General features: G+C 39.2%; 1 protein-coding gene across 3 annotated transcripts; it reads right to left on the minus strand.

Annotated features, from left to right (window-relative positions):
- Positions 1–7,256: 7,256 nt before the first annotated feature.
- On the minus strand, positions 7,257–34,827 carry HNMT (histamine N-methyltransferase). 3 transcript variants are annotated; one of them, XM_070957020.1, is made up of 9 exons: positions 34,774–34,827; positions 29,175–29,267; positions 26,323–26,466; positions 25,266–25,318; positions 19,031–19,138; positions 14,829–14,959; positions 14,405–14,498; positions 11,752–11,785; positions 7,675–7,765 (listed from the first exon to the last, which is right to left on the minus strand). In XM_070957020.1, exons 3-9 carry the CDS (start codon positions 26,451–26,453, stop codon positions 7,756–7,758), a joined length of 561 nt encoding a protein of 186 aa, XP_070813121.1. In that variant the 5' UTR covers positions 26,454–26,466; positions 29,175–29,267; positions 34,774–34,827; the 3' UTR covers positions 7,675–7,755. The 3 variants fall into 3 exon arrangements, with proteins under 3 accessions (XP_070813119.1, XP_070813120.1, XP_070813121.1); XM_070957018.1 differs by lacking the exon at positions 11,752–11,785 and having other exon boundaries at positions 7,257–7,765; XM_070957019.1 differs by lacking the exons at positions 11,752–11,785; positions 29,175–29,267; positions 34,774–34,827 and having other exon boundaries at positions 7,257–7,765; positions 26,323–27,015.
- Between the last annotated feature and the right edge of the window lie 37,262 nt (positions 34,828–72,089).

Here is a 72,089-nt window from a genome sequence, read left to right on the forward strand (position 1 = left end):
GCACTGAACTCCCATTTCAGAATGTAGAATAACAGAGTTGGAAGGGACCTTGGAGGTCTTCTAGTCCAATTCCCTGCTCAAGCAGGAGACTCAATACCATTTCAGACAAATGGTTGTCCAATATCTTCTTAGAAACCTTTAGTGAAGGAGCACCCACAACTTCTGTAGGTAGTTATTGTTCTAACTATCAGGAAATTTCTCCTTAGTTCTAGGTTGCTTCTTTCCTTGATTAGTTTCCATCCCTTGATTCTTGTCCTGCTTCAGAGAATAGGTTGACCCTCTCTTCTTTGAGGCAACTCCTGAGATATTGGGATGTCACCCTTGTTATCATGTCACCCTTGGTCCTTCTTTTCATTAAATTAGACATACCCAATTCCTGCAATCGTTCTTCATATGTTTTACCCTCCAGTCCCCTAAAGAAAGAATTGAATTTTTTTTTCTTTGCTATATTTTAAAGCTTAAATGTCAGCACTAAAATCTAACTATTTTACCACTTCAGGAATTTAGAGCAGCACTGATTGGATGGGCATTATGTTCAGTTCAAGACCACAGAGTCTCACTGGCAATAGTATTATGAATCAATATAATTGTTTTCTTTATTGCAAATGAAGAAACCAAGGTACAAAGTAATTTTAAGGCAGAAATATAATCCATCCTGCCTTCCTCACTCTAGGATCAGGATGAATTTTGCTCATCCTTCTCTGGTCTTACCTCGCAATACACTATGAAATAATTGTTAATATTTAAACCTAACTACCCAATCATTCTTGCATTATATTAAACTGAATGTTCCTCATTTTTATCCATGTATTTTCTCACACTTCCTTCTCTCAGCTGTACTCTTTTCCTTTTCCTGATAACCATTATGCTAAGATTTATGTTTGTACAGTCCTTACCACAAAACATTTTAACTGAGTGCATTCTCCTATCCTGTGTTTCAAATGAGTTCACAAATCCTACTTAAGTGGAACTGACATTAACCATGGCTAAGATCGATGTAAACATAAAGTCTGTAAAATAATAACTGGAGTACATGTAGTGCCACAGAAAATTCGTGTGGACAGAGGGAGAAGCTTAGGAAATACAACACAGGGTTTCCCAGCTGGATGCCAAACTCTTTAACTATTGTTTAAATACCTAGAACGTCGAGCCTTAAATTCACTGCAATAACAACGTATTGTTATTCATTAAATGCTATTTTTAAAACCAAATAAGTTAAGAGTATGCACTACTACAAAACAAAGAGCATCCGTTTCATTTACCAGCCTTCTATTTTGTGTAATTTAACTAGGGGTGAATTTAGACTTTCATTGATTTCTTTTCTTTATATTTTTTTCTTTATGTTTTTTCCTTGTCTTTTTTCAATCTTTTGGGTGAAGTCCTTATAGGCCAAATTTAAATGGGCTGCAAATTTTTATAGTTGAGTTATAACTCACTGAAAAACGGGGGTCTTTAAAATGGAAGGCCTGACAAAACTTTAAACTACAGTGTTGCAAATGGCATCACAATAATTTATAATCTACAGGCAGCTCTTGGGTTTATTATCACAATGACAAATGCACTGTCACTGTTAATAGGATATTCCCAGCAAGGGCTTCTTGTTATGCAAGCCAGGTTCACTATGTCATGCAGCATGATAGCAATAAAGCCTACAAGAATTGGTAATGAACTTCAATTACTAATAGATTATGGTTAATGGGAAATATGTGCAGTAAAGATATGGGTTTTTATATGTGCCTTCTGCTACTCTACAAGGCAAAGATTTATGCTACAATTTATGTTAACATTCTCCAGACCGGAGAGAAGGAGAGCGAAAGGAGGCAGAAGCCTAAATTGGTAGAAAGCTCCTCCATCCAGAACAAAATATTTAAGACAATTTTGGCACATCGTACAAATGAAGATATAAAATTACTTATTCATCCTTTTCATGAGAATGTGTACATTCTTATGAAACATTAAAGCTCCACCCTACTACTATGTTGACATAGGGTGGAGCCTATCAAAGAAAAACCTTGCTATAATTAAATGGGTGCTGCTAGGCTCAGGAAAAAAGAAAAAAAGAGAAATGATGACGTTATTTGAGAAACCTGTTAATTTGCTTGTAAGAATTATTCAGTGGAAGAATAGATGTGATATGTCAAAGTTTACGATGAGTAACTTAACGATTTCCAGTCAAATGAAAGGAGCATAGGGTGGGGGGAAATCTTGGATATCACTAAGGTCTCTGCAGCTTGGTAAATTGAAAATAAAGTTATTTGGTCTACAAACCATGAGGATTAGCTCCAGAGGGAATTGTTGAGATAAAGGGAAAAGGTTGGGATTCAGGAAAGAAGGCTGAAGATCATGATTTGTCTTGTTTGCCTTCCACTTAACCATCCTGTGGACAGCAGGCTCCACCATTAGGCGAAATTAAGTAGCCACCTCAAGTGGGTCCAAGAAAGTGTTATTTGTCCAAATATGGTGTTATTTTGAGGGCAACTTCGCCAGGGTTAATACGTTCTCCAGTTCCCAGTCTAGTCAGGCTTTGTAGAGGGAATAGGAGATCTGTCCTCTTATTCTTTGCCTCAGGCTGTAAAATATCTTAGGCTGTTCTACACAAGTGTTCATCATAAGATGAACACATCTAGAGCATTATATCCAGTTTTGGGCATTGCCTTTTAAGAAAAATAATCACGAACTGGAACTGAACCAAGAGAACAGAAACCATTATAAGGGGAAAGTTGATGCAGTCCTGTTAATAGTTGAAATATCTGCATCTATTTAAGCCAGGGAATGTAAATTAAAGGAGGGATACAGTGCCACTCTTCCATATCAGCAATCTGGAATGGAGAAGATGAGTTGTATTCCAGGGGACAAAACCAAAAACAGTGAGTAGAATTTACAAAATTACAGACTTCATCTAGATGTTAGAAAAAACTTCCTAACAAGAGAGCTTTCTACAATGGAGCACACATGTCAGGTGCAAGAAACCAGGGGCAAGAGAGGGTTCAAAAGTACGAGTTTATTTCATGCTACCTATACAAAAGAATCTGAACTACTAATGGTAAAGGCAAATTGGCGGTAGATAAGAGTCAATGAAATTCACGAGGGGGGGGGCTAGACTTAGATCTCTTGTGGGAGTGCAGTGACTCCAAACTGATGACTCATTTGACCCCACCCTTGGGCTCAGCCTGGTCATCTCCTACACACAGCTTCAAAAGGGGTAGATGGATTCTTTTATAGCCAACTCTCCAAAGGCTGCCAAACTATAACTCCCAGGATCTCTTAGCATTGGCCATGCATGCTGGGGCTTCCAGGAGCTATAGTTCAACAATTTCTAGATGTCTCCTTTGCATTCAGAAGCAATAACTATTCAGTTAAGGTTTTATTACAAGGCAAAAGAAGAAAATAACAATAGCATAACATTAGACAGCAATCAATGAATAATCATGAGTATTGAAGAATATAATAAGACAAAGACCCTGTTTGACCTTCTGCCAGTCAGGAAACCCCAGAGAAGCACTCCCATACACACACACTTCATGGTCTGCATTGAAGTTCCATCCCATGGAGGCTTCTAACCAGCTTATGTAGCCTATGGACCATAATTAAGCACACCCGCTTTCCAATGATCTCATCTCACTGCATTTTACCAATGGCAAGAAGGACAGTTCTATCTTATTTTGGCATGCTTTGTCCTCTTGCTAAGAATGATTGACTCATCATGGTTGAAGAGTCCTTGTTTATATCAGGGGGAAATGAGACCATGTTAAAAATAAAAACTATTTCTCCAGATTAATTGGATTGAAGATGAGAAAGATCATCCTATTCTACACGAATGTCCCACCAAGGATGGGGCAAAACAAAATATGAATTTTAATGGCTAAAATAAATCTTTGTTTAATTCTGCAGTATATATTGAACAATTGCATGAAAATACAAAAGATTTGTGTACTTTGTGCTTAAGTGAATGAAGCATACACTATTATCCAATGTGCCCTCACCAATGGAACAGGCAGCACTACACTTTCAGATTTCTATTAATGAGAGAAATGCAGAATGAAAAAGAACTATGAAAGTGACCAAGGGAATTTAATTGGAAGCAGAATTATTAACTCTTTCTTTGTGTGCTTTATGCTCATGTGTCCACATTCTCTTTTATCCACAGCAATAGCGAAACATTAAAGGTGGGAAATGAGTCATAAAAGATTGTTTTTTAATTCAGTAAAAAAAAAGGAGAAATCAGCCTCTCCTCCAGTAGACTGTAAATGTCTTGTTGAAGGAATACTTATTTGAATATATGTTTTATTGGTACATTTTTCTTTAAAAACATAAAAAATTCCATGTCTATCTGAACAGCGTATTGTCTGGGTATAATTAATTTTGAGTAAAGGTACAACAATAACCATAATCATTCTAGTAATCATAATAAACTTATCAATATTAATAATAAAATAATAAAACAATTAATTTGTCCGTCTTTACAATGTTTTTGTAAAAATACAATTTTTTGTTATCTCTTTAAATTCTTTTTAAATTTTAACCTCTGTTTTTATTAGTTAACCATTGGTAAAATATATTCCATGTTAAAAAGTATTCTGTTTCTTCCTTTTCTTTTATCTTGTCAACCTATCCATCTCTGCACATTCTAATATTTTTTTTATTACACTTTCATCTGTCGGGACATCGTCATTTTTCCATTGTTGTGCAAACACTATTCTTGCTATTGTTACTACATGCAAAATTAAATATGCATTCCCTTTATTATACTGTTCTGGTAATGTCCCCAGCAGAAATATTTCAGGTTTCAAATCTATGTGTTGTTTTATCATTTTTTCTAACCAAGTATGTATTTTAGTCCAATATTTTTTTGCCTTTGGGCATGTCCCCCACATATGGTAATATGAACCTGGTATGTGATTACACTTCCAACAGTTAACTGATAAGTTTTCAAACTTCTTTGCTAGCCTCGCTGATGGTAAATGCCATCTGTTAGATCAGCACAAGGCAACAGGCGAGAGTCGTTAGTGAATTCAGCACCTTTTTATTTCCAGCAAACTGTGACTGCGCTCTGCCAGCTGGGTTGCCGGAGCTCGCCTTCTTAAAGAGCTCCAGGCAGACCAGCCGGCCAATGATGGCAGGTTAAATCTCCCACAGTCCGGACAGCCAATCAGCGGTGAGCATGAACCCTTATGTAGATTCTAGCCAACCCGTGGCGAGCATGAAAACTTATGTAGATTCTAGCCAATCCGTACATAACACCATCTATAAAACATTTTGTATAGATTTTCCTTATTGGCCGTTGACATTGTTAATTTACAGTTTCTGTCCCACAGTTTCTGTCATTTGTCTAGTTCTATTGGGCAACCAAAGTTTTTAGCCCATCTTATCATTGTTTCTTTCACTTGCTCTTCTTCCATTTTAATACTCAGTAAGTAGCTATAAATTTTTTAAATGAATTTTTCATCTGTGCCTAGTAATATCTGGTCTAGTTCTATTGGTCCTTTATAAAAAAACTGTACATTCTTGCATCTGTCTCATATCTTGATTGTATTTGCACATATGGCCACCATGCTAGATCGATCCCAAGAAGGAATGCTTATTGTGTGGCTAAACAAATACTTTGTTCCCCACCTTCCTTGAATTCCTTGCCTGAGAATTTCCAAAATAGAAAATGTCAGCCACTTAGGAAGCATCACCTATCAATGAATGGCAGAGCACGCAAATTGGCATAAAGTCAAAATTTTCCTTTCTGGAAGAGGAACAACCCCCTCCCCTTTCTTTGTGAACTAATCCATTTTGCCAAATCCTCCAAACAACTGAAGAATTTTGTATGCCCTCTAGGACACAACTGTTTCTACAGGAAGGCTTTCAAAAGTATAAATCTTCCCCTGACGATTTTTAAAATGTATCCTTTGAAGCTAATGTTGACTGCTGCACTGGATGGCCTTGTGATCTCAGATCACAAGATTCACACGTCCCAAAATGAATCTGAACCTGAATGGGTAGTTAAGCATTCTTAGCTACCTCAGAACATAACATCCCCCATAAAGGAAGGAATTATTCCTTTGACCAAACATATAAGGAAACAGAATAACTTCAAGGCAGAAAAAAGCAGCCCGAAAAACACTAGAAAATGATCAAACCATCATTGTCTTCCCAACAGCTCAACCACAGTTTTCATAAGAAGAAAAAAAAACATTACATTCCAAAAGTATAAAGGATGCTGAATGACAAGGAAACCTACAATCTCATAAATACAAACCCTATACAGAAACTAAACAACCAAATCAGAAAAACCCTCAATGACCTAATCATAATGTAACAAGTCATAAAAGAAGGACAATATTTCATGAAAAGAGAACAGATCCATGAACATTAACTGATAGTTAAAAAAAAACCTCCTAAATTTCACAACACACTGATAATTTCAACCATATTTTCAATTGGGAAACTAGACACCTTAGACCAAAAATGCAAGAAAATTCCTAGATGTTGTACACTCTGTGAATCAGCCATTAAGAGACACATTGAGATAAGCTCCAACCACAAACCATTCAAGAAAAGAAGTGATGAAAAGTCAAGGAAAGAAGCAAACACTTCCTTCCTCATCAGACATCTATTGACCAGCACCCAGACAAGCAGCAACCAGCAGTCAGATAAACAAGAACAATCTAAGAAGAAGCAATATTTCACCAAAAAAGCAATCAAAGAAGAAACAATGTCCCAAACTAGACTGATAAGACAAGCTACCATATAGAAACAGCCAGAAAACTCCACTCCCCCTTGCACTGATAATGTTTCCCAAACTGGTCGTGAAATATCTACAAGAACAGAAGCAAGCTCAGAGAACAAGATCTCAACAACAGTATCTTTCAGAAAATACTTCTCTTTTGGCATTCAAAAGTGGCTGACATGCTGCAAACACAGAGGGGCTGGTAAGGGGGTAGCCTTACCACAGCAACCTGCAGGCTTCTCCATTGACTTTCTGGGGAAGCTGACAGGAAAAGTTACAAATGGTGATTACATGGAGGTTACAAATGGTGTTTACACATGGTGATTACGTGATTGCAGGGCACTGCAACAACCAGTGCAAACTGGTTGTCAACCACACTTTCTTCATCAACCAGATGAATATAGACTTCTGTCTTTTCAAGTTCTGATTCATCATCTCAACATAGGACCTTCACATAGAAATAATGATAGGCATCCCAATAAAGTAAGTTTTAATTTATTAATGAGGTGTCTCTCTGCAACATTGCAAACACATACTGGTATTGATACTCTTAACAATGATAACTCGAGGCACAAAATAATATATCCCACTTGGGTGTTTCTGTCTGTATTTATCTCACGTTTCACATACAACCGTTATTAAAATATTAAACAAGTTCATAGTGATATTATGTTTGTAAATAAGTCTCTCCATTTTAATGTTCAATTATTATTGCATTCAGGGTGTTATTAAAAAAATACTTGTCACCTCTCCTTTCACTATATTCAGGCTTTTTAAGATCTTCAATGAGTTCATTTTTTAGATCAAGAGGGGCAGTTTTACTGAAATTACAGGTTTCTGTCAAAAAATCAAGCAAAAGTTCCCCAGTTTTGCTCCCTTCAGTAAAGCAATCTGTAATGTCCATGTCTGATAGAAGCTCATAAGACTGATACTTCAGTCCAGAACCATCAAGCATCTCTTCAACATCAGCAGAAGAAATATATAAACAAAGATCATTCGGAGGTAACCGAGGACCATATTTCCTCCACAATTTGGCCCAGCTACTGCGTCCTGTCAAATAAACAATATCACAAACATGTCAGTGACAAATCATTTGTATTATACATGTTCCAATAGAAGATAATATCTATAGCTCAGGGTTGAACTGTGGGGTCTTTGGTGTTCTCTGAGCTTGGTTATTTTCTTGCAGACATTTCATTACCTAACTAGGTAACATCATCAGTTCTAGCAAGAAGTGGGGGCTTGCTCTCTGTGTAGTAGGAGCTTGCTCTGTCAGTGTTGGTGGAAAAGATGTTGGTAGTTCCTTGATTAAGATGTTGTTTACTGTTTGTTTGACTGGGTTATATAATTTGCAATGAATGGATTTCCCACATTTTAAACCCAGGGCTTGAAATAGAATTAAAAACCAAACCAGTGAAATTCCATCAAATTCAATTTAGGTTCATTTTCCCCATGTTGTTCCTTTCAGATGTATTTGCATTATAAGTCCCTAAACTGTTGGCAACCTTGTTCAGTGGCCATGCTCTTTGGAGATTTTAAAGAGTGATTATAGTCCCACAGAAGAGAAAAAAACTGAGAAGGTAGTGAATAATATTGGAACAAGCAGGTATCTTAATTCTTAACTGGAAAAAAATCAATTTTGGGGAGAAATCTGAGGAAAATCAATTCACCACATGGGTTCAGGAGTACCAGAGACAGTCTGCACAGATTTAATATGAGGCAAAAATATGGGCAGAATAACAAGAAAAAGACTTTGGCAACTAGCTATCGAGAAAAAGGAATATGACAGGCTGAACCATAGATGGTCCCAATTAAGAAAGTTGCCACATGCCTTGCCTTTTTGAGACTGTTGCAGGCCACAAATATCTCGAATCTAGGTCCAAGTTGGTTCAACACGCAAACCGATTAGAGAGGCCTTCTTTATGAGCATTATCCATAGTGAACAGGGGTGGCATTACATGTTTTGGAATTGGGGTGGTTATATATTTTCAAGGAGACCTCTTACTCTTTTCAATCTCTCTCAGTGCTGTTGCAGCTTTGTACATAATTTAGAAGCTGAAGATCATTTCCAACCGTGAATGGGAACATCACTGAGACCAGAGCTAATCTCATGATTGACTCCTCACCACCCCATACAAATAAATCAGAAACTGGTTGATAAATCTTCAAATCGTCTAGAAGAGCAGGTTTAGAGCTGGACTGAACAGCCACTTTGGAAGCAATTGCCCAAGGGGCTAGTGAAATCATTCTAGCAGTGGAAGGCTATGATCACCACACTTAACTGTATATTTAAAATAAAACACTTTTATTGGAACAGGGAGAAGGATTTGGGTATTTTCACAGTCATTTCTCTCTCTCTCTCTCTCAAGAGCTCTTGACTTTGTCAAAGATAAATGACTTTAGTTTACATTTATTCAGCTTTAAAGCCATCCTTTGAATCTGCAATCAGACATTAGACATTGAGGGAAAGATTTTGAGATAAGTGATTATGTAAATAAATAACAATTGTCCTTTCTTAGGTATCTCATCATATAGTATCAAAATATATCCTTTCTGAAGGATGGAAAATTAATTTCTTACAACGATGGCTATTTATGTGTCTGGTAAAACAACAAGGACATGTGGAAATGTGTGTGTGTGTGTGTCTGTGTTACTGAAGATATCCTGAACTTCAAAGCTGCATTTTCATTTCTACCTATAGGAAATACAGGTAGTCCTTAACTTACAACCAGTTACTTAGTGACTATTTGAAGTTACAATGGACCTTCCTGGGGGCACTCACAATCCAGAGTCAAAATTCCAATGTTTCCCCCCCCCATCACATGACTGTACCTCAGACACTCAGCAACCAGACTGCATTTATAGCTGTTTATAGCATCCCACAATCACATGATCACATTTTACAATGGTTTTGCCGAAAACCAACATTTACTTCTGTTTTTGGCAAAACCGCACCCATAGTGAATCATTGCTTCACTTAACGATCACTGCAAAAAAGGTCATAAAATTGGGTCAGTCCCATGGGTCAGCCATTTTATGACTGTCTTGACTTACGTCTGTGATGGGCAAATGCCATTATGGTCATAATTCAAGGACCAGCTGTAATCCCTGTTTAACATAATTTGAATATACCAGCTTTAAAATGGGGTCCAGATATTGTGTACTACCTTTCATAATCTGAGACAGAAATCTTACAAACAAATATTTTGATAGAGACAAAGTCTCTAATAATGCTCCCACCTGATGTTTTAGACTTTAATTTCCAAAATTATCAGGCACATTGAAAGTATATTAGATCGGTAAAGGTTTGTGTATGTCCATTAAAACAGGAAAATAGTACATTTAGCCTAATCCTGGAAAGGAAGTCCATTTAGTGCATGTATGCATCTAGGTACAGCTTCAGTCATAATTAATTAAAATCTAATTAACTTTCATATGATTTAGCTGAGAGATCGACTTATATATGCTCCCAACATAGGCAATTGTAATTAATTCAGAAGCGTCCATGGAGACTGAGAAGCAAGAAAATACCAGTCTTCTGACAAAGAATCATCCTGATTTACAGTAGGCCTAAAATAAACCGGGGCTACATGCGACTTTAATGTAGTTTTCATAAAGTTGTATAGAGTGACAAGATGACAGGATAGGAGGCCTCCATTAGAATCATGAAATTCTAGTATAAAGATGTCCCAAATTACTCGAAATGTTTGGCAATCTTAGGTCGCCCAGTTGGCAACCCTTACAGTGAGAAAGGAGCTATTTTTATTTAAAAATTGGTCGCATGTTAGCTGTACAGATATTACCACAGAGAGCGAGAGAGAGAAAGAAAAAAATATATTAGCAGGAACAGTAGGAAGGGGCACCAGGCTAATTCATTTATTTGGTACCCTTGGTGGCATGATTCAGCATTTCTGATGTGAATCATTTATAAAAAGGCAAAGCTCGTGGCCCCTTCGGATAGGAAAGCAATAAATTCAGGACTAATGAGGGCCTGCTGAGAAGTATGACTGCAAATCCCCCATGTTAATAAAGCTACTTGTCTGCCTTTTTTTTTTTTTTTTGGAGGAAAACAGTCAGTCTTGAAAGAGTTTCTTTCGGAAACATAAACATTGTCAGCTTTAAATGGATGCCGCACAACAAATTTGTGTTATTTATTCTTTCCCTGTCTCTCCCTCCTCCCCCAGTGGTGGGAAATGAATGCCGAGCACTAATTGCAAGGAATGCGCTGGTGTCGGTGTTCTGTGACTCAATGCCATTTCTGAAACGGAGCAATTATACACTACCTGACTGGCACATTATTATAATCACTCCCTGTAGATGGAACATATGGTGCCAGACTGGTGTTTTTTAAGACTTTGTGGCAAACTGGCTGTGAGAGGAGGATATTAACTTTAAAAACAACCCTATATCTTTCTTTATAGCTGGCCTGGTTTCACTGACAACTGAAATATGGGCGGATCTGATGTCCCACGTGTTTCTTATCAGATTCCTACTCTCCATTTCACATGATATAATTTTTTATTAGATGAGGAGGCAAACGGCACACTGAGCACAACTCACTGGGAATCCCTCCTCAGGCAGGCTGCACTGCAAAGAACAGGTATGAGTAGCTTTTGACATAAGACTTGGTACCAACGTGCTAGAGGTTGTTTTGTTGACTACGTTCTAATTTTAGCAAAGGCTTCTTCTGTTCCTCTGTTCATTCACCTCTTTTGATGTTTATCTACTCTGTTGTACCTCACACTATTCACTCTGAATGATGGAATCTCACATCTTTTCCTTAACTGATTGTCTTTGGCTGTCTTCTTTCTTTTGTTATCTTTTACCCAAGTGAGGAACTGCTGGCAGAAAAGAAATTGCACATGGATGTATCTCAGTTCCAATGGATGCCCCCATAAACATTTTCTGATAGGTGCCCTAGATTCAGTGAGTTTAGAGCAGCGATGTCTATGCTGGCTGGGGGATTCTGGGAGTTGAAGTCCACAGGTCTTAAAGTTGCCAAGGTTGGACATCCCTGACTTAGCGTTTCTGCATACCTGCCTGTTGCATTCCTTGTGTCTGCTAAGTATGCTGGAGAAGAGAGAAATGGAATAAAATTCAAAATGGAATAAGAGTGCCAGACTTGGGACAGAAAAATGTTTTGAGTTTTTAAAAAGTCTATAACTAAAAATATCCAAAATCAGGTCAGAGTAAATTTACCCATTTTTTTTGTCCTTTTCTAATTTCTTGTAAATGTCCCCTTTCTCCTCAGATGCCTCAAGATGTACCAGCAGAGGGTAGATAATCAGTATAAAATTTGGCTTGTTGTATACATATGTTTTGCACCCAGGAACTTATAACTAATTACTCTGAAATACAGCTTTAAGATTATATCTCTCTTGTAAGTGTAAAGTCAGCACTTGATATCTAATATGGTCTTCTCCCTGATTAACTCGCTTTCAATATGCACATATTAAGAGAAAAGGGCATTCAATGATGTATCTTCTGTCTACAAAGATGTAGCCCAGGCATATATTTGATGCATGAGATGTTCTGTTTCTTTAGGATACCTCTTATGTATACATGTCTCTGTGATTTGAATATAAGAATGTCCTTCATAATTTCTTATTCTATGTATATATGTATGTGATTTTTTTTTAAGATTTAAAAAATATTCTTACTTTAACAATAGCACTTAGACTTATATGCCACTTCATAGCCCCCTCTGAGTATCTTGCCCCCAACAATCTGCTGAACTGTTAGTAGTTGGAAGTCAGCAGAATTAGCCTGCAATACTATATTCTAACCACTGCACCTCTAATCACAGCTCCTTTATTTACAAGAATAACCATATGGCTGAAGTTAGTGAGATGAGATGAGAAATAATCCCTAATTTGGTAATTCCAGGTTAAAGGGCAATGTTTCGCTACAGGCTAAGCATTTGACAAAAATCTTGTTTTTGTTTTCACTGAAAACATAACCTGATAAATAATTCTTTCAAAAATCTAGAAGAAAGTGTGTATTTGTGTTCATAAGCAGCCTGGAGTCCTATTGAGTTGGGTTATATAGATGCTGCCATGATAATTGCTCTGTATTATTAGGCTGCTATTTTGTGAACGGTATTTGATAAACCCAACTCTCTTTTCCATCCCTCCCCTTGTTCCTGTGTACATATTGTTCTATTCACAACAGAAACCTGAGAATAACAAATGCAAGCTGTGAAATCAATGAAACCTGAAAGTGCTTAACTTTGGCTGGTTGTATCCATAAGACTTGCATTAGGCACTAATCCTAAATATGTTATTTGCTTTGCTTACCCAGTACCAGATAAAAACAAATGCTTCATTATCACAATCTTTGCTATTTCATTTTTCAGATAACTTGAATACATCTTTCTTTCTCAGGTTTCAGACATAACCCTCCTAGTGTGAACTTTTTACCCAGCACCACAATACTGGATGAAATGAGGAGTTGTAACATGGAAATGAGCCAGCCAAATAGCTGGAGATAACTTTCTAGCTATTTGCTTAATGCCACAATGCAGTCAGGTGTTATGGGTGCCATTCTGAAAAATTTGTAAACACATGAATGAATTCATTAATGGAAATTGGACTCCTCCCTCCCACGAGTTAAAGTGTTTCAGACCCTGTGCCTTTCCTCTTTTTAACATCTGTTCTGATACCCTATAAATACATTTTGAGTTCAATGGGACTAATGAATTATTTGGGGTTATCTTTATATCGATACAGTCACTTTATAATTTTTTTTGGTAGATGACTCTTTATATCCATAAAATGAAACATCAGCAAATAAACTCTAATATTTTAATATAATCTGGTTTTCACTATGCACAGGGGGAGCACCATTCCTGGTGACATATCTGAGTCTTATTTTCAAAGAAATAGCAACCTGACTAAATGTACTATAAGGCAGAGAGCACATGGGGAAAAGCTGGCTGATTTCATTTGTCAGTTTCTGGATCAAGGTTTAAACAGTTGACAAATAACTACTCTAGTTTTTACATATGTGTATGCGTGCATGCATGCCTATGCACTTTCACAGGCCTATTGGTTCAGCCCTCCACAATAGTCCCAGTTTCTGATGTGGCCCCTTGGGAAAATTAATTGCCCAATCCTGCCATAGAATAACATCTGGCTACACATATCTGATGAGTCCCAAATAAGTTGAAAGTGGTCCTATAGTGCCTCCTGGTGGCCAATGTAATCTTTTTATATAGTAGTCCACATTATGGACTACTTCAATACAGGTGGTTCTCAATTTATAACAGTTCATTTAGTGACTGTTCAAAGTTACAATTGCACTGGAAAAAAGTGACTTATGACCATTTTTCACTCTTATGACCATTGTAGCATCCCCATGGTCACGTGATCAAACTTCAGACACTTGGCAACTGACTCATATTTATGACAGTTGCAGTGTCCTGAGGTCATGTGATCATTTTTTGCAACCATCTGAGCCACATTCACTTAACAACTGTGTCACTAACTTAACAACTGCAGTGATTTACCTTAACAACTGTGGCAAGAAAGGTCATAAAAATGGGGCAAAATTCATTTAAAAATGTCTCACTTAGCTACAGAGATGTTGGGCTGAATTATGGTCGTAAATTGAGGATTACCTGTGGTACATAAATGATAAAATACTACAAATACACAAATCAGATGTCTTAGGATTCAGCTTTGAACCTACCTGAAACAAGAATAATGAGAAGTTTGGCCCCAGGTTTCAAGAGGCCGTGAAAGAATCTAATGGTAGCTGGCATATCTTTTACGTAATACAGCATCTAAAAAATGGGAAGAATCATTTCAAGGTGAAATGGGTTTGCAGATTTCTTGGAATGTTTTATTAAATAATTCAAATATTTTGCATATTTTGTAATTCAAATATTTGCAAAATCTTCCTCTCTGTATGTTGAGTTTTATCTCCTCTCCATCACTACAGAGCAGGATAAATATCAGGTCGGGAAGGTAAAACTACAGCGAGAGAAAATAGTTTATAAATAAAAAGAGCAAATTTGTAACATTACAGTAATACACCATGCATGAAAAATAGCCCATTAATGTAATGCCTCAGTAACAGTGGTCTGGCGACATAATAATGTGCTTTGTTCTACCTGGATCATGTGGATGAAATTCCATTTTCCCATCTCTTTGCTGTCCTTAATTCGATTTTCATATTCCAGGGATGTCTCTTTGTGCCAAGTGAACTTTATATTCTTGAGATCTGATGCCTTTGCAACACATTCTGAAATGCAATAGGTCCACAGTTTATCTCATTTGCAAATATGGAATACATTTTCATTTCAGTTTTTTTAAAGCAGCTGAAAGCCATATATTTTTAATATGACGATGATGCCATTGGTAAGACCAGTTCTCGGCTGCTATCCTTTGTTCACTTTAATATAAGAGGATGTACATTTTGCTACATTTCTGAGATCTGGTCTAGATCTCTGATACTTGCAGGATTTCAATATAGACCAACAATGTATTCATATTATCTCATTTTGGAAAACATGATTTATTTAAATAAGGAGAGGGTGTCCTTGGTGCTCTCTGAGCTTGCTTGTTTTCTTGCAGACTTTCATTACCCTAACTAGGGAACAGCATCAGTGCTAGTAAGGAGTGCTGTTTGCTGTCAGTTTATATTCTGGTGACTTGCCTGTCTGTGTGGGTGGGGTCAGTCTTAGAGATTCTTTGATTGGGCTGTTTACTGATGGCTCTTTGGCAGTTTCTTGATTGGGATATTGCTTACAGTACTTGATTGTTGGTCTGAAGTTAATCTTGGAATTTATCTATGCTGATATGAGTGCTGATTACTGTGGAGAGGTGCTGGAGTCTTTTTCTCTTTTGGGCTGGTTGATTGTCTCTTTTGCATAGTCTATAGATGTTGTTAATGTCTATGTGTCTATTGATGGCTGATTTGTCAGAGTGCCAGGCTCCTAGATCTTTTCTGACATCTCCATCTCTCTCTGTCTCTCATATTTATCTGTCTGTCTGTCTGTCTGTCTGTCTGTCTGTCTGTCTGTCTGTCTATCTATCTATCTATCTATCTATCTATCTATCTATCTATCTATCTATCTATCTATCTAAATGGAGGTGAAAATGCCCAAAAGGTTTTACCATAAAACTGCTAATATTTAAGATGAGATAAGATTACAACACTGAACTATGTCTTCAGTATTTTTATATAACCTAAAACTGTTTTTTTTATCTAATAGTGGATGTTTGGTTTGACTCTAGAAGGATGGAAATCTGTAGTCTTTGTCTTGTTATAAAATTACACTACCTAGCATCTTGCACAATTAGCCATCATGGTGCAGCTAATAAAAGTTGAAATTTCATAAAAAACCAAAAGGCCACAAGGTTCCCTAATCTTGATCTAGAGTGTAATCCCACTGTGCTGTTATTTGACATTTCCTTGTGAAATCATCTCTGATTTCAGTGTCATCTTGAAAACTAAGGGACATTGAGACAATAATTGGAATATTTTCTTGATTGCGATATTCTCTTAATTTCCAGTACAAGGAGACTGTGCCTACTCTGTCACTGAAAATTCATAAAGGATGTAGCTTTCTTCGCTCCCCAAAAGCAATAAAGATCTCCATCACTGATACTGTAAGACTGTCTCAACCACCATTCCATTATTTTGGATTCTGTTACGTGATCAGAAATCCTGACTACATGCACAGAGCATTCAGAATATCACAGACGTTGACTTAATGCAGAAAAGGAAATATTACTTTTCTCAAGGATCTGATTATGATACCTCCCTGAAAAGATGAGAAATGTTCTCTCTTTGCTTATTCCACCCCTCTAACCTACGCTTTTTAAAATTTTTCCTATTGGACACCAGATTACTGTAGTGTGCTTTACATGGGCTTGACTTTGAAGATAGTTCAGAAAGTTATTGCCGCATAAGCCAGGTCTTAGAGATGCTTTATTATGGGCGTCAATGAGCTGGATTCAATATAAAATGCTATTTTTTTTACCTATAAAGTTAGACTTCCAGGTTTCTCCAGGAAACCTCCTTCAGGTAGAAGTAGCCCATTCTATTCACTCATCCCAGGAAAGTTTCTCAAAGTCTCCCATTTGTACAGGTGGCAAGATGGGATAGTCTAGAGATAATGTTTCTCTATGGCAGGTCCTCTCTAATACCAGTAGTCCTCGGCTTAAGACCACAAATAGAGCCCAAAGTTGATTTTGGTAAGTGAGACAGTCATTGAGTAAGTTTTACACTATTTAATGACTCTTCTTGCCACAATTGTAAAGTGAATCACTGCAGTTTTTAAGTTAGTGACAGGGTTGTTAAGTGAATGTGGCTTCCCCATTGACTTTGCTTGTCAGAAGGTTGCAAAAGGTGATCACATGACCCCAGGACACTGCAACCCTCATAAATAAGAATTACCGGTAGTTGCCAAGTGTCCAGATTTTGATCAGGTGACTATTTATTTATTTATTTAATTTATATACCGCCGTTCTCCAACAGGACTCAGGGCGGTGAACAGCCATGGTAAAACACATGGGGATATTGCAACTATGGTGATATTGCAACTATGTAAGCATGACATATGGTCATAAGTCACTTTTTCAGTGCCATTTGTTCACTAAACAAATAGTTGTAAGTTGAGGACTACCTATCGTCAAAAGTAGAGTTTTCTCACTCAGAAAGGCTATTGACATTGTATTTGGGACAGCATTAGGGACACTGTCAAGATTCAGCAATGTCATGATTATTTGTTATGTATTTTCTGGTTTCAGTGGTACTTTATTATTTTTTCTTGCTCTGTAATAATTACTTTGGATTTAGTATCACATGTGGTATATACCCTGTTTCCCCTAAAATAAGATATCCCCTGCTAATAAGCCCAATCAGGCTTTTGAGTGTGTGCGCTAAAATAAGCTCCCCCCCGAAAATAAGCCCTTCCCAAAAATAAGCCCTCTTCGAAAATAGCAGCCGGTCCCCGCCATTTCCTCTGGTTAGGGTTAGGGAGACAGAGCTGGAAATCAGGTAAGATGACAAGAGGATCCCCATCTTGCTCCATGTGCCCCAAAATAATAAGACATCCCTGAAAATAAGGCCAAGCACTTATTTCGGGGTTCAAAAAAATATAAGACAGGATCTTATTTTCAGGGAAACATGGGTATGTGTGTATTGTCTATGTGTGAGTGGTCTCACTTTTAACTGCCACAGCTATTTCTCAGCCCTCTTCCATTATCAGTTCTGGGGCTCTATGACCACAGTGAAACTCTGTGTATTTTAAGCCCAGACATCATTCTGCAAGTAATCCATATCGACAGTGAAGATAACCTGCCCCAGAACTGCTTTTTATTTCATTACCAGACAGTTGATAGGCAGTCAATGGGAAAATGAAGAGTGAGAAGGAAGCTAATGTCAATCAATATGTCAAAAATTCTGGGCTGCCTACCAAAGACGATTTGAAAACCTACAAGAGAGGAACTCTTTCCCTAAATGGAAATACGAATTTTGCTAAGCATGTAGCCAAACTTAACATCGTGTTATGGATAGCCTTGTAAAACAAAGAGAGAGTTCATAGCAGAATAGGAAATGCGATCCCTACGGGCACCCACTATGTCTGTGGACACCACCCTTGGCATCTACCAGGCTCAGCAGTGCAGAAGACTTTGCAGAAAATAGCATGTGGCAAGGCATATGCCAGCTTTTAGCTTCACTTTATTTCTAAGAAGGCCTTATAGGCATCCTGTCAAGTTAAACAGGGGGGCATTTTCCTTCGTTTGACTGCTATCTACCTGCTTATAAAAAGTCAGAAATAAGCCGGAGTGGAGCTGGGAAGGTGGCAAGAATAACCAGCTAATTTGTTTTGCAATAAGTGAGGGTTTTAAGATAGTAGAGAGTATACAACGTCAGAAAGCATAGCAGCTATTTTTGAGGCTTTTCAAAATTCCAAGAACGCCAATAGTCTCAAGAAAGCAGCCTTGTCCTCCCTCAACTTGTGGAGGAAAATCAATATTTGTGTCCTGGCTTGAAGTTTCAGAAAGTTAATCCCTATTTTTTTTTTTTCAAATAACAGTGGCAAAATTTCCCCTTTTCATTTCCGTAGCATTAATACTGCATTGTGTTTGCTGTCACTTAAGCAGGGATTTGCACCCTCTGGCTTGCCACCATGCTGAGAAACATCAGGCTGTATCTCTTCCTCCCTTTCAGTGGAAATGTGATAAATGAATGTTTCAGAGAAACATTTCAATAGCACATTATTTCCATAACGAACTCTAGAACACCGAGAGGCAAACGGATCGGTGACGTGGAGCTCAGCAGAAACTGCAGCATTACGCATACCTTTATAACTGTTTATTTGTTCTGCATTTGGTTCTATCACATCGGTATGAATGATCACGCCAGGATATTCCGACTGTAATCTTGCAAGAATCTCAAGGTCAATTTCCCCTAGGACACAAAGAAGAACAAAGAAACCAAAAACTAGTATCATTTTTTGCTAGAAGTGTGTGGGGGTTTACTTGGTTCATATGCAAATGTCAAATCAGTTTCCAAATGGCATATAACGAATGACAAGATGAAAAGCATTGCTCTATTACAGGGGTGTAAAACTCGGTTTCATTGAGGGCAGCATCAGGGTTGTGTTTGACCTCGGAGGGCCGGGGATGGGCATGGCCAGGATGGGTACGGCCAGCTCAACATCACTCATATCGGGGTGCCTGTGATGGCCCAAGTGCTCTGCCAGTAAAAATGGCTTAAAATAGAAGTAGAAATATGAGGGGAAAAATAGTAAAAACAGATATTAAGATGAAATGAAGTATGATAGAATTATGAGAAGGTTTAGAGTTGAAAGATGACAATAGAAACTATATGTTAGTAAAATCAAAAATGAAAATGGACTGTAATTATTAAAAATAATATTGATATGATTATTTATATTGAAATGTATAAAACCCAGGAATCAAACCATTTCATGAAATGAGATGTACAAAAATACAAAACTTATTTAAAAAAAAAAAAGACTTGTGTTGAGGGCACCTGTGGTGGGCCGAGTGCTGTGCCAGTGATGGGCTCCCGAGTTCTGTTCTCAGCTGCGACAGCTTCCTGCAACCCTCTGCCAGCAAAAACAGAGCTCAGGAGGGCCACACACAGTCTTCCCGAGCTCCATTTTCACTCGCAGAGTCCTGTGGGCTGGTCCTTTGCTGTTTCCAGGGCGGCCCCACATGGGCTGGATCCGGCCCCTGGGCCTTGAGCTTGGCACCCCTGCTCTGTTATGCTCAACTTACATCCCATCATTATTAAGACCTTGAGACAATTCTACTAAGATGGCAGAATATTAGAACAACTACATTGGGCTAGATGTAGCTAGTCATTCTTTTGTCAACTCATATGAATCTCGCGAACAAAACATGAGTAAAATAGTGTTACACCAGCAAATGGAATCGATAAGCAATCTTCTTCTGAACCTGATGGTGATGAAGAGCCACCATGACTACTACTCATTAGTTTTATACTTAATAGTTTTACACTTGTGAACTTTGTTTTAATGTACTTTAAAAACTATCCCAATTCTGCTGCCACCACATATGTGGCAAATGTATTTTTATTGTATTTTGTATATAGAACAAACCAAATTTAGGATTTTTTCCCCCTATCTTGTTCTTGTTTACTTGCCATTTTTATTCCTGGACAAATTATTAATCATTTTCGTTGACCATTTTACATGTATTCTTAGCTCTATAATATCTTTTCCAAAGTATTGGGATCAAAATTGTTTATGATATTCCAATCTATAATTGTTACATCATGGATACCTACAAAGGCTTAACAAAATCTATCATTTGTATCACTTTTAGAAGATACTTTACACTATGATCCATCGATAAGGCTCCATCCATCTGTCTATCATCTCAACTTATCTATACAATTCTTTACAAAGAAGTAGAATGGATCTATCATACCCAGATGCTGAAATAGATAGATGGATAGACCTACTCATAATTGGCAGCTATTCAGTGCTAGCCAATTCTAAACAGTGTAAAAACAATTCATTATAATAGAAAGGAAAAAGAAACAAAATGCTGATGGCATTGCATGTGATAGCATTGTATTTATGTTGGATTTGGTCAAAGAGCCTCTTAAATTTACATGCAGAAGATGGAAGCAAATGCTAGATTCAATCATTATTGAACTATCTTAAGGCAGCCTAGTGTTCTTCAGGTGCACCATTCCTAGGCAATATGGTCAGGCTGATTGGGGATAACTGGAGCTGTTATCGACTCATCTGGAGATCTTGTATTTTTATTGATCGAATGGATAATGTATTCATTCCCATTCACAAGAAACCAATCCATTGCCCTAGGTTATTTTAAAAGCTCCTCTTCACCTCAAACTCCTGATTTGTAATTTAATCTTCTACCTTAATTGAGTTCATTTAGTTATTTATATGCAAACAAGGGCTTAGGGCATTTCAGAACCAGTTCTCTGGCAGCCTGAAAATAAATTGACAACTATCAGTTAAAGCTCTAGAAATTATTTAAGGACTCTGATACAATTACCTTTAAAGGGCTACCACTATGTTCGCCATTAAATTACCAATTAAACTTTTCAAGGAAATAGATTGTTTAGAGTCGAGTCACTATTCTACCACATAGTAAATGTCTTCTGTGATTAGAAGGGGATGGAGTGGGCCACATTAATAAGATAAAAGCTGTAAGCAGAACATACTTTCTTATAGATGGGAATGACACCACCTCACTATTCACATGACCATTTAAAGCTAGACATTCCTAGCTTTGCTAATGTAGCATTTTGCTCTCACAAGCTTTTCCATACCGACTGTCAACACTAGTATAATGAACAGCTGGGAAGGACTTCTTCAGTAGCAGAATTGAAATGTTTTTACATAAATCATTCAAATGAATAAGAAATGTGTCAAAACTTTGGAGCACATTGAGCAACTACCCTGTTTCCCCGAAAATAAGAAATCCCCTGATAATAAGCCTAATTGGGCTTTTGAGTGCGTGCACTAAAAAAAGCCTCCCCCTGAAAATAAGCCCACCCAAAAAATATTTAAACGCAGAGCTGGAAATCAGGTAAGATGGCAAGAGGAGCCCCATTTTGCTCCATGTGCCCCAAAACAATAAGACCTCCCCGAAAATAAGGCCAAGCACTTATTTTGGGGTTCAAAAAAATATAAGACAGGGTCTTGTTTTTGGGGAAACATGGTAGCATTCTACATATGATCCTCAATTTTCTTCTTTGCTGCCCAGACACTTTGCCACTAAAAATACTGAACAAAGGACCTAGGAACTGGGCTAAATCATAAGATGCAGGTCCCGTAACTCTTAGCATGACTTCTGCTGCATACCAGTAGCCTACCACAGACACTAATAGTTGAATGGGGATCAGATAATGGAGCTCATCTGATCCTCTAAAATAGCCAATTCTGGCCAGGTTCTTAATCATTTGAAATCTTATTACTTGCCTCTTACTTTTAAGAGGCTACTAGTACAGCTACTAGTGCTATAAATAAATATCACTGTCTTCATGAGTTGTACAATCCTTCTGCTGGTGGTATCCAGTGAATAACATAACAAAATTGAATTGGTTTGGTATGGCATGGTAACACTTTGAATGTATTACTTTGCAGAAAGAGTAGTGGAAACTTGGAGCCAACTTCCAACAGAGGTAGTAGGTCAATCATCAGTAACTGAGTTTAAACATACTTGGGATAAACACGTATCTATCAGCCCCCCCAAAATTAAATAATTAAATAATTTAAAAAACCCTCAAAGGCCAGATTTGATCAATCACTAAGTCCGTTGTCAGTTTTCTATGTTTTTTTATGTTTCATGGTGTGGTGTGGTGTGGTGTGGTGTGGTGTGGTGTGGTGTGGTGTGGTGTGGTGTGGTGTGGTGTGGTATGGTATGGTATTTAAACAGTCAACTTCAGTGATTATCATTGATTAAATGACTCTTAAATATTAGAGTTATTACATTGATTTTAAGACTACAGGCAAATATTTGTTTCATAGCAAGGGAGGTTTGGAGTTTTTCTTCATTATTGATTCACATGGGTGAAAAAGAGTGGCCTGTCCTGATCAATATGGCCTGATCAAAGGTTGAGCCCCCTTTCTGCACTATTTTGAAGAGGGAGGCTAATGGGCAAAAGTCTTGTGGAGTCTTCAGGTACCCATTTCACTCCTTAACACACATACATCAGGGGTGGGTTCTAAATTTTTTTTACTACCGGTTCTGTGGGCGTGGCTTATTTTGTGGGTGTGGCTTGGAGGTCATGTGACTAGGTGGGCGTGGCTAGCTGGTCAGAGTCATTTCTGGAAGGTCCTCGCACTTACGACCAGTCCTCGCACTTACAACCCGACTCATTTGTTTGCTTTTAACACTGATCAGCTGTAGGACGGCCCTTTGAAGCCCCACGGCAAGAGTTTAAACAGTTTTTTTCCCTCTAGTCATCAGCTGGGACTCAGGAGGCAGCAATAGATTGGGGGTGGGACCAAATAAAAGGTAAGAATAACGTGGGGGGGGAGGGCGGGGGGGGAGAACCAGTTCGGTGACGTCATATCGTCACAGCTACAGGCTTGGCCGAACCGGACCGAACCGGGAGGAACCTACCACTGACATACATATCTGTGTCCTGGCTCTACCACTTTCAGAATGAGCTCCTTGATCTATTACACAAAATGTAGCATAGCTCTTGAGCCAAGAAAATGTATGCATAGAATTATGTTATCCATAGAATAGCAGTTAACATCCCATTTCCATTTTGCCCCATGTCTTTGTCTCAGCCCTACATTTAAGCATCCTTTCTTGCTCTGCTCTTTTTAACCACAAAGCCCATACCATTCCAAAAACAGAAGAAAAAAGTCAGGTCAATAAATAAGGATGCCAGCAGCTCTTTTTTACTGCTACAGCATGGACTGAGTACTTCATCATGACTAAGGGAAGACTTTTTAAGGTTTAATTGCTCCTATTTGGGGATTGTTGTTGTTGCTTTTTTGGTTTTAAATGTTTCTGTAATAATTTATGACTTAAGTCATAATGATTCAATCACTTGAAAATGAAATAAAATAAAAGTAAATTCTGGTAGTAAAATAGATAGCAAACTCAAGCATCCCTAAATTTCCAATAAATCCATAACTTTGGGGGGGGGGGTGAAATGTAATTTTTAAAAAATACAAAAAACACTCGCCTAATATCAGTACTGCTCAAACCCCTGTCAGAACAAGAATGTTACACTGTTTGGAAAGCCTGCAAGATGAGAGCTAAATGAACTTCAGGAAGTATTTTGTTTCAAAGTGCTGGGGCCACCACCAAGAAGATCCGCTTCCAACCTCTACTTTGTTTGTTAGTTGGTTGGTTTGGCTTGGGACCCTAAACATTTGCTCTTGGGATGATAGTCTGGAATAGGAGAATTCTAGTTAGAAGAAATGGTCCTGCATGTAAACAGGAGCTGGGGCATGTAGGAGAAGGTTGCTTAGAGACCTACCGGCAGATAATATCATTGGGGCTATGTGATAAAGTGACTCATCATCTTCACCATCTGGATCCTGATCTTTTGTACAACTGCACTTTGCTTTCTAGACTATATTCAAAGGCAGCAGCCCTGTATAAATACATTTTATACATTCGTCTAAACCTGTAGTCATAAGCAGTGGTGGGATTCAAATAATTTAACAACCGGTTCTCTGCCCTAATGACCAGCTGGGTGAGCATGGCCAGGGGATGTGACAGGCAGCACTCAGCCTCCCTGAAGCCTTCTGGGAACAAAAACAGGCAGCAGGGGTGAGGCCTCCTAGGAGTGAAAATGGGCCCGTTTTGGGCCTAGGAGGCCTCCCTGCACTTATCTGGGAGCCAAAATGGGGCATGTGGGGACTCCTGGAAAGGGCGGGGTGGGAAGGGGTGGAGCCAGCCAGCAATTTAACTACCGGTTCTCCCAAACCAGCCCGAACCGGCTGAATCCCACCACTGATCATAAGGGCATAAGTCACTGTCATAAAGTTACCCTAAATCAGAAAGGATTGTAACTATTGTACCAACTGAAGCTGGGCAAAAAGCCCCCGTACCTTTGGCCTTCACCAGTGAAAATGTGAGTCTTGGAGAACCTGCAAGTCCCACAGAATCTGGCTGGTCATCATGAGAATCAAAATGCTACACTAAGATGAGTCTTGGCCTTATCCAGAAGGCCTTTCCTGTATGCTTAAAAAGTCATTTGTCACAAAGGAAATGAAACACAGAATAAGAAATTGAAAAGCCCCATCCTATTCTTTTTCTTTTTTGGCTAGCCAACATTCCAGTCTTCTGCAGAATTATATGAAACAAACTCAGTGTATCTGTGAGTGTCTGATTCTATATATAGGTTTAATTTGCACGTTATTCTCATTATCTGATTCTTTTTTGCCCATTCATCCTCACGTTGCAGAACATCCATTTGCCGGGAGGTATGTTTTAAATTATTTCTACATTCTCCCAAGTACATTAATGTAATATAATACCCTGCATATGTAACAGCATTCATAATTCAGATTGCTAAATAATACCTTTGTGTTTTGACTCACCTGAACCACCACCGACACTTAGAACGTTGATTTCAGTTTTTCCATTACTGATGCTAGAAGGGAAGGACAAATTCGTAACATCAAAAGCTGTTCAAAAGGTCTGGTGACTTGCATTTCTAGAAAATGTCCTCTAGGAACCTCCCAGTCTTTTATTCCAGCCTGATGTGGCTCAATAAGGGTGGTCAGGATGGGGCTATGTATATAGATGGACTGCAGACTTGTGGTTAGCAACAAGTTTAGGTCTCAGTGACTTTGGGCTATCAGAGAGAGAGAGAGAAGCATGTACTGCTTACACCTAAACTGAACTAAGTAGCAGACAAATAAGAGCAGGAAGTCTTTTCAGTTCCTTTAGTTGAACTTGTCAACCAGCAAAAAAAATATAAAAAAGTAAAAAAATAAAATGCTAATGGTTATATTGATGGGAATTTTGAATTGTGCTAGAGAGATCCACAATTTTTTTTTTAAAAAAAAAAAAAAGTGGGAAAAAGTGAGTTGGATGAAGTGGAATGAAAAGTTAAGTTGCACACAATTAAATACATTAAAAAGCTTACTCAGATTGATTTTATTTATTTAAAACATTTATATAGCCACTTACCTTTCAACTAACTCTGGGCAGCTCCCAATCCAAAATTAAAAGGCATATAAAATAATATTTTATTATAAAACTCAATCAATTGAAGCCTTAAAAACAACAAAAACCTGAAATCAAACCAGTTCTAATCTGGGATTATGTAGTCTTTTCTCAATGATCTAATGTATGAAAGCATCTTTCACAGGGGTGTCAAACTCAAGGCCCGTGAGTCAAATCCAGCAGGAGATTATAATGAGAGTGAGGGAGGGTCTCAGGGAAGTCCTGCCTTAACACATGGCTACCACAGGTGCCCAGACACAAGTGATGTTGAGCTTGTCATGCCCACCATGGCCATGGCCACCCCCAGTCATGCCCATCCCCAGCCCTCCGAGATCAAGCACAACCCTGATGCGGCCCTCAATGAAATCGAGTTTGACACCCCTGATCTATTAAATATTTCTAAGAACATTTTTGTCGTGTATTTACCTGGATATTAATTGGGGCAGCTTCTTGTGAATGAAATCCAGCATGCACTGATGTTCAGTTGACTTCTTGAGGAAGACTTGAAAAGTTTCAACATAATGACTGTGATTCGAGAACAAACTCCTCATGGTCATGGTAATTGCCAACCTACTTAAAGTTATAGGTCAAAAAACAGAAAGTAGACTTATTTGGCTCACGTTTAGGAAAGGCAGAAGACAAGGAAGAGTGATGGGAAAAGTAAGAACAGCCTCAGTCCTTGTCCAACCTTGGAGAGGGTTGCAAGGCTTGTTCAACTTAAGGCAAGTAAAGCAAGTAAGGAAAGCATTTGCTGAAACAGTATATTGGCATTTATAGCAGATTTTGCCACAAGATCTTGGCTGCCTGCAGAACAGAGCGCCCAGCCAGGCTCTTTGGAAAACAGAATCAGAATCTAAGTAATAATAAGGAATTTTTACCCAGAAATGTTTTGGAAGATAGTTCTGCATCCCTAAGGGGATATTGTGGGACCAGTTTAAGACTAGCTGAAATTCTCTTTTATCCTGGCAATCCCTTGGGAATTTGAAAAAATATATAATAGGTTCATCTTAGAGGGGGAAATTAAACTTACAATACTGTGTCATCTTCAAACATTTTTTAGAAGGGAAAAAAACTCAATTAAAGAGTTTTAGCAGAGCCTGAGGCATTGTTCAGAAGTGATTGTTGCCCATCCTATCAGAATATTATACTGCAGACTACTGGACAGCAAGGGTGTCAGATTCAAATAGAAACAGGGACCACTAAACCCTGCATAAGGACCCTGCGTGTTGTATGTAGAAGACCACACAGGTATATTTACTCATACATCCTGGTTTGGGATAATGAAAATGAAATGAAAGCCAGCTGGGTGATCTTGAGTCAGTCCCTCTCTTTCACCCAGCAGACCTTGCAGGGTTGTTGTTGTGGGGAAAATAGGAGGAGTGTTAGGTATGTTGGATGCCTTGAGTTATACAGTATATCTAAGAAAATGTAGGAGAAAAAAAATCAAATGCTAATAATAATCCTTTATATTAATACATCAACACAACAAGAGATAACCGATACAGTAGAAGAAACATATCATTATTTTTTTTTTAATTTGATTTATATGCCGCCCTTCTCCGAAGACTCAGGGCGGCTTACAATGTGCTCAGCAAAAAATCATTGCATTTATTATTACAAATTGACTCTTTGTTTTCAGAACTTATGTATATTTATAGGCCCTTGAATTTTTATAGTATGTGTCTGTGTGTTTGCGTAATCACACACACAGTTAGATATATAGATTATCTCCTTCCCACTCTCAGCTTCCTCCCAGCCTACCGTTAAATAATGCAAGCTTCTTCTTCGCCTCCTAGCCCCACTTTTTACCTCCCTGAAATGTCCCTTCTAATTTCTAATATCCCATGTATAAGGCAGGGGTGAAATGCTATCGGTTCACTCCGGTTCGGGCAAACCAGTAGTAAAATAAAGTTACCAGTTCAGGCGAACCGGTAGATAGCTACCAGTTCGGTTGAACCGGCAGTTTAAAAAGCTTTAAAAAGTTTTAAAAAGTTTAAAAAGGGGTTTAGCTTTGCTACACAGCAGGAAATCCTGCTTTCTAGCAGCTAAACTGCACTGCACAGCTGATCCCCCCTGCCGTTGTTCTACTTAACTTCCCAAGCCTCCTTTTGTTGTGTACTGCGCATGCACGTGCACACAGAGTGTGCATATGCCACACAGGGTGCATGTATACAGGGTAGCGCACGCAGTGCACATGCGCAGCCAGCAAACCAGTAGCAAACCAGTTTGGATTTCACCACTGATATAAGATAAATGTAAAGGTTCACCTTGCCCATATGTGCTAGTCGTTCGCGACTCTAGGGGGCAGTGCTCATCTCTGTTTCAAAGCCGAAGAGCCAGCGCTGTCTGAAAACATCTCCGTGGTCATGTGGCTGGCATGACAAAATGCCAAGGGCGCACGGAATGCTGTTACCTTCCCACCAAAGGTGGTTCCTATTTTTCTACTTGCATTTTTACATGCTTTCAAACTGCTACGTTGGCAGAAACTGGGACAAGTAATGGGAGCTCACCCCGTTACGTGGCACTAGGCTGAACTGCCAACCTTTCAATCGACAAGCCCAGTGTCTTAGCCACTGAGCCACCGTGTCCCTATCCCATGTATTGGGGGAAGGGGGGGATGTTTTTTATGGCTTTTCCCAAACCAAGTTAAAATGTATGGGATTACAAAAAGAATAGTTTTTAAAAACAAAAGAAAGAAAAGCATTACAGTCAGTCCTCAATTTACAACCACTCATTCAGCATATTTTTTTTAAAGTTATGACACCACTGAAAAAATAATGACTCTCATAGCGTCAGCCTTTTCGAACTTCCCAGCCAACTTTGACAAGCAAAATCATTGGGGAAGGTGGCAGGAAAAGTTGCAAGTCCCGGTCATGTGATGTCTCACTTAATCACTGGTGAGTCGCTTAACAACTGCAGCAGAAATAGGTTGTAAAGTTGAGTGTGATCACATGTTGCCTCATGTAACAATGCTTAACAACGAATTCTCTGGTGCCCATTGTAGTTGTAAGTCAAGGACTACTTGTATAACAAAAGTCATATGACTCACCCCCTCTCTTTCATTGTCCCCCATATTTTTTTAAAATGTATTTCGCACATATTTAAACTTTAATTATTAATGATTGCAAAACTTTTCAAACTTTAGAAAGTTAGTCATGATCATGGACCCTGAGCAGCCTGAAACTCAACAAGTACAACTATATAAGTTCAACCTCTTTTGGAGGGAGGACATTTAATCCTTTTTTTTTTTTTTTAAGAAAGAGAGAAATTCACTCAACCTGTTTTGGAGAGAGATATTCCTTCATGCGCCGGAAGCTCTGAAATCTGGAGCAGGTCACCTAACAGTGCAAGGCTGCTTGCCTGCTGGTCATCTGGGAAAAAGGTACAGGTAGGTCACAATTAGTGTGAGTTTGAGTAACGAACCGTTCAATTTAGTGTGGACTGCTTCTTTCCAATTATCCATGACCTCCTTTGCCTGTTTGGATATCTAGTATCTTGCATCTCGTTAGCCCTATCTTTTCTGCTGCAATTTAACTTAGGAAACAACTTTGTGCAATACTTTTCCTGAGTCACAAGCCTGAAGTTTGGGAGATTGGTCATTAAATTTATTCTTACTGAGTTTCAAAATATAATATTATTTCAATTTTGTTGTATTTTTATTTTATTTTCCTAATAAAATTAGGAATGCATTTTAATCTGGTCTGGGCCACACCTGGGAGTGTTGTGGGTTTCATGTTTGAACATTGGAGTGGGTGCCATCAATACACTGATGATACCTAGACTACTTTATCCTTATTTAAGTCTAAGCAAGCAGTCATTACTCTTCATCTAAGCTTGATGATAGGCTACAACAAAACCCAAACAAAATGAAGATCCAATAGGAAATCAGGGCTGAATGAGATCACTTTCTCACAGCTTGGGAAGGCCCCTTGATCCTCAACTATTATTGGATTCCCAGAATCCAGAGGGCAGCCATAGCAAAGAATCCATTTCCACCATTATAACTACTGGGCCAACGGTTCATGGGCTCATAGTTACCAACTATTCACACTTCAGCAGACAGTAGCATCTAGTTGATTTTGAAAAAGGGAAGCAGGGTTGAACCTGATGTAGAAAAGCAATTTAATAGTTAATAGTAGGGAATTTGGCTTAAGGGAACTTTTTAAGTCACTCTTATTATATCATAAATGACTGCTACAAGTGCTTTCTGTGGAATGGAATGGAATGGAATGGAATGGAATGGAATGGAATGGAATGGAATGGAATAGAATAGAATAGAATAGAATAGAATAGAATAGAATAGAATAGAATAGAATAGAATAGAATAGAATAGAATAGAATTCTTTATTGGCCAAGCTTGATTGGATACACAAGGAATTTGTCTTGATGCATACGCTCTCGGTGTACATAAAAGAAAAGATACATTCGTCAAGAATCATAAGGTACAACACTTAATGAACTACTCTTTAAAGTATCTAAGAGCCAAGTTGGTATAGTGGTTCAGCTGCTGGCCTAGAAACTAGGAGACTGTGAGTTCTAGTTCTGTTTTAGCAATGAAAGCCAGCTGAGTGATCTTGGGCAATCACTCACTCTCTCTCAGCCCAACTCACTTCACAGGGTTGCTGTGGGGGAGGAAGAGGACGAAGAAGTATTATGTAGGTTTGCTGCCTTGTTACTTAAAATTAATAAATAAATAACTCTGAAAGCTTCACTCTGAAATTCCTTAAATCTCTATTTTTTCCAACCAGCCCAAGAAAAAAACAAAACCCTATGTCTTTTTAATCCAGTACATTCTATGATACACATTCTTGGCCATCCTTTTACTTCAATCTCAATCTGTCAAGAATATTGTTTCTTTTCTCTGCTTTTACTGATAAAATATATCTATTCGTACTCTATTTTTTTGCAATCTTGAGTGAGATTATCCCTCATCTTCCATCCCCTTGGGCCTTCTGCTACCAGTCTTTTTCAGTCAGCAGGTTCTTTGTTCGTCTAACATTTCTGAGACCCATGTCAGCATTTTCCTCTGAACCTTCAACTTAATAATTGCCTTGCCAGCAAATTCTGTCTGAGAAGTCACAAATACTGAACTCAATATTCACAACAGCTTGGACAATGGCTAAGACAGGTTCAAAGCAAAAGTGGCAAGATTAATTACATTTCCATTTGCATGCCTGGAATTACTCATACAATTTAAACAATACACAGACCAAATGCAACCAAGGAAACAATATTATTATGTGCCTCAGTCTTCCCTGACTAAATGACTAAATGTCCATCATGTATGTGGGAACTACAATACAATCTCCTAGATTCCTAATTCTCTCTACGCTCTCTACATGGGGCTCCCCCTGGGGTGCACCCAGAGGTTCCAGCTGGTCCAGAACGCGGCCGCGCGGGGGATTATGGGGGCGACGAGGCGTCCCATGTGACACCTCTCCTGCACGAGCTGCACTGGCTCCCGGTGGTCTTCCGGGTGCGCTTCAACGTGTTGGTGACCACCTTTAAAGCGCTCCATGGCTTAGGGCCGGGGTACCTACGAGACCGCCTTCTGCCACCAATAGCCTTTCACCGGCCAGTACACTCGCACAGAGTGGGCCTCCTCAGGGTGCCGTCCGCCAGACAATGTCGGCTGGCGACCCCAAGGGGAGAGCCTTCTCTGTGGCGGCGCCCACCCTCTGGAACAACCTCCCCCCAGAGATACGTACAATAACAGACCTCCGGATTTTTCGTCGGGCCCTGAAAACCTATTTATTTCAACTAGCTGGGCTGGCTTGAGTTAAATTTTAAATTGATTTTAAATTGGGTTGTTTTAATTTACGGCCAAAATATCTAATTATTTTAAATTGTTTTTAAATTTTGTATGTCCTGTTTTTTACTTTGGCTGTTCACCGCCCTGAGTCCTATTTGGAGAAGGGCGGTATAGAAATTGAAACAAACAAACAAACAAATAAATAAATAAATAGTTACCATGGCAATGGTGTACCTGCCTGTGAAATTGAAAATCTATATACCATTAGTACATCTGAAGGTAGGGTTACCAGATATCCAAACAGACCAATGAGGACATGGAAAACGGGAAAAGAGGACAAATAGTGGGACACATTGAAGAGGACACTTTAACTATTTAACCTTCTCAGCATCCCAGACAAAAATGACAGCAAAAAACTGCAAAAAAGTACTTAGATCTATACATACAGTATATGAAACTACCGTACTTTTCCCAGCATCAGAAAGACTGGTTCTTCAGTGACAGAAATGTGTTAGAGATTTAGGATGCAAAGGCCTTCAGAGTGTAACTGATTATGGCCTTGTGGGTGCTTTGGTGCTTTCTGAATTTGATTATTTTCTTGCAGATGTTTCATTACCCAACTGAGTAACATCATCAGTGCTAGAAGGGAGTGGGGTTTGCTCTCTGTTTATATACAAGTGGCTTGCTCTGCCTGTTGATGGAAGTAGTTTGGTGATTCCTTGATTAGATTGTTGTTTATTGTTTGTTTGTTTATTTGATTGATTGATTGATTGATTGATTGATTGAATTGACCAATTCAATCAATTGGTAGTTCCTTGATTGTTGTTTACTTCCCATTGTTTTAGGTCTAGTGGTGGGCTGTTGGTCTAGTGTTAATCTTGGTGTTAATCTCTGCTTATCTGGGTGTTGATTGCTGGTGAGTTATTTTATTTCCTTTTTAGCTTTTTGATTGTCTTTTTTGAATGGTATGCAAATGTTGTTTATTTGTATGTGCCTGTTGATGGCTGATTTGTCTGACTCCCTGGCTTCCAGAAATTACCTATTGTTTTTGTATTTGGCTTGGTTAGGATGCTCATAGTTTCCCAGTTGAAACTATGCTTAAGTCTGTCCATGTCCATGGCAATTATGGAGTTTTCATCATGTCTTCTGACTGCTAGTTGGTGTTCATAGATGATTATGGCTTTGTCAATTTCTGGTAGCAGCCAAGCTAGCCCAAAGGTAGTAATCAATTATTTTATTTGCCTGCTAGGCATGAAGACAAAAAAGGAAGACTTTTGCTGGATGTCTGGTAACCCTATCTGGAAAGGCACAGGTTGTATCTTGTCTTACTAGCATCCCAATATGAAGCCATCTTGACCAATCAACATTCCTGCAAATTGATTAAAGAATTGTTGTGTAAATTAATGCAGGAAAGAAGTGACTAGGATTGTCCAACTGAAGTCGGTTTAGAATTCATAATGTGAATTCTAGAAGCATATTTATAGACAGCTGATCTTGTAACCAAGGTTAGTTCTTCCTTAAATATTCCTAATTCATGATTATGCAATCACCAACATGAAGAAATTAAGGAATTAAACCAAATCCAAGAGGAAGAGGATATCTTGCAGAAATTGCAGCTGAGTTAGTACTACCACTTCACAGGACACTTTCTCAGGGATCAGACAGATATATGCAAACCGCCGACCACCAAGCTAAAGATACTTCAATTTTCCAGCTTTATGCAGTTTCTAATGATAGCTACTCTCTAGCTATTGGAAAGATCATGAGAATTGCTCTTGGTTAATTTCCACACAGAGGAAAAGTAGCTGGAGAAATGAAATGGGTGAAATGGCATGTGAGAACTTTTGCATACACACACACACACACATACAAAGAGTAGTCACGTTTATACAATACCCTGAGGCAATGTTTCTCAGCCTTGGCAACTTTAAGATATATAGACTTCAATTTCCAAAATTGGGAGCTGAAGTCTGCATATCTTAAAGTTGCCAGGGTTCAGAAACACTGCCCTAAGGAGTTCAAATATATGAGAAGCAAACTTCATAGCTTACAATAATGGCGACTATAAATTGTGTATAAATAGCCCTTCTAAACACTGCCCATGTTTACACATTCTGCCCATGTTTACACATTCTTTTGCTATGTAGTCTCTGGGAAGAATCAAATAAATGAAATGTTTTTGATTATTTCAATATACGATTCAGAGTTTGAATATTTCTTGATTTCAGGCAAAAAAAAATGAACAAGGCTTTTTTTTTAATATTGTACATCTTTGCACATTTAATCTAGAGAAGCCTGCTGCAGCATACATTTAAAAATCGGGTTACATGTATTATTAGTAGCAACAATAATTTTATTTGCAGACTTCTTATCTTTGCTTCCTAACTTTAGCCAAATGGAGCACATGTCTGATGTATTATATAAATGCAAGGTAATATAGCAGTAGCACTTAGACTTATATATCACTTCACAGTACTTTACAGCCCTCTCTAAGTGGTTTTCAGAGACATCATATTGCCCCCCACAATCTGGGTCCTCATTTTACAGATCTCGGAAGGATGGAAGGCTGAGTCAAACTTGAGCCCCGTCAGGATCGAATTGCTGGCAGTCAGCAGAATTAGCCTGCAATACTACATTCTAACCACTGCGCCACCAGGGCACTTCTGTGCCACCAGGGCTCTTATAAATATAAATGTAAACATGCAGAACAATCTTTAGCAATAATCCCTAACAGCAAGGATGGGAATGCATACTGTATTATACAAAATACACTTTTATAAAGTGGTCATATCCAAATTAGGTCAGAACTAAGTCACTGAGTAACTGTAATCCAGAAGTCATGGATTTAAATATGCAAAATTGATTATTTGGTCCAAATGAACACTAGGATGGAGTCTAATTTAGAAGAATTTTGCAGCTGTTGCTGTGTTTCATTTCCTAGCACAGAACTATAGCTCAAAGTACAGAACACAAAATACCGAGTCAGATCTGATTCCCTATTTATAGAAATGTAGGCCAATAATAGCAACAGAGAAAAAAGAGAGAGTTTTAGGAAAAACGCATTGTTGATTTCAGCTTAGTTTTTTTTTCTTTTAAAATCAACATTTGAAAACATTTGTACTTACCTGTAAAAGTCTCGTCCTCACAGAGCTGCTAGTTTCAGTTTGTTGAAATGTCACAATAGTTTGCAGGAAATGAATTCTGTGCCAGACAAAGTACATTTTTACAGGCTAAATCTATCTCCACCCACAGAAGCCCTGTCTTGGCAAGTACTGGATTTCTGCTTTGAACAAAACAAGAACAATTGGTGACAAAACTGGCAGGTCTTCAATGGAACTGAACACTGAAAACTCTTGCTCCGCTTTCATTTTTGAATTGGGTTAATCCTGACATTGCTTGTTTTTATGACTGTGTGGAGAGAATACAGCTTCGGGCATTTAATTTAAAAAGTAGAATGTACTTACTTTCACAGCAGAATATGGGTTTATTTTTTTTTCCACCTTGTAACATTCTGCTGTCCAGGCAAAAAGTAAAATTGAAAAAAAGCAGCATATCAGAATGGTTAAATAGTTTTAAAAAATGTAGTTAAACTATTGTGTAGTGGGCTTCAGGAGGCAAGAACCAGACCAGCATAGCTACAACTGCATTTATTGACTGAAAACTGGAACTCAGGAACAGCAGGCAAATGCCTGTAATTTATACTCTAGGCCCACAGGGCCTTAATCAATCATAGTATTTGAAAATGCCCACCCAAATATGAATCAAGTTTCCCTCCAAAACAGTTGGAGTTAACAGTTAGGGTCATCTAAAAGTTAGTTTCACTTTAAGTAAAGGTGCTCCTTTCCTTTTCAAAGCCGAAGAGTCAGCACTGTCCAAAGACGTCTCCGTGGTCATGTGGCCAGCATGACTAAATGCCAAAGGCACACGGAATGCTGTTACCTTCCCACCAAAGGTGGTCCCTATTTTTCTAATTGCATTTTTTAAATGCTTTCGAACTGCTAGGTTGGCAGAAGCTGGGACAAGTAACGGAAACTCACCCTGTTACACAAGATTCATGTAGGGATTCGAACCACTGAACTGCCGACCTTTCAATTGACAAGCTCAGTGTCTTAGCCACTGAGCCACCATGTCCCTTTAGTTTCACTTTAGCAGGGCTTAACACAACTATATATATTCAATACATAACATAAACATTAACTTTCTGCTCTGTTAGTTCCCTCTACAGCCCTTCCCTCTCCCCACTAGCCTTGTTTCAGGTAAGAGTTTACGTGATTCAGTGTTTTTCTGTATAAAACAATTAAAAGTACAGTGAAAAATAAAACTTACCCTGTTTCCCCAAAAATAAGACATGCCCTGATAATAAGCCCAATTGGGCTTTTGAGTGCATGCGCTAAAATAAGCCTCCTCCCGAAAATAAGCTTCATTTGGGGATAGAACCGGTGACATTCAGCTGTGGGAGTCTGAATCTCTTTTCCTATCTAATTAACTTTCCACACTGGACTAGTATTCCTGCAAGATGTTTTTCAATCCAAGTTAATGCTTCTTTAGAAGTAATCACCATAGCTTCTAGTTATTGTGCAAGACCTCTCAAGTATCTCAGGTTGGACCATGGAGGACACCATCTAGAGCAGGGCTGTCAAACTCGATTGCACTGAGGGCCACATCAGGGTTGTGTTTGACTTCAGGGGGCCAGGGTGGGTGTGGCCAGGGTGGGTGTGGCCAATTCAACATCACTCATGTCGGGGTGGCATGTGGTGGCATGAGCACTCTGCCAGCAAAAACGGGCTCCCGAGCTCCATTTTTGGCTGCAATGGCCTCCTGCAATCCTCTGCCAGAGAAAACTGAGCTCAAGAGGGCCGCACAAGGCTGATCCTTCCTTGTTTCCAGGTTGGTCCTGCGGGTTGGATCTAAGTACCCTGAGGGCCAAATTTAGCCCGTGGGCCTTGAATTTGACACCCCTGATCTAGAGTTTCCAATTTTAATGGCAGACGGCAGCTACACCTGTATGTTGGCATTATATTCTTGGCAACTCCTCCAGTATTTTAAAAGAAGCTGGCAATAGAATGAAGTGTTTTTCCTTCCTTCTCTTTAAATCTAATCTGTGAGACTCTGCTTCAAAAGGTTACTGTAGAAACAGTAACATAACTGCAAACCACTCTCATTTTTTTGCAGAGAATAAAAGTGCCAGAAAGGGCTAGTCTTGAGAAACAAAAGAAAGCAATGGAATTATTTTTCCAGAGTCATTATGTAGGGAAAAAACAGGGAATCAGGAATGCATTCAGCTCACATATTCCCTTTATTGCCTATTGCAACCAGTTTATATAAGTGATACAGTGGATTCGCAAAAGATAGCATCAGCCATCCAAAATGTCACTCTCCACCTTAAACATGTCGAAATATACACTGCTGATGAAAACTGCTACCTCAAAACCATCAGTTCACAGAGACAGTTTATATGTCACGCTGGTTTTTGGTCTTTGCAATCATTTGAGTTGGCTGATATACTCGAAAAGGCAACTGGAGGTGTTTGCATAGTATCTCTATGGAAATCCCATTCACATCAACTATGTTTTACGGCTCTCAACATTGCAGTAATTACTTGAGCTGGAGTTATTTCAAGCTGCAATGGCTTTATGTGGACAGACTTAAAAAAAAAAAAAAAAGATTGTGTATTGTAATTTACAACTCCAGTCAATGTTTTCAATCATTTTTCTGAAGAGTTCCCAGTCAGTATTCCTAACAAGAAGTGGCATTCTAAGACTTTCTTGGGCATTTTATTAAATCCTAGTAGGTTTGCTACCTATTATGTTTATTAATAATACTGAAACTTAATATGAAATCTGGAAACATTGCTCAAATATGAAGCAGCCTCATGGATGTTAGAAAATTACTGTGGGCAATTGCTTGCTCTATTTACCCAGCAACAAAGAATTTTGACTGATGGGGCCTATCAGTCTTCCATTGCCACTGTTCTGAAGAACATTCTGGCACCAGAAGACAGGGAATGAGTTAAAACATGGCTCTGCACTCTTGCTTGGGGTTCAGACAGGGTCACAGAGCTGTGGGCTTGGCTAATGCCCTGAAGGCCTTACTACCACCTTTTAACTAATTTTACCCTGATTTTAAACTTATCCTTGATTTTTAACTTTTATATATCGCTTTTATAGTCTGATTTTTTTCCTGTGTACACCACTCAGAATCCCTCAGAGAACTGAGCGGTTTTTTTTAAAAAAAATGATAAATAATAAATAAGCTCATTCTCCGCTGTATATCTAGCATGATATACTTCAATGTTTATTTACTAAACACCATGAACAAAAAAGCAGGATAAAGTGCAGGCCAAAGCAGGGAGAAGGAAATGAGAAGAACAGAGTGGAGAACTTAGTATCACTCTTTTATACTATCTTTACCTCCCTATCTGTATCACAAGGCACAGAACTTTCCAGAGACCGCACCCACAATACTGTGACTATATAATTAGCATTATATAATGCTCAAAGGAGGGACCTTTGGTTTTTCCAACTTTAACCCTTTTGTGCAAATAGCAGCAGACAGAGGTGGAAAATAGAACACAAGTGGATTCTATTCTATTCTATTCTATTCTATTCTATTCTATTCTATTCTATTCTATTCTATTCTATTCTATTTCACCATGTTTCCCTGAAAATAAGACCTAGCCTGATTTTTTTTTTTAGCATGCTCCTAATGCTCCTAAAATAATCACTACCAGAGATGGGTTTCAGCAGGTTCTGACCAGTTCTGAAGAACCGGTAGCGGAAATTTTGAGTAGTTCAGAGAACCGGTAAATACCACCTCTTACTTGCCCCACCCTCATCTATTCTCTGCCTCCTGAGTCCCAGCTGATCAGGAGGAAATGGGAATTTTGCAGTAACCTTCCCCTGGAGTGGGGTGGGAATGGAGATTTTACAGTATCCTTCCCCTGCTACGCCCACCAGAGTCTGCCCACAGAACTGGTAGTAAAATTTTTTGAATCCCACCACTGATCCCTACCCCAAAAATAAGCCCCAGTTAAAGTCATCATCAGTGGTGGGTGGGTATGCAGGCAGAGGTGCAGGCAGAGGCGGGGGGAGGTACATGATTCGGACACGCCAGGTGGGCCACAGGAAAACTGAGAGTTGGTGGGCTGGAGTGGGCAGCTGGCCATGGGGGCTCATCTTCATGCAACTGCACCAGAAGCAGATGAAGGCGGAGGTGTGGGGGGAAGGTAGACAATCCTGATGCTCCATGCGGGCCACAGGCAAGCTGAAAGATGTTTGGACCCCACCACAAACCTCTGCCTCCATCTGCTGCTTGGACATGTAATCAACTCACCTGCGCTGCATGGACTGCGCAGCCCCAGAGTGTGCCGAACAAATGGCCAGCAGGCTGTAGTTGCTGCTGGACACTATCGGATTCCGTGCGCTCGCCGCCCCTAATGTGTGCGTCAGGGGGTGGGATGCCCAGCTGGTATCTTGTTTCCCTGAAAATAAGCCCTAATGCTTATTTTGGAGCCAAAAAAATATAAGACCGGGTCTATTCCTCTCCTCATACTCTACTTCTAGCGTAGCTTCTGTTTTCTTCTATTCTCTTTTGTTCTGTTCTCTTCTGTTCTCTTCCCCTCTCCTCCACTTTCATCCTGTCCCGTCCCGTCCCAACCCATCCCATCCCATCCCATCCCATTCCATTCATTTGGTGGACGGGGATGATGTCTTCAACAGTGAAGAGAAGAGCTGCCTACTGGCATATGAAACTAAGAGGCAGAACTAGTAGGGCTTTTTCCTTCTAACCTTTATTTTTCTCATTTCAATCCACCTCTGTACATTGTAGTATTCTCCATGTATCATTACTTTGTTCAAGCACCATATCCTCCCCTAAGAAACTGCCTGAAGGTATCTCATCATTTTCAAGCACACCTCTGGGCACGCTTTGAACTGCAGCTAAAGAAATAAACAGCCATTTATATTTTGCATTAAATAAACCATAGAAGAACAACTTCAAAGTTATCATTGCTCACACTTGTTGGCTTCCTTGGCTATGTATTTATCCTGATTGTTTCCAAACAGCATTTTCCTCAATGTTTTCTTTAAGTTGCAGTGATTTTCACCATCATTGCATTTATACCTAGCTCTTTAATCTTCAGGTTGCCAGTAAAACTAAAGGAACTTTCACTGAACAGAAATTTTGTACGTAATACTACAATACCATAATTACAAAATAATGAAATCACCAGCAGATGATGATTTCGTTTTATGCATACTCACACTATGTACTGTCACTGGATTCTGCACAGAGTCACTTGGAGAATGATCTTTGTTTATCTGAATGAACCTTTATTATATTTGTAAATAACTCAAGGCAGCAACATATTCAAAACATCTTCCTCCTCCTATTTTCCCCACAACAACCCTGTGATGAGCTGGGCTGAGAAAGAATGACTGGCCCAAGGTCATACAGCTGGCTTTCATGGCTAAAGCAGCACTAGAATTCACAGTCTCCCATTTCCTAGCCTGGTGCCTTAACCGCAACACCAAACTGGCTTTCAAATGATACTTTTACAACCTGGGTAATTTGTTGCTGAACTTTGTTGCTGTATGATTTCAGAATTCTTTGGAGGAGCACGAATCCAGGAGTTAATTAAATAATTAATTGATTATATTTGCAATTGAGAGAAATAACACAAATCCTATTGAAAAATGGCTGTGCACCTACATATGGCTATTTCCAACTTTGCTCTCTAGATTGTACAGAACTTGTGTATTTTCTTGACCAAACCAACTGTAAGATAGGATTTAATCAAGTACTCGGGAAGACAGGTGATTCTTATGGTTTTGAGAATCTATATCCAGATCTCCTCCAAGCTGGTGCTACACATTTAATTCCTTAGTTAAATAACTATTGTTCTTTGTTGTTCAAAGCAGGAGTGGATGTAACTGTCTCTGTAACAAAGACAGATAAGGATGAAAAATAACCCCAAAGCTGGTCTAATTTTTCGGTGCTCATAGTACTATGTTCACACATTCAATTTATATCATAATGCTTTCTCTTTCAACCCAATCCATTGCAATTCCTAGTCATGTTATTCTGAAAACAGAGAATAAACTTTAATCCAGATACAAAACTTGATTTTGTTCGGGAAGCCTTTGATAAATATTTATATTGGGACTGGGTTCATATATAGTGCTATGCTGTGGCTTCTTTAATTACGTTAACTGTGTTCATTGAATAGCTCACTCTTGACTGAGTTTACATACTAAGGAATAAACCATAGCATGATGTTCAGTGACTGGTTCCAAAAAAGATCAAAAGCTGTTCAGCAGATTTTAGGTTTTTAGCATGTTGTGTGAATAAAGCCTTATTGTGTTATTTACAGCCCAGTTTTTTTCCAAGGGACTCAGACAACATCCCCAATCAATAATTCTCTTCCTTCACCATTATATACACATAGTAACCCTGTAAAGTAGGCTAAGAAATTAGTCATAATTAACCAATGACCTTATTTCATCTTCTGAAAATAGTTTCCCAGGCCACTCCTACCATTCTAATTAATTATTCTAATTATACTACAATATATACATTCTAATTATACTACAATAAGTCTAATAATACATAACTTGATAAAACCAGAGAGGAGTTTTAAAAGAGTCTCTTTAAAAAAAAAAAGACCATAGTTTGAAGAGTTAAGGTGGGAGATCAAAGGAAAGGCATGGCCATAATTGAAATGCCTTTGAATATTAGTACCTCGGGTTAGTAGTTATGTTGTTGGTTTGAACTTCAAGCTTGGTGATTTGGTTGCAAGCATTTCATCCTCATTTGAGGAGATATCTTCACAATTTGGATTGTGCTTGTCTGGGGGAGCACTGGCCTTTAAATGCCTTTCTGTGTCCTGGTCTGTTTCAGGTTATGTGATTGGCTGGCTGTAGCTGCTGAGTTATAGTTCTTGGTTTTAAGTACCATCTGTGTGATGTAAATTGGTGCTGGTGTTGTTGTTCAGATGTCTTCTGATGATGTCATGGTCTGATTTCGGCGGTGTGTGATGTGGTCCGATTTCTTGTGATCTGTCGAGGTATAACTTTGTTTGCAGCGTGGCTGTTCATTGGCCATAATTTGAATCCCAGTAAGAAAATATCTCAGTTGGTAAATATTAGTCGCTATCAACTCACTTAGAGGTTCAAAGAGACCAAGATAAGAAATCTAAGGAATGTCTGGCATTATTGTGTGAAAGCAGAGAGGAAGAAATATAAACTTCATGAACTCTGCAATCTAGACCTAGAGCTAAAGGAAATCTTGTGATGCATACTATGTTTTTATAGCAGTTTCAATAACATACTAAAATGTTAATGTAATTGCTGTAGTCCAAACATCTGGGTTTTTGTACCTGGCTCCACCTTCTGCTCACTGAACTAGCAAATTGTTACTATATAAATTAGATGATAGATAGATAGATAGATAGATAGATAGATAGATGATAGATAGATAGATAGATAGATAGATAGATAGATAGATGATAGATAAATAGATGATAGATAGATGATAGATAGATAGATAGATAGATAGATAGATAGATGATAGATAGATAGATAGATAGATAGATAGATAGATAGATAGATAGATAGATAGATAGATAAGATGAGAGAGAGAGAGGGAGAGAGTGGGGGAGGGAGGGAGGGAGAGAGAGAGAAGGAGGGAGAGGGGGAGGGAGATGAGCTAGGAAGATCTCTGGTTGACCCCAGCAATCAATATGATTGATTGCACATTAAGAGTTTTTCAGTAAGACTTTCTAATCTTTTATACATATTTTAAAATTTTGCATTTTAACATTTTATTCTCACTTTTAACTGTTTTTATATATATATAGTTCTTAACATCTATTTATACACTGCCCAGAGTTGCTGTTTGAGTGAGATGGATGGTTTCTAAATATGATATATTAAAAATGTATTTTGTAAAGGGTAAATAAAATTAAAAATGTAAAAAATGTATATTTTGTAAAATGGCAGCCACTCTCTTTAGATCATATCAGGGCTATAAAATTACAGACACCATTAAATGACAGCTAAGAGACAGAATAGAATACAGAGTAACAAAGTTGGAAGGGACCTAGGAGATCTTCAGGTCTAACCCCCTGCTCAAGCCTTTGCACCATTGTCCCTCCTTCTGCCTAATGGAGTAGCAACTTGGTAATTCCAGCTCCAACTATCTGCACTTTGCTTGGCGTCTTTCCTCTTAACCTGGTGTGTGAGCAATATAGGGCTGTATCACCCTGTGTTACTTTTTGGAAATGACTAGGAAAAAGTGAAAAAAGAGGAAAATAAAATCATTGCTACACTGCCACCTTCCGGCCATAACTTGGCATTCTCTAAAGCAGCAGTTTGCATTGCTGCTTCCATCAGCTTAAGCCAAAAAGCAACTAGCAGGAGATAGTTATTCAAAGCATGTGAGTACCCCCATCTACTCTCATGTGTCCTTAGGTTCTACTGGTGGTGGGGAGCTGACTGGAAATTGGACAAAATATACGGTACTTGCTGAGCTTCTGAAGAGAGCAGAAGGCCCAGAGGACCTTCTGTTATTCTACCTCCTTCTGTATATGAATTAGCAATAACAATCCTAACATGTCCAGAAGACTGGGCTGCACTCCTTCATGTAGTTCAATTGATGAAACCCAATCAGCTTCAAAGGGGATTTAAATGGATCTTAAGCATTTAAATAAACATTTCACGGTTGTAGTCTAGATTTCTCCTCCCCCTAACTTTTGTTAGTTGGCCATTTCAAGAAGACATAGGATTCCCCACCCACAAATTAAAAGTATTTATTGCTTTATTTTAAAATCTAAGTATTAGCAGAATACTTTGGTTGAGCACCAAAGAATTGAGGCCTTTGAACTATGGTGCTGGAAAAGACTCCTACGAGTCTCTTGGACTGCAAGGCAATCAAACCAGTCAGTCCTAGAGGAGGTCAACCCTGACTGCTCTTTAGAAGGCCAGATCCCGAAGATGAAACTCAAATACTTTGGCCACCTAATGAGAAGGAAGGACTGGAGAAGAGCTTAATGCTGGGAATGATTGAGGGCAAAAGAAGAAGGGGACTGCAGAGAATGAGGTGGCTGGATGGAGTCACCGAGTCAGCGTGAGCTTAACTGGACTCCAGAGGATGGTGGAGGACAGGAAGGCCTGGAGGAATGTTGTCCATGGGGTCGCAATGGGTCGGACATGACTTCGCAACTAACAACAGCAACATTAGCAGAATGTGCAAAAAAATGTAATCCAACTTTCTGAAATTATTACTAATTGTGTATTCTTTCTAGAGCACGTTCAAATCTAATTACCAGAGAGATGTTTCAGAACTATATAGATTAAGCTCTGTGCAGCGTATTCAGTCTATACTCATTTACCGGGAATACATTCTAGCTGAAAGATTTGTTTCTAGCAGAGGGGTTACTCAAGGGCAATAAGGAAAGTATATTACTTTCATTTTCCATTCCTCTTCTAAAAAAGAGAAGGCATCTATTAAATATCTCAGAAGTAATTGTTACTGGAGAAAAAGAGGAAATGGAAACACTGTTATGATTTCGGAGAGATGACAAAAGCACATTTTCTGAGTTGAAGATTATTGAATGGTAATGATTTGGGTACAGTTTTGCTTCAGAAAGATTCGCTTTACCAAGATTTAATTAAGAGATTTAATTTGACCAAGGAAGGAAGATTAAGAAGATCTTTAAGCTGAATATCTCAAGTATCTCCTTCCCACTTTTACTACCTGACACGGTTCTTATTTTTGCTGTGTAACCTATGTCAATAATATTTTATTCCTTATGGAGACAAAAGCCTTTGTCTGGTGTTCTCTGGTATAAATTAAAGGGATGCTAAACACCTTCATTCAAGAAAAATTGGATGGAATTTCAGTATGATTTGGAAATAAAGATGTCATGGAAAAATTCCTTTCTGGAGTACATTTTTAAAACAGCTTTGCCAGTTGTGTATATAATTTACAAGAAGCATCTAATCCAGCCTTTTTTTCTACAGCAGCTCCCAACCAGATGTTGTGAGAGTAAAGTGGATTTCTTTTTATTTACCTCAAACTTGTAATTCAGCATTTACATAATGTATTTATTATGAGTAGTGTAAATTATTATTTTACGATAGAACTCTTTCCTAGGCACCTTTTCAGCATTTGAGAATTCAGTCCAAAAAGGTTAAAACCATAATACTAATATGAATAAAAGCATTCACATTAAAACAATCTTAACAAAAGCCCTAAGATCTGATATGTAAACCTGTCTGCAGATGTTTAAATACCCCTAATCCAACTGTATGTTTCAATGAATCTATAAGGGAGCAGAAACCGACACAATTTCTACATAGAACAGAGATAAACATATCTTGTGCTTGAATCAGTGGTGAAATCCAATTTTTTTTACTACCGGTTCTATGGGCATGGCTTGGTGGGCGTGGTTTGGTGGGCATGGCAGGGGAAGGATACCGCAAAATCTCCATTCCCACCCCACTCCAGGGAAAGGATACTGCAAAATCCCCATTCCCTCCCCATTCTGGGGCCAGCCAGAGGTGGTATTTGCTGGTTCTCTGAACTACTCAAAATTTCTACTACCAGTTCTCCGAACTACTCAAAATTTCTACGCCGGTTCTCCAGAGCCTGTCAGAACCTGTTGGATTTTACCCCTGGTTTGAATGCATATTTATATTTTATGTATAGTTGTTCATGATTCAAAATGAGCATATTTTGAAATAAGACAACCATGACTATGGCAGGTGTCAAAGTATGGTCATCCCTGCAGTCAATACTTTACAATACTTCTTTTAGTAGAAATAACAGCTTCATTTTCTACTAGTTGCTAACATCTAAGAATCTTTCTAATCTTGCTTTTGGAATGTCCCTCATTGTTCCAAGCAGAAGTCATCTAGCTCACAAATATTCTGAGGGCTCCTTTTATGCACTTAGACCTTCTCCCCAATTTTCAACAATATTCAGCTTTGGGCACTGCTAAGGCCAGCCCCAACCCCTTGTTTTTCTTTCTCATATGTCCACAGTTATAGGTTGAGAGCTTGGTTTGATATTGTAGAGAGGAAGTAAACAGCTTTTTGTGATGCCTTTTGCATTTTATGTATGTGCCTGAACTTTGAAATTTAAAGGGTAACTTAAACATAGTAGACCAAAAAGATATGTTTAGCATCACAGATGCATTTATTTGCATTTTGATCCATTCCAGGTGGGTATATTCCATTATTCCCAGCCAGTATAATGCTTCTTTTTTACATGTTGACTTTGGTGAGTCATCAGCACAATAGGATTGAAGCAAAGGTGGTATTCAGCCGGTTTAGACCAGTTCACCTGAACCAATAGTGGAAATCGCCACCAGACCAGGCTCTATGCCATCCTATTTAGGCAAGTTTTTAAGGCAGGGCGCATGCGTGGAAGGCTGGGTACATATGTGGAAGGCTGGCTCATGTGCAAACTGGGCTCGTGCGTGCACAAAGTGAACATGTGTGCATGCAGTGAACCAGTAGTAACATAATGTGAAACCCACCACTGGATTGAAGGAAAATAAAAACACAAGACACACGGTTCCCAAGTATAATGTAATCTGCATGCAAGCTGTCCAAATATAATTTGATCTTTTAAAATAAGGATTTTATTTGTGCCTTCAATATTATGTTCAGTTTCCTGGCAAAGTACAAGGCATCAGTAAAAAAATTCAATAACACAATCTTTTCTTTGCCCTGTTCTCTGGCTCAGTCTATATTTGTACAGATGAGCCAACGCGGTTGAAAGAAACAGCCTGTCGAATGTCATAATGTTAGATTTTAATTTCCCCAAAAATGAACCTTGAAAATGTCTGTAATTACATGTCTCCTCCTTTAACTTTCCAGCTTTTACCAGTGAAGTGAGAGACGGCAGCCTGATACTTACCGGTACTGATTATTTAAAGTAATGGGCTGCAACTGATTTAATCTAGCTGTGCAATGATGGGGTGTTTAAATGATATTTGTTCTCAGTGGAAAAGTGTCAGGGAGGAGGCAGTCCCCACCCACAATGTCACACAGTTTTGGGCATAGCAGTCAACCTTTGTCCCTTGCAGCAGAACTACGCCTTGGAGAACACTTCCACTATTACTCAAAGGCAGCAAGATTCTCATTCAGAGAAACTGTCACAAGAAGTCACAGGATTGTCTCATTGATGTCCCAGTTAACTGTGGACTGAGCCCCCAACAGTGAGATTCGGTTGACAATTTTTTTTTAGTTTATCGAAGTATAAAATACAAAGAGAAATGAATTTGAATCCGAGTAAGAAAATATCTCAACTCATAAAATATTAGTGTCTATCAACTCACTTAGAGGTTCAAAGAGACCTAGATAAGAAATCTAAGGAATGTCTGGCATTATTGTGTGAAAGCAGAGAGGGAGAAATATAAACTTCATGAACTCTACAGTCTAGATCTAGAGATAAAGGAAATCTTGTGATGCATACTATGTTTTTATAGCAGTTTCAATAACATACCAACACAAATTCCTTGTGTGTCCAATCACATTTGGCCAATAAAGAATTCTATTCTATTCTATTCTATTCTATTCTATTCTATTCTATTCTATTCTATTCTATTCTATTCTATTCTATTCTATTCTATTCTAAAATGTTGATGTGATTGCTATAGTCCAACCATCTGGGTTTTTGTACCCTGGCTCCACCTTCTGCTTGTTACTATGTAAATTAGGAGAGAGAAAGAGGGAGAGGGAAAGGGAGAGGGAGAGAGAGAGGGGGGGAGAGATAGGAAGATCTCCAGTTGACCCCAGCACTAATATGATTGATTTCACATTATTATTATTTATGAATTCATTATGAGAAATGAAAGTAATGTGAGAGTAAGGAAGGGAAAAGGGGAAGAGGAAAAGGGGGAAGGTAAAAGGGGGAAAAGAAAGAAAAGCATTGATTTCTAGTGCAGTAGAATAAGGTAATAATATAGAGCCTCAACTTTTGACCTTTACATAGTAATATATGTACTACTCCACCTCAAGCACAAAGCCGTTTTTATAACAACAAATTTATCTAATCAGCAAAACCCAAATTCAATGTTTCATTTTTCCCCCCACCTCAAGCACAAAGTCCAGAAGTGGTTTCCAAGTAGAAACAAAGTTGGTTGTAATCTTTTCTTTAATTAAAGCAGTCATTGTAGCCATCTCTGCTAATCAGCTTTTGCAGCCAATTAGCCATTGGGGGAATTAAGGGATCCTTCTTCCTGCATAAAGCGTTCCACATATAAACAATGAGATTCCACAAATGAGAGAAATCAAGGCACGTATATTTTGACACAGGTACCGACTCCTGGATAAATAACTGTACAGTCTGAATTAAGAGTGAGAAAAATACAAAGTGGCGCATTGCTTACCCTTTCCAAAATCCAAGCTGGCACGAGTTATTAGTTTGTTTTTGTAATAATCCTGGTTGATTCTGTTTCCCTTCCCTCACTATTTTCCTGCCATGGAGGGCAGATTAATTAGGCTAAACGAAAAGGATTTGGGAAAGAAAAACAAAATCACTCTGCCCATGGAGAACAAAAGGAATCAACAGTTCTTGCTAGGTCCTGCATGGATGACTGTTTTCCGTGCTGGGTGATATCTCAAACAAACAATATGCTAAAGAAGGTTAAAATAGGGTTAGGTGGTCTGTGGTTCGCCATATAATAAAAACTTGAACGCTCTGTTAGCATGCTATCACTGTGAGCCACTTTGTGGTTTGATGAGGTTTTTTGAGGGGGGTGGGGTATATTAGCAGAACAAAAGAATTGTGCATTGTAATCCCAAATTTAGGATTTAATGGTATGTGAACCCAGGCAGCAATTTATCTGCACTGCTATTAGACTCATATTTAGAATTAGCAAGAGCTAATCTACAGTAGCTTTCCCCACCCACCCACCCTTGGGAGGACAACAACTATTTGAGTCTTTGCAAGAAAAAAAATCACATCTGTGAAGCAGTTATCCAAATGGCTTGGTTAAAAACCCTTTCCAATGATATTTGATAACTACAGTATTCTTAACAGTGCGCACAAATTGATACTCTCCAAGGCAGGGGCCGACAGAAGAGAGATCAGATCTTACAAAATGATTTGCCATAAATCAGCAAGGGGCTGAATGTTGATTACTTAAGAGTATCAAATAGTAAAACAACTGCAGTCAATTTTTGCATCTAGTTCCTAGGTAAATTTTATATTCCTGAACTGTTAAATTAAGCTTGATGTTTCAGAGTGCTGGCGCAATGCTCTGTTTTGTAAAACTGAAAACTTTTTTTTTTTTTTGTTACAGAATTTACGACCTTGTTCCATTTTGCTACTCCTCACACCTATAAAAACTAAGCATAAAATGGTCACTAATGCTCCAATCTTGATGCCAGTTTTTAAAATTTTGAGTTTTAATCTCTGATCTATGGTAGTTTTGCCTGTGCACTCATCTCCTACTCTTTCCATTATTATTTGGCTCTGATCTCACTATTATATTGCTTTTTTATCCCTTTTTATCCCTGTTTCTGAACAGAAAGGAAACAGGCCTCACCTATTTCTGCCCTAAAGATTGTTTTTCCCCCCTCTAACATTCTTATTAAACTTGTTAAATTATTTTATGTTACAACTTGGTACAAAAACTCTTGAATTTTAAATGGATGGTTTTGTTTTCATGTGCTAATTAGCCACAATACTTAAAGCTAGTGGTGAAATTCATTTTTTTTTTACTACCGGTTCTGTGGGCATGGCTTGGTGGGCATGGCAGGGGAAGGATGCTACAAAATCTCCATTCCCACCCCACTCCACGGGAAGGATACTGCAAAATCCCCATTCCCTCCCCACTCCTGGGGGAAGGATATTGCAAAATCTCCATTCCCACCCCACTCTGGGGCCAGCCAGAGGTGGTATTTGCCGGTTCTCCGAACTACTCAAAATTTCTGCTACCGGTTCTCCAGAACCTGTTAGAACCTGCTGAATAGCACCCCTGCTTAAAGCAGGAAAGGATTCCTCAGTTATCCACATTGCTTCATTGTTCTGTTACCAGAATTAGCTACAACCATCTTTTGAGAGACTGAAATGGACAAATTTCTCTTGCCTCCCACCCAGCTACCCACCCATTACAAAAGTGGCCTCCAGGAACTTTTTCCAGCTGTGATTTGAAAGTACTTGTTTCCCAGTCATGATTTAGTAACCACAATGACAAGATTCAGAGAACAGACAAAGCCACAAATAAGCCAACCGTTTCTTCAGCGCCATCTGTGAAGTATCTGCAATGTTCCCTTCTTGATGTGAAGAATGTGTTTCAACTTTCCTTAGTTAGCATTGGTAGCAGATGAAGCTACCTTTTTACTACAGATGTTTTGATACCTGTGGGATTCAGAAGAAGCCACTTCTATTGGCTTTTCTTATACTAAACTTCCCACAGGTATTTATGGCTTCAGGGAGAAGACAAATGAGCTTTATTGCTTCTGACAAGGCAATCTATAACCCTGCTGACAGTTGGAAAGGCAGACGAATGATTTAGAGGGAGACAGGAAGTGAAGGATTGCAATCTCTCATAAAGGTATAATCGTGTGTGCTCCAAACTAGTTCTCGCAGTCATTTATATTTTGTCATGTTCTAAACCCAAATGCTTTCAGGAATTCTAAGTTCTACCAAGGTTTTAGTGAGCAACTGCAGCTTCAACATTCTTCTTGTGTGAACTGGATACTATCTCAGTGAAATCTTTGAAAATGATTTTTGGAAGCATTATTACCACCCCTTGTAGTATTATGTAGAGAGTAACAGGTGAATGGCCTGTACTTTTTAGAAGAACACTGATTCTACCCCAAATAGGGATTAAAGGGTCATAAAAAGGGAGGACTCTACCTCAGTCCAAACGTTTGGTGTTTGTGGGATGGGTTGAAGTCCTACTGGTTGTGATTTCTGTTATAGGGAATGAATTTATTTGGACACTTGGAATTTTAAACATTGTTTTCTGCTTTTAAGGTAAGCTGCTCAGAGTCATTCTGGAGCCAGGTGGCCTCTAAATTTCATTGCTAAATCAAATAACCCTGCCTTCATTTGTTTAAGACAGGGTGGAAAGAAACTTTTTCAAGATTCTGTTATCCTATCCTGCAACGTTTCTGGTATGGAAAGGAAAGCTTGTGGGAATTTTTCTTGCTATTATCTCTTCTTGAGAACAAACACGGATTGAATGAGAGACTAAATATGGATCACAGAAGTACAGTTGGTGACATGGTGAGCCTTAAATCTTGGTTAAAGTACAAGGTGATGTCAATATGTCAACGATCCAAGGTAGATCAAACTTGGAAATCAAACACACAAAAATTAACACAATCTGAAAGTGCTTCCTTCCTTCCTCCCTCCCTTTATCTTTATGAGAACAAAGGAAGGGGGATCCTGCTTGAAACAGTTTCTCAAATTAAATTTCTGCCCCAGACTTAGATTTCTTTTCTCTGACCATTGCTTTGAGTGCGGCTCTTCATTCTGTTCCTCAAGATTTTTCCTCTTTCCCATTTTGGTCCATGTGCTTTCTGCCTAAACCGGATGTCAGCAACCCATGGCTCCGGAGCCGCATGTGGCCCTTTGGGCCCTCTGCTGTGGCTCCCTGTCAGGTGATCCCACCACTGTCTTCACCCCCCTTCGCCCTCCCCTCCCAATCATTCCTTGCCTGGCCTGAGAAGGTAAGGGTGATGGTGGGGGATGGAGAAGCGGCCAGGGCTGATTTTCCAGTGCCTCATTTTGCTGTGCTTTGACTCAGCCTGGCTGCTCACTTGAGGAGGGTCTGCCTGCTCGTGCGCACCCTCCCAGCCCCAGCACAGCTGGCTAGGGGGTCATGAGAGGATGGGGAGGGGGAGGGGGAGGAGGGTCACCTGAAGGGAAGCCTCTGCCATGGCTCGCACTCGTTCCACAGTCAGCCCGGATTTCCAAAAGGTTGCCAAGAAGAAAGAAAAGGAGTAGCAAAGAACCCAAGGGGAAATCGCCAGGTTGGCCCAGCCTCAGCTTTCTGAGAGAGAGAAGAGAAAGACAGAGGGAGAGAGATACACAGAGAGAGACATAGAGACACACACAGAGACAAAGAGACATACAGAGAGGGGGAGATAGAAAGAGAAACACACAGAAAGAGATACAGAGAGAGGGGGAGATAGAAGGGGAGAGAGACACACAGAGAGGGGGGAGATAGAGAGAGGGGGAGAGAGACATAGAGAGAGGGAGAGGGAGCGGGAGAGACATAGAAAGACAAAGAGAGAGGGGGAGAGGGAGGAGAGAGAGAGAGACATAGAGAGACACAGAGAGAGAGAGATACAGAGGGGGGAGAGGGGAAGAGAGAGAGGGAAAGGAGGAGAGAGAGAGACAGAAAGATAAAGAGAGGGGGAAGAGAGAGATAGAGAGAGATAAAGAGAGAGTGGGAGAGAGAGGGGAAGAGAGAGAGGGAGAGAGACACAGAGAGAGAGACAGAGAGAGGGGGAGAGAGACAGAGAGGGGGAGAGGGGGAGAGAGGGAGAGGGGGAGAGAGACATAGAGAGACACACAGGGAGATAAATACAGAGAGATATAGACAGAGGGGGAGACAGAGAGATATAGAGGGGGGAGGGGGAGAGATTGGGGAGAGAGAGACATAGAGAGATACAGAGAGGAGGAAGAGAGAGGTCAAAAGGGTTTTGTGGTTCCCGGAGTTTTCTGCCCTAATGACTGGCTGGGTAGGCGTGGCTAGGATGGGTCATGTGACTGGGTGGGAGTGAGTGATGTCGATTTGGCCACACCCACCCAGGTTTTGTGACTCCCGGTGTTTTCTTTTCTGTGGGAAATGGGTCCAAATGGTTCTTTGAGTATTTACGGTTGCAGACCCCTGGCCTAAGCCTTTCCACTCTGTTAAAATCATTTGGTTCACTCATGTTCTCATTCATGATTTGATGAATAAATCACAAATGGGAAGGCTGATGTAATCTTCTGAGAAACAAGTCATGACTTACAAGTCATCATTTATACTGGGCTGACCATTATTGCGCCATATTTTGTACAAACCTGGTGCAAAATACAGGTGCAATTAGAATTACAAGATCTGGGCAGCAAAATCAGACCATTATTGCATCGTATTTTGTACAAACCTCTCTCTCCTGTTACATCAAGAAAAGACCCTCCACTTCTCCTCATGTTCAGAAGCATAGAAGGCATAGAAAACGCTTGTTTTGCTGCGGCCTCTAGTTCTTCTCTATTAACATTTCATATCCTAGAGCTAATTTCTCCTCTTATTTAGGGACTTTTAACAAGGCCTTGTGTTCTTTTGTAAAAGCTTACCCTTTCCCAAACAATGGCTAGGATGTCTTGTTGAGCCAGTTTTGGAAGCTTCTGCACAGTCTTTGGCCAGATGGGCTTTTAACAGTCAGCAACCACGCACCCACAGTTCCAGTGCTAATTAAGCAAAGCAGCTCATTTATTTGCAATCCTTTCTACTAAATATCACCCTGGAAAAAGCGGAAGTCTCTATAATGCAGACCAATTTATTTCGAAGAATCATTCCATTCCAGAGCATTCAAAGAATGGCTTCCCTTTCCCATCCTGCAATTTAGCATCATACAACTTTTTTTTTTTTAAAGGAAAGGTTTACAGATGGGGTGCAAACTGCTAAAACAAAACAAAGCAACACAACACAACAGAATGATGTCTTAATGAGGGTATTGCCTTATGGTTACATTCTGTAAGTGCACTAATGTGTAAACATTATTTGGAAAGCAAGCAGAGATTTTTTATTATTATTATTTTGGGGGTAGGGTTTTTTAAAGCAAAAAAAAGGAAATTACTGAAACGAAATCCCTATTTGGGCATCCATTTGACCTTTTTAGATCAAATTAATGTAAGGCAGTATAACTGCATATGGTGGGGTCAGTCCCCATGTCCTTATATGTATACTCACTGTCTCTATTCACTCCTTGGATAGGAGTCAGTTTTTGTAGAATCGTAGCTGACCATTTGAGGAAACATGGGACAAAATGAATAGGTTTAGCATTGTAGTTAAGGTAGTCCAGTGTTTAAGGCAATCTTTTGTCATGCAAACGTCCAAGCAATTATAATAAAATTACACTGTGACTTCAGAGTGAGCATAAGGCACCTCAACCAAAATTGCCTATTGACCCTATGTTACTTTGGAAAATTATGTTGACATGCTGGCTTATCATCAGCTCTGAAAACCACAATTCTTTGGCTTTAATAACAATGCTCAGTGACTTATGGATGGCAGCCTAATCGCTTAATCCATTAAAAATTACTGTATACTGATATGGGTTACTCCCTCACCACCTCCATGATTACATTCGGTGAGCACCATCATTAACAGATGGATCATTGAGTAGGTAGAATGCTACCTACTACTATATGCCCTGGCACCATTCCAAAATGCAGGTGCAATTAGAATTGCAAGATCTGGACAGCAAAAACCCAGATAACCACAGGAGGACAGCAAAGAAGTACAAGAAGCTCCTTCATGCTTTAGTACCGTCTTCTGATCTTCCTCCATTTTGCAGAGAGGATAAGACAGTCCTAAGTGCAGCATTTACAACAATGCCTTCAGCAAACTCCCTTCCCTAGTGGGCATCTCTGATTAAAATTCCACAGCTGGAATTTTATATACATCCACCAAATCAACCTAAGCTATTGAATATCCAGACGGTACATAAAACAGCTGAGAGAACCCTCTAATTCAGGAGCGCTTTAATGGCAGTGTTGCATTAAACCTGTGCTGTGCAGGTATATCACCCCCTACAACTTCAAGGCATGGAGAATCATCTTAATCAACTGTTCTCCCGCCCCATTTTTACTTAACATTCCTAAAGAAAGGGGGCAATCTCTGAGAAAGAGTTGTTGGCACAATAACACATGGTAGGTGATGAGATTCCTTTCCCACCAGACCATAAACCTTCAGAGCATCTTAAAAAATTGGGCCGTATCATCACATTTAACGTGACAAAAGAGGACAATTAACAAAGTCCACAGGGAGCAATATTATCTACACTCAATGTTTTTAATTTAATCTGCACCGCATTCCAACGTGCAAGTTTAAAATTCTGCATTGCTTCACAACCATCATACGCCACCAACTCCATTAGGAGGCAGGCAGTGCTATAATAATGAAGATGGCTGTGTTGCTTTCGCTGCTGCATTTGGAATGCTCCCATGAGGGAATAATTTGGCTAAAATCTGTGTTGGAAGAAGTCTGGGAAGGAAGCTTTCTCTATAATGTGATGACTGATCTGAAGAATAACCAACCTCTTCTGTAGTTTATCCATCTGGTTAAGTATGTTGGAAGAAATATCCTTCTGGGTTCAGCTCCAAGTGGGGAAAAAGACACTGGAGACATGGAGACTGCTTGGAAAGATGGTTTAATGGTGGACAGGATCACATGGTTTGAGTTCCTGAACAGAAAAAGGGCAGATACAGCGAGTCTCCGGGTTTTATGCTCTCTCTGGCTTTGAACTTCCTGGGGCCCAGAAAGAGTATCCTGATTGGTTGTCAGACTTCCGGGGGTGGGGGTCTTAGCTAGCCCTGCTAGCTGATGTAATCTTCCCAGGTGGTGAGTTTCTGTCCTAGATGGGTGCCATTGTCTTGCAGATGAGGTCCATTGACAAAGATTGAGTTTCTGCCTCTGGCCCATTAACAAAAGGGTGGGGGCAGGAAGGTGGAAGCTGCTTTGTCTTTAAAACATGCTTCTCCATTTCTCATCCAGGGAAACATAATATTCTGCCTTTTTAATATTTCCCAAAATATTTCATTCTTCTAGGAAAGGGGTGGGTGCTAACTTCCTACAAGTATTGGCAGAAAGTGTGAGGAGTAATCTCTTTGGGTGACATGGTATTTGTGAAGACCGAATGCAGATTCTGAAATAATAATGTGGGAAGTGTACCCCAGGGGGACAGTGCCAGGGACCTCATAGCACCAGAAACCTCAGAAAACAGTGCCAAAAGACTCAAGCCAGCCCTTCCCCCTTTAAGAAAACCAAGAAGCACCAGCTGAAAGAAAAACATAGAGCAGCCCTGCTAACAGAGCTGACAATAGAAACACTTAAGTAGAGCCATTAAGATAAGGGGAATCAGGCTAAAAATAAGTCACCTGGAACTCCCCTTTTCTTCTTTCCTGACAGAATTAACCCCCAGGATAGGAAAGACAAAGTCTCAGGAACAGGATTAATCTATTAAGGCAGGAAGTCAGGGTCCTGGGCAATCATTTTAACTAGAGGCACACAAATAAACCCATCAAGCTGCAGGAGCTTTAAAGGGGAATTAAGAATAAAAGGAAGTAACTCTTCCATGCAAGCCAGAAATGCTCCAGGTGTGACACTAACTTTTCTTGCCTTCCTGAATTAAAGGATCCCTTTTCTAGCAGCTGCTTCCATGTCTATTTCTTCTCAATATCGGTGACAGCATCGGTGCTTCCCAGTTGGGAATGAACCAGGGAAATTTCTTCCAACAATAACAAGAGACCATATCAAAAGTTTTGCATTATTTGTGTTTGTGGCCTATGTTGATCCATAACTACCTTTAGTTTCCTTCTGAGGAGGCTGATTTATTTTTATTTTAGTGGAATACTCATTCCAAGTGCATCATATAATTATTACTGCAGCAATAGGTTTCATCTACAGTTTCTCAAAGCAGGATGTTTGCGTTGTTCTACTGAGCAGAACAATGCTGACCTCTGCTGCCTGTTGGTGGAACTGCTACATGGTCCCAAAAAGAGTCTGCTGTTCAACTTCAAAAGAGAACAGAATGCCCAAGACCATTGCCACTAATCTCTCGAAGAATTTTGACTGAGGTAGGGAGAGCAAATCTAATAAAAACAGGTTGTAGAAAAGAAATATCCAAAGCAAGGCAAGACAAGAAACAATGGATGGAAACTAATCAAGGAGAGAAGCAATCTAGAAGGAGAAACTTCCTAATGAGCCGCGGTGGCGCAGTGGTCAGAGTGCAGTACTGCAGGCTACTTCTGCTGATCACTGGCTGCCAGCAGTTTGGCAGATCGAATCTCACCAGGCTCAAGGTTGACTCAGCCTTCCATCCTTCCAAGGTCGGTAAAATGAGGACCCAGATTGTTGGGGGCAAGATGCTGACTCTGTAAACCGTTTAGAGAGGGCTGTAAAGCACCATGAAACGGTATGCAAGTCTAAGTGCTACTGCTATTGCTAACAGTGAGTATAATTAACCAGTGGAACAGCTTGCCTTTGGAAGTTGTAAATGTTTCATCACTGGAGGTTTTTAAGAAAATATCATGCTTGAGTGTGTGTGGGAGTTAGACTAGAGGTCCTCCAAGATCCCTTCCAGCTCTATTCTGAATGAAAGATGACATGGAACATAGTGAATGATATTTTAGGATCAGCAGCAACCACACAGTCAGATCTCTCCTAACATTAGACACAAGCGAGTCATCTCAAACATTTAAGCGTAACACCTTTAAATAATTAAACAGCTGATATTTTAATTGAATTAAATATGTATTGTTTTGCCAGAAGAGAGAAACTTACAGGATTTTCTTTTTCAAATTATGTGGAGCAGCTTTTTTTTACTGTGGAGCTGGTGTACGAAGAAATATCTTTCTGGGTTCAGTTCCAAGTGGGGAAAAAGACACTGGAAACATGGAGACTTGGAAAGATGGTTTAATGGACAGGATCACATGGCTTGAGTTCCTGAACAGAAAAGGGGACAAGATACAGCGAGTCCCCAGGTTTTATGCTTTCTCTGGCTTTGAACTTCCTGGGGCCCTGAAAGAGTATCCTGATTGGTTGCCAGACTCCCAAGGGGTGGGGTTTTAGCTAGCCTTGCTGGCTGAGGTAATCTTCCCAAGTGCCATGTGGTGAGTTTCTGACCTAGATGGGTCCTATTGTGTTGCAATTGATGGTCCATTGACAAAGATGGGAGGGAATTGAGTTTCTGCCTCTGGCCCATTAACAAAGGTGTGGGGGGGGAGGCAGGAAGCTGCTTTGTCTTTAAAACATGCTTCTCCATTTCTCATCCAGGGAAATATAATATTCTGCCTTTTTAATATTTCCTAAAATATTTCATTCTTCCAGGAAAGGGTGTGGGTGCTAACTTCCTACACTGGTACTTCAACATGATGGGAGTGAGGCAATTTGCAGTTTGTTTTAGTCAGTCTTGCCTTTTGGGGAAAAAAAAACCATCGAGTGAAATGGTCGTATATCTCTCCTCACTTGATAAAATCACTTTCCTTTACATAATGCTCTCCTCATATCTTGGATGATCACGCCTATAATTTTGAATAAGCATGAACTCTATTGGTTGGGTTACAGGCAGTCCTTGACTTACGACTGTTTGTTCCGAGACTATTCTAAGTTTTGGCAACACTGAAGATGGAGGAGGTCAGCCGGGATGGTGGTGTAGGAAGTTAGCATCCACCCCTTTCCTAGAAGAATGAAATATTTTAGGAAATATTAAAAAGGCAGAATATTATATTTCCCTGGATGAGGAATGGAGAAACATGTTTTAAAGACAAAGCAGCTTCCTGCCTCCCCCACACACACCTTTGTTAATGGGCCATAATTTGCAACACAATAGCAACAGAAATGAACACAATGGGACCCATCTAGGACAGAAACTCACCACATGGCACCTGGGAAGATTACATCAGCCAGCAAGGCTAGCTAAAACCCCCACCCCCTGCGAGTCTGACAACCAATCAGGATACTCTTTCGGGGCCCCAGGAAGTTCAAAGCCAGAGAAAGCATAAAACCCGGGGACTGGTTGCATCTCGCCCTTTTTCTGTTCAGGAACTCAAACCATGTGATCCTGTCCACCATTAAACCATTAAACCATCTTTCCAAGCAGTTGCCATGTTTCCAGTGTCTTTTTCCTTTGAGCTGAACCCAGAAGGATATTTCTTCCTACAGTGGAGTGCAGAGCATTAGGGGCCTCAGAGTGCAGAGTGGTAAGAGTCACTATGGCTGGGGTTTCCCTGGGCATAGCAGCTCTGCACCACGCTGTAAGGGTTTCCTGGGATAGGACCAGTGGTGGGTTGCTACCGGTTTGCTCCGGATTGGGCGAACCTGTAGCGGCGGCAGCAGGAGGCTCCACCTACCCTCTCGGACGCTTCTGCGCATGCAGAACCAGTAGTGATGGCTTTTGAAACCCTGGATAGGATGCCTTTGCACTTTGCCAGACTGGGGCTGGGCTTTGCAAAGGGGGTTCCTTTTATTTTTGAGACAGCATAGCATAGCATAGCATAGCATAGCATAGCATAGCATAGCATAGCATAGCATAGCATAGCATAGCATAGCATAGCATGAAAAAAGGAAAGGAGAGAGGAGAGGAACAGGAGAGGGGAGGGGAAGTTTTCATTGCAGTCCTATACCCAACTACCTGGGAGTAACACCAATTATTTAAACTTCGAATATTTAAGAAAATATGCACAGTGCTTTGCTACAAACCGCACAGCACACATAACCAAGGGGTTCTGTTTCTGCTTTACCTCTTACTGGAATCCACAGGCATCACTCAGTATGCTTATATTGGCTTATTTCTTTCTTTAATTCCTAGTGGTACAAACATCCTTGAAATTCTAGTTGCAATGGAATACCTGAGATATATTTTCATAATTATTCTGATTCAAGTACAGTTATCATTCTAATCATATTTATTGGACGAACAATTACCCCTCTGAGTTCAGTGCTGAGTACTTTGGACATGTAAAAATTACCATGGTGGGAGGGAAAAAAGTCAATCGGTGTTCCAGTATCAAATTCATCTTATATGAAGTTTTGTGCTATTTTCTCCCATTGGCTAAAAATATTAATTAGACAAGATTTCCTCTCATCAGTGATTAGACACTGTTACTAAAATAGTCGGACATGAAATGTTTATTTCTTTTTTACAGTGCAACCAGATAATTCATTTATAGTAATTGGCTTGTGTTCCTCCAAGCCGTGAAGCATTAATGAACATTTAATACTGTTCCATAGCAATGCTTCCCAAGATAAAATAAAAAATCTCTACCACTGACTGTTTTTACTTACTTTAGAGTCTGTAAATGATTAGGGAGTCATTCAATCATCAGTCCCATTTCAAAAATAACTTTTCAAATGGAATTTCTTATAGAGAACAAGATTAGAATTTTCTGATTCATCTGAATAAAAAAATAAAATATTTCTCTTCCTAAATGCCATCAGATTTGTTCACTAGGCTGGGCAAACCCTACACCTGTTAATATGTATGGGTAGTCCTCAACATGCGACCACAATTGAGCCCCAAAATTTCTGTTCTTTTTTTTTTATTGAAAAAGTTTTTCAAATACAAATTTTTCCCCCTTCCCCCCCCTCCCTAACTCCCCCTCCCCCTCCCCTCCCCCCATGGCTTCTACAAGATGAAATCCAAATTAATATCACAATATATAATACTTTACCACCCTTTTACACCACCCCCTATATACTAAACATTTCTTTCTAACATTATTATTATGTCCCCCATATACTATATGTTTCAAAACAACATTCGGCTATGAAACTATATAATAAATCCTAATTTGGCATTTATTCTACTCATAATCTACCCATTTCCTCCACCCCCATACGTATATCTCTTAATTCAAATCTTTTAAGTATATTAATATCTAAACATAACATACCTTTTCCTAAACTAAGCAATCAGTAACGTTACCTATCACCTTATACCATATCAATTTTATTTCGCCCACTTTCCTACAGGTCTACCATACATAATATATTTAATATCTTTATTCTTCTGCCCATATCACTAAAAGATATTTCCATATATAAATAAAACCCTCAAATGACTTTAAATTTGTATTCCATATAGTATCTTCTGTAATGTCTTACCCCCATACATATATCTCTTAATTCAAATCTTTTAAGTATATTAATATCTAAACATAGCATTAGTATTAGAATACATTAGAATACATTCTAACATTAGAATAACATAGTATCTTCTGTAATGTCTTTCAACTAGATTGTTAATTCCATCGACCATGTTAGGGTAACATCAAGTCCCGCTTCCAACAGTATCTTCAGTATCTTCAATTACCATCTGCCCCCATCATTAAAAGTATTTCTGCATATATATATAAAAAAAACCCGAGTGACTTTATATTTATATTCCATATGGTATCTTCTGTAGTGTCTTTTGTCTAGATTATTAATTCCGACAACCACGTTAGGGTAACAGCCAGATCATCTGCATGCCCCAGTTCCATAGTTCTCTTGCCTTATAGCTCAACATATACATAATCCATTTTTCAAAGAGTCCAAAATAGAAAATTCCAATCCGATCAATCACAGGCCGTCTTCCACATCCCAAAAGCACCAGCACTGCAGAGATCTGTTATTCTTCTCAAAATAATATAAATCTGTAATTTGCCTCAACTATATCTTCATGTATCAGCCTTCTATAAATCCCGCTTATTATATTTAATCATCTCTTAAATAACTGGCATTAATCTGTTAGCTAAAAAAGAATTGTAGTTTAATTTTTTTTAGTTTTGTAGAACCTGCTTCTTCTTTTCTTAACTTGTTGTGGTTTAGATCTCCACCCTGGTTGCCTTCCTAGGACTTGTATATCAGCTGATTGAGTTACATGCTGGTCTTTAACTTGATAAGACATCAAATCGAGATCCGAAGCCGCCTCTCTTGTATTTATAGGTGATCCAGCTAAAGCCTCTGAAGGAGAATCCAAAAGCGGCTCATCCAAAAAGTCCTCTATAACTTGTCGTTTTTCCATTACCTCCATCTCCATCTGCTTAGCCTGAGTTTCAATCTCTTGTTCATTTTGCTTTTCTTTATCCCCCTCCTGTATTCCTGACACTGATGACATACGTGGAGATGTTGGGCCCATTTTGAAAACCTTGTAGTAAAATTCTTCCGCTTTTTCAACAGTGTTTAATTGATATCTTTCTCCTTGATATCTCAATATTATACCAACTGGAGCATCCCACCTAAATGGGATGTTTTGTTTCTTTAGCTCAGTCACCAAAAATCCAAAGTCCTTTCTATCTTTTAACATCTTGGACGGCAGCTCTTTATATATCCAAATCTTCTTTCCATTCATTTCTAGAGTGGAGTTAAAAGACTTTTGCACAATATTATTTCTTATTCCTTTATCAGTAAAATAAATCACCACATCTCTAGGCAATTGTCTTTGCTTTGCCACCCAAGAATTTATTCTGTAGGCCTTATCAATCTTACAAAATACTTCTTCAGAGCTGACCTTTAAGATCACAGCCAGAGCTTCAGCAGAGATCTTTCTCAAGTCCTCCCTATTATTTTCCTGTATTCCTCTCATTCTGATCGCAAATTCCATGGATCTAAATTGCATCATTGTAACTTCATTTTCAATCCTTTGCTTTATATTATCTGCATTATAGGTCTTGTGATCAGCTTCCTTCATTTTAAACTCTACTTCTGAGCTATTTTCTTGAATCATTGTCAAATCATTTTCAATTCTTTGTATTTTATTATCCAGATTATGAATCTTATAATCAGCTTCCTTCATTTTAGAGTATTTCTAAATTGATATCTTTGTCCATCTTTAGAATTATTTCTGAGAAGCTTTTCAAAGCTGTTATAATATATTGCTTCAGGTTATCATACTTTTGTTGAACCAACTCTTTAATTTCCTGTCTAAATTTTTCAAAATTCTGGTTCATAATCTCATCATGTCTTGCCAACTCCTCCACAACAAATTCCTTTAAAACTTTAAAACCATTCTTCTGCATCTGCGAGCTCAAAAATTGCTCTTGTGATTTATAAATGGGGGAGCCCCCCCCCACAGCTTGGTTGTCTGGCTTTATCAGTTTTAATGCCATCCTGCCACACAAACAGACTCTTTTTAAAGAAAAAGTCTTCTCTCCACACAATATCAATATCAAGTCTAAGAAAGGAAGAAGCATGAAACAGAAATTTTTTTCTTCCCTTGTAGTCAGTGCTATTGCTTCAGATACTTTGTAGCAAGTTAAACCATTCAAACGGAAAGACTTTCACTTTCAGCTTTCTTCTCAAGCCTCAGCCAGCTGCCATTTTAAGCTTTTTTTTCCCCCTTTCACTCTTTCTTCATTCTTAGAATCAATCATAGGGTTGTTACAAATACTTGCGGTTTAGAGTCCCAAATCCGGCTTTCATCCTGCTTATTCAAACAATCTGTTAGTTTTTGCTGATAAGGTTGGTCACATCGTCTAGCTCTGCAAAGCGCAGAGTCCTCCCGCAGCCCAGAGCAGCAGCCAGCTGGATAGGGAGCCTCATCCTGCTTCCTCCCCAAGAGTAGAAAAAAAAACTCTGGGGACTTCGCAGAGGGCTCTACCTGCTCTCGCCAGCTCACCTCACATTTCCCTAAGGAAACTGAGTTTTTCGAGCCACCTTTCAGCTGTAAAGGCGGCTCTTTACGGGCGGCAGGGGTAGCGGTCCCAAAAGACTGTCTAGCGATGACGGAAGCCAAACCGGAAGCCCCAAAATTTCTGTTCTTAAGCAAAATAGTTGTTAAGTGAATTTTGCCCCATTTTATGACCTTTCTTGCCATACTTGTTAAGTGAACCACTGCTGTTGTTAAATTAATAGTGCATTTCTTAAGTGAATCTGGCTTCCCCACTTTAGTTTGCTTATTAGAAGGTCACAAAAGGTGATCACGTGACCCCAGAAAACTGCAACCATCATAACTACATGCCAGTTGCCAAGCGTTGGAAGTTTGATCATGTGATCACAGAGATCTTCCAATGGTTGTTAAGTGTCATAAGTCACTTTTTTCAGTTCAATTGTAACTTTGAAAGGTCACTATATGAATGGTGGTAAGTTGGGGACTATCTGTATCACCTTTGTTTCAATACTGCTTTTCCAGCACTCTTACCTTTTTGTTATGGAATGTGATGATCCGGGATGCGACATGGAAGCAACATAGCCAGAGAATAGGTCTAACTCTCCTTTATTGTTCCAATTTTGCCCCCAAACATCCCCACATTTACTACAACTCCTGGAGCCAAGCTCTCACACGCACCATCAACAGCCTCTGGCTGTGAGTAGTCCAATAAGCAAGGTAAGCAAGGCAGTAACCAGGGCCAGCAGTCCAATAATCAAGGTTAGCAAAGCAGTAACCAAAGCCAGCAGTCCAGCGAGGTAGGCAAACCAGGCAAGGCACACAAGACAGAGCACAGTAATCTCCAGACGTCAGCAAGTGCACATCAGGTTCCACAGATTCAACACTTGTTCCCCACAAATGCCCTTCCCCACAGCATCTCCTTAAGTCTCAGTCCCCAGGTGTACCTTGTGAAGAAGGGCGTGGCACTCCTCCCAAGTAGCCAGCTCAATCTGCGCTGTTCTCACCTTCTCTCTTCTCTCTGTGCTCGAGGATCAGGAGGGGATGGTCCTTGCTCCTCACCTGAGCTCTGTCTCTCATGCTCACTGCTTAGCCTCTTTTGGTCCTCCTTCCCCTGTTCTTCCTTGTCTACTAGCCATTCTAATCCTGAAAAGGCCTGGCTTGCCTGGCTCTGCCCTTCCCCATTTTCCTCTGAAGCCAACGAAGCCGCCCCCTCGCTCTCTGTCGTCTCTAGCTTGTCTTCCCCCACAGATTCAGGCTCCGATGGGAATTACCACACCACCTCCTGTTTCCACTTCCCTAACCTTTAAAAAATACTTTGAATATTACTACATTTCCTCTTTCCTGGTTTCACAATGTTGAGAAGGAAGAAGCATTCCCTGTTCTTGTTGAATACATCATTCCCACCCACCCCTATTCTTCTTTATGGAGCAGATTAGAAGAGGGATCACCTGGTGTCCTACTTTCCATCTCAATTCTGTTGCTATTATGCAGAGGGAATAGCCAAAGACCATTATAATCATGTTTAATAAGTATTTTTGAATAAATGCCTAGGCAATTAGATTGGTTTAAGATTGTATAAATATTCTATATGCTGTCAAACTTAAGAATTAGATATTGGTTACGTTATGCTTAGCTAAGAATGAAAGATTATCAGATCATACATTTACATCTGTCCTGAGAAAAGTCAGAAATCTTTCTTTTTGTATAATTCTTTGTTTATCCCTTCCCTCCCTCCTTTTTTTTATCTTTTTTCCCTCACTTTTTAAGTTTTTCCCCTTTTGATTCCTTTTGTTTTTGTTATTTTATATTTGATCCTTTTTTGAAATTTAATAAAGTTGTCTTTAAAAAAAAAAAGCAATAACCAAAGGATACTCTTTTTAGGACTGAGTGTGACATTTACCCATAATATTATTTCCAGTGGCTCTTGAAAATTCCATGTCATATTAATATAGATATAGAAGTTCTTTCTCATGGCTTTTGCTTGACTCTTTGTCCCATTTTGCCAGTTAATTATTTTTTGTATTTATTTATTTATTATAAACAAAATGGTGGTGGCCGAGTGCTTAGAATGCAGTATTGCAGGCTAATTCTGCTGACTGCCAGGAGTTTGATCCTGACTGGTTCAAGGTTGACTCAGCCTTCCACCCTTCCGAGGTCGGTAAAATGAGGACCCAGATTGTTTGGGGCCAATATGTTGACTCTGTAAACCGCTTAGAGAGCGGTGTAAAGTGGTATATAAGTCTAGGTGCTATTGCTATTGCTATATCACTGTGAAGTGATTCTAGGTGGCTTACAACAGTATAAAAGGTAATATAAAATGATAAAGACATTAAAAATATTTAACATTAAGAATTAAAACATTAAAATCAACCAAGAACTAGATAAAAAGGAACCAATCCATATATGATTTCAATATATCACTCTTGACTGGAACCGGATGCAAACAAAACTGGAAATTACCCACAGTGTTTATCTGAATTCTGAGTTGGCATAGGCCATGTAGCAACAAATACGCCCTCTTGACATCCCCCAAGAGAAGAGGGAATAAAATAAATATTTTGTACAGTCTCGCCCAATGCATTCATTTGCTTTAGCTTTTGAGGATTTGTTTGAGAGAATAAAACAAAAACAAAGATCAAAATGGCTCCTATCCCAGGAGTTGTAAAGGCATCAAACCCTCTTTTCTCTCCATAGACCTGCTAGGGTGGCTGATCTTCAGCAGGAAGAGATGGAATGACACCGGAGTTCCTTTTCAATGGGGAAACAGATGACTCAGAAGCTCCACAGAACTGTCACATTTGAAATATGCCGCAGCTGAGCACAAATAAATCAGCTCAACTTTTGAACACGGTCAACAGGATGAGATCACAGAAGCACAGGGTTAGGTTTGAACTGGTGTAGAGTCCTGGTGTGGAAGGCTTTTTACTTATTCTGTGTTAAGCTTGCAACAAAACATTTTTCAACCCTCATCTTCTTTTCCTTTACTTTCATATTTCTACAGATATGTATTTAACTGAGAACAGTATCTATTGGCAACTTAGACATTCAAATCATTTTCTTCTGTGGAGTAGCATCAATCCTGAATGTATCCTTCCTTTCTTCCTTCCTTCCTTCCTCCCTCTCTCTCTCCCTCCCTCCCTCCCTCCCTCCCTCCTCCCTTCCCTCCCTTCCCTCCCTTCCCTCCCTTCCCTTCCCCTTCCCTTCCCTCCCTCCCTGCCCCCCCTCCCTCCCTCCCTCCCTCCCTCCCTTCCTTCCTTCCTTCCTTCCTGTCAATGATGTATAAAGGAAATAAAGTGTGAACTTATAGTATTGAAATAACTCACTGGTTTTGTAACCCTGAATGAAAACATCAATCTTATTAGAAGAACCTATTTTGTGTTGGACCTGGGGCAATTGGTCCTGTTGTGTCATCTCTTCAAAAACCTCCCGCCTTTAAGGATCCAAGACATTATTGCCTTTTAATTAAGCACTTGCTCCAGACTCATGCTTTAAAGTTTTGGTATTGCAGATAGGGATATACAAAACGTTCTAGCCTAGGCATAAAGCCTAGGTTTAGGTGTTCAGGTGTATGTTTTATCCAGGCATGGACCCCAAACTTGTAGGGTGTGGGCAGAATTATTTTGGAATGCAGACAGAAGAAGTAGTAGTCAAGGCCACTGGTATAATTGTACAGCAGTAGGTCTTATCTAGGTAGAGATTGGAAGGAATTGATAATATCAGATGGACACCTGTTACATTTGCTACACTTGAATTTAAGTGTCAAAGCAGTGTCTGGCAATGAAAGGAAAGGAGGACATTGAGAAAGTTGTCCAGGTGGCCCACAGGCAATGTCAGAGATATACCACCTTTGCCTATTCTTTCTGGAAGATGCCTTCAAAATCTGTGTTTGTACAAAGTCAGAATATGATTATTTTAGGTTTCAGCTGCAGCCCATCTGGGAATGTTTGGTTGAACCTCTGAATCACAATGTGCTTGTTTGGGAGTTTAAACAAAATACCTTTTCTGATTCTTGCATGCACAAAACTGTTCATTTCCTGGGTTCCTGTTTACAAGATTTGCAGTGCAGTGGGAAGTAAAAGTTGGAGTGACCAAAGAATTCATGATAGTTATCTACCTCAGGCCAGTGAATTTATAAAGACTGAGAGAAGCTGAAATGTGAGGATTTCCCAAGCCATATGGCCATTACTAAGCTTTGAGGACTTCCAACAGTTCAAACAGCTAATAACAGTAGTATAAGCCAAGCCATGTAAAATTTGCACTGACATGAAAACTAAGACATTCTTTGTCAAAGCAGGGGGAGTGTATAATTTCAAGTCAAACAAACGGTCCGTATAATCTGGATCTCAATTGACATTTAATAGCACAGAACCACTCTTCTGCATTTTTATGCTAACGGTCTTAGTGTGATTTATTACAGAAAGTCTGTGTGAGGGAGGGCAGCACATGGAGGTCCCAGAATGAGAATGGTGCAACTGCCACTGACGGTGGGCACTATCAGGATGGAGCTGCCAGCTGGGTTGCACTTGGGCCACTTCAAGCTCCTGGTAGCCAGTCATATGCTCTCCCTGCTGCTGGCACCACTGTCATCATAGCCCTTGCCTTGCTGTCCACCCTCTGCAGTACTCACAATTCCCTCCTGGCTAAGCCCCAGCCCTTTCGGACTGAGCAGCAGCTGGTGGCCTGCTGGGGCATGTCCTGAACATGCATAGCTATTGCACAGTCCCCAGCTGGATGAGACTTGGGAGTTGAGGGAAGAAGTTCAGAGTGGCCACTTTCTAAAATCTCTCAGGATAGATCTAGTAGCTTAGAAGCTTTAGTTTGGCAAGAATCTGTCCATTAAGTCTAAGCAAATGAAGGATTGATTTTGATTGAGAATCACTGTATTTTGTCTCTGGGCTTGAGCCTGGCTCAACATTTTTAAATTAATTTTTTTTTTTAAAAGGAAGTCTGAAGGATTTTAACCAATACTTTTGACTATTCCAGACAAAGCATTTTGCATGACTCAGAACAGAGAAGTCAAAAGCCGCTAGTGGCACATAGTGACTGTCAAAAATTTCCTTGAAGTGATCCTGCTCCTCCGATTCACATCATAATTGCATAATGCGATTGGCCAAAAAAAATAAATTGCCATAAAAGATAGCCTTTTCCAATACTCTAAAGAAATAAAAGATGAAATCAGAACAAACCACCAGGTAGAAAAGAAATGCAACACTGATCAATAATCTCATGTTTCATATCCATCTTCTTCAAATCCTCCTTGGAGATGAAGCAACTCCTCGACTCCCCCAAACACAGAGGAAAAACTATGTGGGTGGTGCATATTCATTCCACTTGCTTTTCTCCATTTCCCAGTTGGCACCCATTGTGTGTTTTGTGAATTTTGTAGGAATCAGGGTCTTACTTATGAATGGCATGTGTTTGTGGTAAATGTCACAAGTTATTTAGTATAACCAGTGGTGGGATTCAACCAGTTTGGGCCAGTTTGGGCAAACCGATAGTTAAATTGCTGGCTGGCTCCCCCCCCCTTCCTGTCCCACCCCTTCCAGGAGTCCACACACACCCCGTTTTGGCTCCCAAGAGGCTTCAGGGAGGCCTCCTAGGCCCAAAATGGGGCGCGGGGGGTGGCTCATTCCCCCACGGCTCATTTTTGCTCCCAGAGGGGTGCAGGAGGCCAAGTGCTGCCTGTCACACACCCTGGCCATGCCCACCATGGCCACACCCACCCAGCTGGTTATTCACTTTCTTGTGAATGATTGACCACAGATAAAATCTTATTACTGTCTTAATTGATATGACTTGTGTCAATATTGTTCACCCTGATATTGATCTGTTCCTACCAAATACTTATAGTAATGCAAATATTTAACTAAAAGGCAAGTTTAACATAGTTAATCACTCTCATCTTGATATAATGGGCATCTCCACAAAGGTATTTCACTCACTTCCCCCCTCTTCAATTATTTTTTCAAATGAAGAACTGAATTGTCTGCATTGCACCAAGCTTAATGTTCACAGCACAGTCCAATAGGACAAGAAATATTGGTCAGAAGAAAGGTTGACTTACTGTTTTATAGTAAAGTTTGGCATCAGTTCGTTGGCATCAGCTTGCCAATGAGCAGTATGTGTTTCTGTGTTACTTCTAAAGTCAATGCCAACAATAGTAAGTTAAGAGTGTTCTGTTTAGGATTCCAGCTAATTATGATCTTTTCCATATTACTCCATTTCATTTCATTCCCAAATTCCACATCCCATTTTTTATGGATATTTTAGATTTTAGATTTTATTGAACTTCTATACTGCCCTTCTCCCAAAGGACTCAGGGCAGTGTACAGCCATATTAAAACACATATAAACCACAAAATTTAAGAACAATTTAAAAACAAATATATAAAATTTGGCCCACGAAATTAAAAACTAACAATATTTTCTATGGATGTTTAATTCTCATTGGGTTGTTTAGTTCCAGCCACAGTAATTATCTAAGGATTTTCTCTCTCTTTTTTTTTTTTAATGTCTGCAGACCTCAAGATTTCCCAGAAAATTTGGTAGGCTGTTTTGTCAAAATAAGATTAAGGATACATATTCAGAGTATGAGAATAAGCTAAAATCTACAACTGTAATTTCAGTGAATGTTTTCTTGGCCTTGTAGTAACTAATCAAACATGCTCATGATTTAATTTAGAATTAATTCCCTACAATTTGTAATATTATAAATTATTGTTTAAGGGTATAAATTGGGGCATTCTTTAAAAAATATACCATATTTTCAAATCCTCAAGAAATATAAAGATTGAGTCATAACTTTTTGTGAACACTTTCAGCAGTGTGGAAAAAATATCCCATCTTCACACTTTGGGACATTGAACAATTTTGTTTGGGGAAAATGTCTGCATTTTTGTGTACAGTAGTGGCCAAAATTGTGGAAACATTTTGGGGAAAGTGTATTTTTGAGGTTTGATGGCTAATAATACCACTCTTTTTTTTTTTTTTTTGGAGTTTCAAGATAATCATATTCCACTGCTGGAATGGCCTTGGAATAGCCTTAACCTTAACCCAATTGAAAATCTATGGAGCCGACTAAAGAAACTTGTTAGTCAGAAGCAACCCAGCAATAAAACCCAGTTAATAGAAGCAATCATTCAATCTTGATTTCACATTATAACAGCTGTAGAACTAAAAGACTTGGTTCACTCCATGGGAAGACGTTGTAAGGCCCTAATCCATGCTAAAGGTTACCCAACTAAGTATTAACTGATATGATAATTTTTGTATATCTCATTTTTTCTATGGTGATAATTTTTGTGTATCTTGTTTTTTCTACGTGTTTCACTTTTCTTCTTTATACTGTAACTGCTATTCTAATAGCAAATCCTTCATAAAAGTTATTACATTACATTCTTGATTAAATTATCTTTCCATTGATATATAATTTTATGGTACTACTAAAAAAAAGTGGTGTTATTAGCTAGTTTTAGAAAATACACTTTTCTCAAAAGGTTTCCACACTAGTGGCCAATTTTGGCCACTAGTGTATAGTGAAATCATCTGCTATATCTCCTAGTTGACTTTACTTGTCTTCTATGATTTAATCACATCTCTACTTCTGACTGCTGTGAAGCGTTGTGATATTGTCCTGTTCACTACATCATTCAGTAGAGTATACTGCTTGTCTTCTGATTCCAACCCCAAGACCACACCCTTCCCTGGCTGAAGGATCCTTGAAGAGAATAGCAATGGTGGCAAATGGCCACCATCATAGAAGTCAACTGAGTGTTTGGGTGTGTTCTCCCTTTTTTCTCTCTCTTTCCTCCATATCCCGAGCAATTACCTCACCATTGCACAATTTGAAAATATTAGGATCCAAAAATGACACTGAGCTTTAATAAATATCTTATTTCCTTAAATTCCATTCTCTATTTTACTTTTCTTTTTACTCTGACTTTTTTGGACAAAATTTTCTATTCAAGTTGATAATGCCTAGCTGTGATTGTACAACAATTAAATAAATGTGCAAGATCATGAACCTTTATATTTCCATTTCTACGTTGAAAGAAAGAAATACAGAAGTCAACATTTTAGAGTAGTATTTCCAGAGCAGAATGACTCCGACACTGAACTCCTTTAAGGCTGCTAACACATTAAAAATAAAACACAACTTTATGTGGAAGGGAGGGTAAGAGTGGCTTTAAGATGTTAAAAGTTCACTGGAATCAAGTTAGACTCCATTTCAGGTGTTTAACGTAACTTCCAATAGAGTGTCGGGCTGCTTATTTCATTCTGTGTTGAATGATACCAACTGCAGCAGCTTCAAAAGAATTCTCAATCCACTCATAAAATTAAAATGTAAATTAGGATGCGAACACTATAAATAACAGTTCAGCAATGGTGGAGAACACAAACAAACAGATTTGCCAGATGTTAGCAGAAAACATTTTCAATGTCATAGCGAAGAGATTGGTTTTTGCCTTCCCCAAAGAATTAAAACTTCCCATAAAATGAACTCCTGATGACTTTTCCCTAGCTTTGTAAACATCCCAAGTGGCGCAAGCTCAGAATCTATGGGAAAATAGAATTCTGATGAATTTTGTGTTCTTTATTCTGCATGAACTGCTCCACAGAATGATGCTGAATCTAAAGCTGAAATAAATTCTTTCAGAGGCTTTCAGGACTCCATCGGGGAGTGTGCAATGAACTGAAAGAAGTGAAGAACGGAGGGAGGGAGAAGGTGAAGGAATGAAGAAATGAAGGAATAGGGAAGAAAGGATGGAAGGAGGAGGAAGGGTGGTAGGGAAGGAGGAAAAATGTGAAGGAGTTAAGGAACAGGAAAGAAAGGAGAGAGGTGGGATGGATTCTTATGCTACCTGCCAAATTCAGTGGGGAAGCTGGGAGGAAGTTGAAACATACTCTCACTCCCACAGATTTTGTTCATTCTCTTATTCTATTTTTCTGGTTAGTTAAAGAAATATCTTTGAAATGATGACTCAAGGGGGCATGGGTGACCCAGTGATTTGTCAAACATTGATTGCATCAGATTCTTTCTCTCTCTCTTTGTGTGTGTGTAGGTGTGTGTGTGTGTATCTTCACAAGGTGACTACATTATTAGACCATGGAAATGCTGT

The sequence above is a fragment of the Pituophis catenifer genome, unplaced genomic scaffold (genome assembly GCF_029215685.1).
Source record: "Pituophis catenifer annectens isolate HBS135680 unplaced genomic scaffold, rPitCat1.0.hap2 SCAF_1, whole genome shotgun sequence".
Classification (NCBI taxonomy): Eukaryota; Metazoa; Chordata; class Lepidosauria; order Squamata; family Colubridae; genus Pituophis; species Pituophis catenifer.

Excerpts from the sequence above, each read along its gene's own strand:
- HNMT (XM_070957018.1), bottom strand. The coding sequence starts at position 26,453 with ATGACCATGAGGAGTTTGTTCTCGAATCACAGTCATTATGTTGAAACT. Across the intron at positions 19,139-25,265 it reads AAGTGTCGGTGGTGGTTCAG|GGGAAATTGACCTTGAGATT; the intron begins GTGAGTCAAAAC and ends TTTGTGTCCTAG. Across the intron at positions 14,499-14,828 it reads ATTTCATCCACATGATCCAG|ATGCTGTATTACGTAAAAGA; the intron begins GTAGAACAAAGC and ends CCCATTTTTTAG.